Genomic DNA, 72,089 nt, shown 5'->3' with positions numbered 1-72,089 from the left:
TTCCAGCCGATCCAAGAAGCCCATCATTCTCTCCCTCCCATCCGGGGGTTGAGCTTCATATAATTTTTTATAAAATGTCTTGAACACTCCATTCACTCTCTCCGCTCCCCGCTCCATCTCTCTTTCCTCATCCCTCACTCCCCCTATTTCCCTCGCTGCACCCTTTTCCTCAATTGGTGTGCCAGCAACCTGCTTGCCTTCTCCCCATATTCGTACTGTACACCCTGTGCCTTCCTCCAGTGTGCCTCTGCAGTGCCCGTAGTCAGCAAGTCAAATTCTACATGTAGCCTTTGCCTTTCCCTGTACAGTCCCTCCTCCGGTGCTTCCGCATATTGTCTGTCCACCCTCAAAAGTTCTTTCAGCAACCGCTCCCGTTCCTTACTCTCCTGCTTCCCTTTATGTGCCCTTATTGATATCAGCTCCCCTCTAACCACCGCCTTCAACGCCTCCCAGACCACTCCCACCTGGACCTCCCCATTATCATTGAGTTCCAAGTACTTTTCAATGCACCCCCTCACCCTTAGACACACCCCCTCATCTGCCATTAGTCCCATGTCCATTCTCCAGGGTGGGCGCCCTCCTGTTTCCTCCCCTATCTCCAAGTCTACCCAGTGTGGAGCGTGATCCGAAATGGCTATAGCCGTACACTCCGTTCCCCTCACCTTCGGGATCAACGCCCTTCCCAGCACAAAAATGTCTATTCGCGAGTAGACTTTATGGACATAGGAGAAAAAGGAGAACGCCTTACTCCTAGGTCTGCTAAATCTCCAGGGGTCTACACCTCCCATCTGCTCCATAAAATCTTTAAGTACCTTGGCTGCTGCCGGCCTCCTTCCAGTCCTGGACTTCGACCTATCCAGCCCTGGTTCCAGCACCGTATTAAAATCTCCCCCCATTATCAGCTTTCCCATCTCTAGGTCCGGAATGCATCCTAGCATCCGCCTCATAAAAAGGGCATCATCCCAGTTCGGGGCATATACGTTTACCAAAACCACCGTCTCCCCCTGTAGTTTGCCACTCACCATCACGTATATGCCCCCGCTATTTGCCACTATAGTCTTTGCCTCAAACATTACCCGCTTCCCCACTAATATAGCCACCCCCCCTGTTTTTCGCATCTAGCCTCGAATGGAACACCTGCCCCACCCATCCTTTGCGTAGCCTAACCTGGTCTATCAGTTTCAGGTGCGTTTCCTGTAACATAACCACATCTGCCTTAAGTTTCTTAAGGTGTGCGAGTACCCGTGCCCTCTTTATCGGCCCGTTCAGCCCTCTCACATTCCACGTGATCAGCCGGGTTGGGGGGCTTCCTACCCCCCCCCCCCTGTCGATTAGCCATCCCCTTTTTCCAGCTCCTCACCCGGTTCCCACGCAGCTGTATCTCCCCCAGGCGGTGCCCCCCGCCCATCCCCTCCCATACCAGCTCCCACCTCTCCCCAGCAGCAGCAACCCAGTAATTCCCCTCTCCCACCCCCCCGCTAGATCCCCCGCTAGCGTAATTACTCCCCCCATGTTGCTCCCAGAAGTCAGCAAACTCTGGCCGACCTCGGCTTCCCCCCGTGACCTCAGCTCGCACCGTGCAATGCCCCCTCCTTCCTGCTTCTCTATTCCCGCCATGATTATCATAGCGCGGGAACCAAGCCCACGCTTCTCCCTTGGCCCCGCCCCCAATGGCCAACGCCCTATCTCCTCCACCTCCCCTCCTCCCCCCATCACCACCTGTGGAAGAGAGAAAAGTTACCACATCGCAGGATTAGTAAATAAAACTCCTCTTTCCCCCCTTTTTAACCCCCCTCTTCGCCCCCCACATTCGCCCCACCACTTTGTTCAAACATTCTTTTTAATAACCCGCTCATTCCAGTTTTTCTTCCACAATAAAAGTCCACGCTTCATCCGCCGTCTCAAAGTAGTGGTGCCTCCCTCGATATGTGACCCACAGTCTTGCCGGTTGCAGCATTCCAAATTTTATCTTCTTTTTATGAAGCACCGCCTTGGCCCGATTAAAGCTCGCCCTCCTTCTCGCCACCTCCGCACTCCAGTCTTGATAAACGTGGATCACCGCGTTCTCCCATTTACTGCTCCGAGTTTTCTTTGCCCATCTAAGGACCATTTCTCTATCCTTAAAACGGAGGAATCTCACCACTATGGCTCTGGGAATTTCTCCTGCTCTCGGTCCTCGCGCCATCACTCGGTATGCTCCCTCCACCTCCAACGGACCCGCCGGGGCCTCCGCTCCCATTAACGAGTGCAGCATCGTGTTCACATATCCCCCGACGTCCGCTCCCTCCGCACCTTCAGGAAGACCAAGAATCCTCAGGTTGTTCCTCCTTGCGTTGTTCTCCAGTGCCTCCAACCTTTCCACACATCGTTTCTGATGTGCCTCATGCGTCTCCGTCTTCACCACCAGGCCCTGTATGTCGTCCTCATTCTCGGCTGCCTTTGACTTCATGACCCGAAGCTCCCGCTCCTGGGTCTTTTGTTCCTCCTTTAGCCCTTCGATCGCCTGTAGTATCGGGGCCAACAGCTCTTTCTTCATTTCCTTTTTGAGCTCTTCCACACAGCATTTCAAGAACTCTTGTTGTTTAGGGCCCCATGTTAAACTGCCACCTTCTGACGCCATCTTGGTTTTTGCTTGCCTTCCTTGCCGCTGTTCTAAAGGATCCACTGCAATCCGGCCACTTTCTCCTCCTTTTTTCATCCGTATCCAGGGGGGGATTCCCTTCTGGTTTACCGCACAGTGTTTTTAGCCGTCAAAATTGCCGTTGGGGCTCCTATCAAGAGCCCAAAAGTCCGTTTCACCGGGAGCTGCCGAAACGTGCGACTCAGCTGGTCATCGCCGCACCCGGAAGTCCTCAGCTCTTTTTTAACCTCATTGTTGTGTTGGGGGCTCTGGATCCGTGGAACACATACAGGTCATCAACACTTGAAATAGTGCAACACTATTTTATTGAGTCATTGACAGTTTAACATACTCTCACTGTGGGTTAACATGATACTAGCTTTAACTAAAGACCTTTGCCTTGTCCTAACCAGTCGATGCACTCAGCACATGGTGAATGTCTGTGTTACAGGCTGTGAGCTCTGTCCTACTAGGAAGCTGCAGCTCGATGTCCCCTGTCTTTATAGTGCGTGTGCTACTGGTGATTGGCTGCAGTGTTGTGTGTGTTGATTGGTCCCACTGTGTGTCCATCAGTGTGTGTGTCTGCACCATGATATACTGGAGTATATTATGACATCCCCCTTTTGTAAAATAATGTACATTTGTGGCAATAAATAGTGTATGGTGAGAATGTCCCTAACTACGTGTGTGCGAAAGGCATATTTACAGGACTATGCACATGAGAACTAAGCTATTTACATGGGAAGTTGCCTGGTGTAGAAAAACAGTATGCAACAAGAATAACGAGATGAACACTATATACAAACCATGTAAATGATCAAACAGAAGAACAGAATAATTCAGAAAGTCTATAACTCCACAAAGCTCACAAATTAAGTCTCTGAGGTGGGCGACGAATTCTGGTTGACCGCCTCAAGGGTGGGTCGGGAGCCGCCGGCTGAGGAGTGTGCTGGACTGCGTCAGAGTGAGGAGGATGCAGAGTGACAGGGATCTCTGCACAGCCCATGGCAGGGTCAGCAGGAGGGCGAGGCGACAGTGGAGGATCACGTAGCGAGCGTGGAACGAGACAAAGGGCGCTTCGATTGCAGCGCAGAATGGAGCCATCCGGTAGACGAACCAGGAACGAGCGGGGGGCCACCTGCCGAAGGACAACTGCGGTTGCAGACCAGCCACCATCCGGAAGATGGACGCTGACGTTGTCATCTGGAGCCAGAGCAGGGAGATCAGCTGCACGGGAGTCATGAGCCGCCTTGTGCTGTGCACGAGACAGCTGCATCCGTCGAAGGACCGGAACGTGGTCGAGGTCTGGGACATGAATGGACGGCACCGTCGTCCTCAGGGTACGACCCATGAGCAATTGGGCTGGCGACAGGCCAGTGGACAGTGGGGCGGAACGATAGGCCATCAAGGCAAGGTAGAAATCAGACCCAGCATCGGCAGCCTTGCGGAGGAGCCGTTTGACTATATGGACTCCCTTCTCTGCTTTGCCGTTGGATTGTGGGTACAGGGGACTGGATGTCACATGGGCAAAATTGTACCGCCTGGCAAAGTTGGACCATTCCTGGCTTGCGAAGCAGAAGCTATTGTCCGATATAACCGTGAGTGGGATACCATGTCGAGCAAAGGTGTCCTTACAGGCGTGGATGACTGCAGACGATGTGATATCGTGCAACCGTATCACCTCCAGGTAATTTGAAAAGTAGTCCACGATCAGGACATAGTCTCTACCCAGCGCGTGGAACAGGTCAATGCCCACCTTGGTCCAAGGTGACGTGACCAACTCATGGGGCTGCAGGTTCTCACGTGGTTGCAGTTGAGCACTGTGTTGGCTATGTCTTCATTAATGCCGGGCCAGTACACTGCCTCTCGGGCCCGTCGGCGGCACTTTTCCACGCCAAGGTGGCCCTTGTGTAGCTGTTCCAGGATGAGCTGGGGCATTGTATGCGGGATGACAATGCGGTGCAGTTTCAGAAGAACCACCAGATCATCTCTGACATTATAGAACTGAGGGCTTTGGCCCTTGAGCCACCCGTCTGTTAGGTGGCGCATGACACGCTGTAGCAAAGGGTCAGCCGCCGTGAATGCCACATGGGCGTCAACCTGGCAGACGAATCCCGCTGGGTCACATGGAGTGTTGACAGCCCTGGAGAGAGCGTCAACAATGATGAGGTCCTTGCCTGGGGTGTATACCAACTGGAAGTCGTATCGCCGGAGATTGAGAAGAATACGCTGGAGGCGAGGCGGCATGTCGTTCAAGTCTTTCTGTATTATATTGACCAGCGGGCGATGGTCGGTCTCGGCAGTGAATTGAGGAAGTCCGTACACATAATCGTGAAACTTAACCACACCGGTCAGAAGGCCCAGGCACTCCTTTTCTATCTGCGCGTAGCGCTGCTCCATGGGGGTCATGGCACGTGACACATATGCAACGGGGGCCCATGATGAGACCTCATCGCGTTGCAGGAGCACTGCCCCAATTCTGGATTGGCTGGCATCGGTCGAAATTTTGGTCTCTTTTGCTGGTCAAAGAAAGCTAAGACTGGGGCCGTGGTGAGTTTGGTTTTGAGTTCTCTCCATTTGCGCTCGTGGGCAGGGAGCCACTGGAAGTCTGTCGTCTTCCTGACCAGGTTCCTGAGAGCCGTGGTATGGGAGGCGAGGTTAGGGATGAACGTCCCTAAAAATTGACCATGCCCAGAAATCGGAGGACCGCCTTCTTGTCCTCTGCCATTTTCATGGCTGTGATAGCAGCCACCTTGTCCGCATCCGGCCGCACACCCAACTGGGATATGTGGTCACCCAGGAACTTGAGTTCCGTCTGACCAAAAGAGCATGGCCCTGTTGAGGCGGAGGCCCTGCTCACGCATACGTTTGAATACACGCTGGAGGCGACTGACATGCTCCTGCGGGGTGGTGAACCAAATGATTATGTCGTCGACATAGACGCGAACATCTTCAATGCCTTCCATCATTTGTTCCATAATCCTATGGAACACTTCTGAAGCAGATATGATCCCAAACGGCATCCTGGTGTAACAATATCTGCCAAAGGGGGTATTAAATGTACACAGTTTCCTGCTGGATTTATCGAGCTGGATTTGCCAGAATCCTTTTGAGGCGTCGTGTTTGGTGAAGAGCTTGGCGCGAGCCATCTCGCATGTGAGCTCTTCGCGCTTGGGAATTGGATAATGCTCCCTCATGATATTGCGATTTAGATCCTTGGGATCAATGCAAATTCTCAATTCGCCGGAAGGCTTTTTTACACATACCATGGAACTGACCCAGTCGGTTGGTTCCGTAACTCTGGAGCTCACTCCTTGGTCCTGGTGGTCCTGCAGCTGCTGCTTGAGGCGGTCCTTGAGGGGTGCTGGGACCCTGCGAGGTGCGTGCACCACAGGCGTGGCATTCTGTTTCAATACGATCTTGTAGGTGTATGGGAGCGTGCCCATGCCTTCGAAGACGTCGTGGTGCTTGTTGATGATGGCATCGAGTTGCGCCCTGAAGTCGGTGTCCTGAAAGGCAGACGTGTCATCAGGAGAGAGAGAGTGAACTCTCTGAACTAGGTTCAACAGCTTGCATGCCTGCACGCCAAGCAGGGAGACTTTCGCGGAGCCCACGATTTCAAAGGGAGGGATGGCTTTGCGCGACCTGTGCGTCACTTCAAGTTGGCACGAGCTGCTGGCATCAATGGCATTGCCTTTGTAATCAAATAGCTGGCAGGCTGATGGAAGGATGGCTGGTTTGACACGAAGGCTTTGGAGGTCAGACCACACAATGAGATTGGCGGAGGCATCAGTATCCAGGTGGAATCGTATTTGGGACCGGTTGACCGTCAGGGTGGCACACCACTTATCGTCTGGATCGATGCTGTATACCGATAGAGGCTGGATTCTTTGCTTCGGGGACACCCTGTTTTTTCTAACGATACTGACTCGAAAAGGCGCCTTCGGGTCCTTGGTGTCAATGTTGGGGAGTAGGTCCGCATCGGACTCGGTGACCGTGGGGCACACAGCGGGACCAACTATCAGTGTGTGTGTATCTGCACCATGATATACTGGTGTATATTATGACAGCCTATCCTGACAGATTGCGGTCTGTTGGTGAGGAAGTCGAGGATCCAGCTGCACAGGAAGGGGTCAAGTCCAAGATTGCGGAGTTTGTTATTAGTCTTGTTGGGATAATGGTGTTGAAGGCGGAGCTGTAGTTGATGAACAGCAGCCTTGCATAGGTGTCCTTGTTGTCGAGGTGTTCAAGTGTTGATTGTAGAGCCGAGGATATAGCATCTGCTGTGGACCGGTTGCGGTGATGGGCAAACTGCAGTGGATCGAGACCGTCTGGGAGGCTGGCAGTGATCCGTCTCGTGACTAGCCGCTTGAAGCATTTCATGATAACAGATGCCAGTGCCACCGGTCGGTAGTCGTTGAGGCAGGCTACCTTGTTCTTCTTTGGTACTGGTATTATGGTGGTCTTCTTGAAGCAGGCGGGGACCTCGGAGCGAAGGAATGGGGTGTTGAAGATACCTGGGAATACACCCGCCAGCTGGTCTGCGCAGGCTCTGAGTGCTCGCCCAGGGACTCCGTTTGGGCACGTGGCTTTCCGCGGATTCACTTTCAAGAAGGCAGCTCTTACCTCTGAGGCTGCAATAGTGGGTATTTCAATACATCACATGAGGTGCCTCACTCCACTTGCCATGTAGGTTATATTTACAATATACATTTACATTTCATGTCAAACAGTCTCTCATACAACAACCCGAGGGATGTTACATGGTTTCCAGCCCCTCAATGTAGTATGGCAGGATGACCATAGACTGTGGCCTTTTTGCTGCCCCAGGTTTTAGTGTGTCCCTCAACCTATAATCCTGCGGCTTGGAATGTTGCAGCCTGTAATACTTGATTGTCAACAGCTCTTTGCACTGGAGGTTGAGGAGGCTTTTGGCAGACCAAGGGGTATCTTTCCTCAAGGTGATGGTCCTCCAGCAGCAGTTGATGTTTATCTTGGTGTGCATCCCTGAGAACAGGAGCTCTGTAGCACAGAGTCCTATGCTACAGAGCTCCTTCCAATAAACCTCAACCAGAACCATTGCACCTCCTTCCAGACCTGCTTTAAAAAGGTACATTCCAGAAGGAGATGGGTGAAAGTATCTTTTCCACCGCAGCCACCTCAAGGGCAGCATGCGGAGGCAGTGAAACTCCAAGGGCTGGATTGTACACCCCCTGCTAGCCCCCATCATGTCATGCACGTTTCCGGCAGGAAGAACATAAATTATGAGGGGTGGCAAGCCCACCGCCTTCCCTCCCACAACCGACTCAGTCCCAATAATATGGCGGGTAGAAGGGAGTGCTGAAATCAGCAGCCTACCCGGCATTTTCAAATAAATAATTCATGGCCAATTGAGTTTGTTGCCAGGCCAATTGAACCTGTTTTACACTGCCCACCCCATACAATGGTCAGCATAGGCAGGCGAGGAGCCTGCTTTTGAAAAAGAACTTTTGTAAAGTCATGGAGATGGGTGGGTGTGGGTGAGGCACGCCTTTAGGTTTTTGGGGACACCCACCCCAAGATGTTACCCCCACACTTTGTGCCTCACTACACGGTCTCTAAATCCCACCCCACATCCCCTTCACCCCCACCCCTCAACCCCACTCCCATCACCAGTGCCGGCTGTCCAATCCCTCCTGCCCAATTAGGGCTGACATCCATCCTCTCTTCTTCTTGGGTCTGTTTGTAGTCCCAACAGTGGCCACTACTGAATCCTGGCACTATTGGGATTATTGCGAGCTGCCAGCCAATCAGATTGCCTGGCAGCTTTCGAGAGTGGTATTTCTTCCCACCGAGGAACAGAGGTTTCACTCGGCCGGTTTAGCTCGCCAGTAGCACATGACCGTCTCCAGCCGATTCTTGCAATGGGGGATAAACAATATACAACCCACTCCCACCCCACCCCACCACCACAACTCAACTCCCCCCCCCCCCCCCCCCCACCCCACCCCCCCCCCCCTGGCCGTGAAGTTCCACCCCAAGTGTGCAGGAAATATCTGATCACACCACCTGCCAAGCTGTGTACTGGGGCTTGTTTGAAAGTTCTGGCAATGCTAGTATTCATCTTCTCATAGCCGCAGTGCACGTGATTTGGTGCTCATCATAATGGTTAAGATAGCCAGCGACCCTATTGGTGAGTATCTGTCTGTCTGGCTGTGCAAGGTATATGTAGTTTAACAACCCAAGGGCTTACTCTAATTTAGCACATGGGTGGAGGATGTAATGATATGTAGTCAGACATGTAATTAAAGGGTTAATCACAGCACTTAGCTCTGGCACTACCACTAGAGGGCACCACTAGATCCACTATATATACATGCTCCTAGAGTATCTTGGTCTCTTTCCGCACAGGAGTAGCTCGACAGCAGTAGCGTAGTATAGATAGATCACAGCGGAGATAACACATGTAGTTCAGATACAGTTTGTGTAGTTATATTTCATTACTTTATTTCTAGAGATAGTTCAGTAGAGTGTCAAACTCATTTATTAGTTTTATCGTTACTTAATAAATTTGTTTACTTTACATCGAAGACTTGTGTATTCCTCAAGATCATCTGCAACCAGTAACGACAGATATTACTTTAACCAAGTAATACAGCATGCTACTAGGAGTAGTAATACAATACAACATGGTACCAGAAGTGACTACTGAATCTACCTATTAAGTTTAGAGAAAAGAATTAGATAGCTACTCGGCAACAGAAGCATCACCTTCGGAACAAAACCTTTGATGATTCCCGGCTCGATGGATAGAACACAAGCTCCTTGACACCTCTGGATCAACGGTAACCTTACTGTTAGCTGGCGGTTGTTTGGACAACAATTTCAACTGTATTTAGAAGCGTCTGACTTAACAAACGCGACAGATGCTTGAACAATCGCTCTGTTACTAACTATGGCTGGCGATAGAGATCTACAACTCATTTAATTACACAAAAGGTCAAGACAAGACAAAGTATGAATTTCTTGAAAATGGCGCGAAAACTCACCACGAGGTAAAGGCAGTGTTGAAAGTGAAGAAGATACATATTTCAAACGGCAGTAAACTTGCGCGAGAGTATGCAGAGCAGTCCGCACATGCGCACATCCAGAAAAGACGCAAACCGGCAAATACCATTTTGCGCATGCGCGAGAAGCTGCGAAATGCTGCGCATGCGCAGTTGAAAAAAAACACACTCTGGACGGTGGATCAATTTGCGCATGCACAATTGATGTCTACGCATTACATCACAAGCGACATGACGTCAGAAGACTTAGACCACGCCCACTTAAAGGAAAACTGCCCGAAAATTAAAAATAAGAGTTTTAAAGCTACAAAACACAATTTTTTTAACCTCAAAAGGCAGAACAATGCCTGAACTTCAACAAACAGTTGAAAATAACTTTTGCAGCACCACGGAACAAGCAACTTGCATAAAAAGTGAAGAGCAAATTAACAAATCCAAAACTGAAGAAGATGATTTGTTAATTAAAAGTGAAGGGCTCAATAACAAATCCGAAACCAAAGAAGATGATTTGTTTATTGAAGAATACTAGTTAGACATGGCTGAGTTATTCGGATATGATAATCATAGCATCAGAAACATGGTTGAAAAGCTCAATACAACTCTACTCATGGTAGATGAATCCAATACCATAATGCAATGGCAGATCGTTGATAGGATGACAGCAACCTGTCAAATAGCCAAGGAGTAAACAATGTCACACAGAGAGTACTGACCGACTCTGTTGAGAGAGCAGAGATCGACTCCACAGAGAGAACACTGCATGACTCCACAGAGAGAGCAATGAAAGACTCCACAGAGAGAGCGATGAAAGACTCCACAGAGAGAGCGATGGAAGTCCCCACAGAGAGATTGTTGACAGACTCCAGAATGGAAGAAATTAAAGACTCCATAACGACAACCATGCGTGATGAAGACTATGAAGGTCTATCCACCTTATTTGAGCAACTGGAAGACTATGAAAGTCTACCCAGTCATTTAATCAACAGCAAGAAGACAGTGAAAGTCTACCCATTGTATGTGAGAATAGTGACAATGTGATCACAATCAACATACAAGATGTGCAAGATCACAGTGAGACTAACAGATCTCAGCTTGTCTGTACAGAAGCACTCAACAATCAGAGGAGGGCTACTCATGAGCCCAGTGAGACTGCATCAATTAAAACCTCATCTACTCTTGACAACCTACAAGAAACTGAAATCTTGACGATGTTGACTCCAGAAGAGGAGCACTAAGAGATCAAAGATGAAGCAGATCAATTAGAAATGACTCCAGAAGAGGAGCACCAAGGATTCAAAAATGAATCAGATCTACCAGAAATGATTGATTCCACCAAGATCAGTGCAACACCAGATCATTCACACAAACCTCAAACCATAAAGCTCAATGAAACATCAGATACCACAAAGGACACTGATGCTGAAAAGTTTGAAAGTGACTCAAATTATCCGCCAGGAACAGTCATTGAGCACAACAACAACAACAGCAACGAAAATAACAACAGAAACAATAACAAAAACAACAACAATGAAACAACAACTTGTACAATACGATACAAATCTACAACTAAGGACAATGTTACAGAACAGTCCGAAACAATGGCAAGAGTACAAACATAACATGGACATTTTTCACACAAGACAAATGTCATGCCAATGAATTTCACAAATTCATATTTGCTCCAAGACAAAGAAGCAACACAATGTTTAAGGCAAATAACATACTAAATCGATACCACAAGCACAAGAAAAAGTCCATGTCAGACAACATAACTGATTCAACCATTCGAATACCCGATGATGACTTGTTGGTACTTCAACACCACGAATGAAGACTCAGGACAGTCTTGATGTGTAAATACTTCAGTCAATTTGTGTAATCATTACTCATTTTGCTCTGTACAAAGTTATACAAATCATAGACAGAATTCGCCAATAATGGGGCTATGTCCCCACGCTCACGAGAAAACGGGCACGAATCACTCCGGACATTTTTCTTCAAAGTCCGGGGTGATTCTCCGTTTTTAAGGGCCCCGGAGTGCTCCTGACAGGTCCGGCTGCTGATACGGGGCCCTGCACATCCGGCCACGAGTCCGCGCATGCGCCGCCAGCCCCGCACGACATGGCGGACCCACACAGCGGGCCTGTGCCGAAGAAGTAGGCCCCCCCCAGATCACACGCGCCCGCAGATCGGTGGCCCCTGATCACGTGCCTGGCCATCGTGGAGACCCCTCCTGATGACGGATCTCCCCGCCCCCCACCAGAACGGCCACCGCACCCGCGACTCCGAGCTCCAGCCGGGTGGAACCATACGTGACCCACGCCAGCGGGAATTCGACAGGTTGTCCACGGAGAATCGCCCAGGGGCCTCTTTCAACGGCCCCCGACTGGCGCTGTGTCGACCGCGCTCGCGTGATTGGTGGTTATTCTCTGGTCACTGGAGAATCGCGAGAAGGCATCGCAGGCCCGACGCCCCATTCTCCGCCCCCGTGCCGGGCGCGATTGCGGCACGGAGGTTTGGAGAATCCAGGCCCATGTTTTTGGTTACCATATTATTATCAATATTTCCTTGCTATCAAGCAAGAAATGTAAAACAAAACGGGGGATGTAATAATATGGAGATAGACATGTAACTAAAGGGTTAATCACAACACTTTTAGCTATGGCACTACCACTAGAGGGCACCACTAGATCCACTATAAATACTAGTTCCCAGAGGATCTTGGTCTCTTTCCACACAGGAGTAGCTAGACAGCAGTCTTGTAGTATAGATAGATCACAGCTTAGACAACACGTGTAGTTCAGATACAGTTTATGCAGTTATATTTCATTACTTTATTTCTCAAGATTGTTCAGTAGAGTGTCAAATTCATTTATTAGTTTTATCGTTACTTAATAAATTTCTTTACATCGAAGACTCACGTAGTCTTCAAGATCATCTGCAACCAGTAACGACAGATATTACTTTAACCAAGTAAGACAACAGAGGTCATCTCCTTCCCCAGTACATTTTGCAACTTGTTGGCCCCCCAGAACATTCTGGAACCACTTAAATTATACAAAGTTGTTAAGCTCATTTGTCAGCCGAATGAACCATGAGTCTTTCTACAGCTGGACACAAGGCGTCAGGAATGGACACCATTTTAGAGCTAACATGGCCATGTTAGTTTTCGTTAGTTGCAGAGAGCAATTACATGGGGAGGAATGTCCATCCCCATGTTTTTCCCAACAGGAGGGAACAAATAGTATTTTAATCCAATTCGTATAATAATGCCGGCCTGAATTTTTCTGTCCTTTTCCATGGTAGCACAGTGGTTAGCACAGTTGCTTCACAGCTCCAGGGTCCCAGGTTCGATTCCCGGCTTGGTCACTGTCTGTGCGGAGTCTGCACGTTCTCCCCGTGTGTGCGTGGGTTTTCTACGGGTGCTCCGGTTTCCTCCCACAGTCCAAAGATGTGCAGGTTAGATGGATTGGCCATGAGTGTCCAAAAAGGTTGGGTGGTGTTACAGGGATAGGATGGAGGCGTAGGCTTCATTGGGATGCTCTTTCCAAGGGCTGGTACAGACTCGATGGGCTGAATGGCTTCCTTCTGCACTGTAAATTCATTTCTTCTCGGAATTGTTTCTCTTTCGTATTAAAGTCAGATGCGTTTCCCCCATTCACCTTATTCCGAGGTTTTCAACAAACCCCATTCACATCCTCTTGCAGATACACTCCTTCAGAACTAACAACTCCTCCAACAGTTTGTGCCTTTTATTCAGCTTGAATATTGTCTGCACTGCTGCCAAGTACTGACTAACGCTTTAAGCTTTTATCAATGAAAACGCATCTTAAAACTCTTGGCTACCAGCCACAAATTGGATAGCTATTTTAAAAAATTCTTTCATGGGGCTGAGGGAGTAACTGGCAAAGCCAGCATTTGTTGCCCATCCCTCATTTCCCCTCTTGAACTGAATGGCTTGCTGAACTATTTCAGAGGGCAATTAAGAGTCAATCACACTGGCAGACCAGGTAAGGACTGCAGATCTTCTTCCCTAAAAGACATTTGTGAACCAGATGTGTTTTTACAACAATCGATGATAGTTGTCATGGGTCTGAATTTTACCCTCAGGGTGCGCCTGAAGTCAGCACGTGTGGGGATGGATGTGAAACCCGTTCCTGCCCAAGTTTGCGTTTTTAACACGATATTGTATTGGATGCTCAAGATGGGCCTGCCCAGCATGCAATGATTCTGCTGGTTGGGTCTCCATGCGAGTGGGGCAAGAACGCATCAGGCGCTGGGTCCAATGAGGACCCAGCATGGGTTGCCTTCTTGAACGCTGCAATCCTTGAGGTGTAGGTACACACACAGTGCTGCTAGGGAGGGAATTCCAGGATTTTGACCCAGCGACAGTGAAGGAACGGCGATATATTTCCAAGTCGGTGAGTGGCTTAGAAGGGATCCTCCAGGTGGTGGGATCCCAGGTATCTGCTGCTCTTGTTCTCCTAGATCGTAATGGTCGTGGGTTTAGAAAGTGCTGCCTAATGAACCTTGGTGAGTTACAGCAGTGCATCTTGTAGATGGCGCACATGGCTACCACTGTTCGTCTGTGGTGGAAGGAATGAATGTTTGTGGAAAGGGTAGCAATCAAGTGAGCAGCTTTGTCCTGGATGTTGTTGAGCTTCTTGAATGTTGTTAGAGCTGCACTCATCCAGGTAAATGGAGAGTATTCCATTACACTCCTGACTTGTGCCTAGTAGATGGTGGACAGGCTTTGGGGGGTCAGGAGGTGAGTTACTCGCCGTAGGATTCCTAGCCTTTGACCTGGTCTGGTAGCCATAGTGGGAGGATTTCTCCATCCCGCTGCGCCAGATTTCTGGTGTGGCACACCGTCAGAATCTCCGTTTCGCCAGCTGGTCAATGGGGTTTCCCATTGTGGGGCAGCCCCACACCATTGGGAAACCCCCGGGCTGCCGGCAAATCGGAGAATCCTGATGCCGGAGAATTCTGCCCAGTATTTATACGGCTAGCCCAGTTCAGTTTCTGGTCAATGGTAACCCCCAGGATGTTGATTGTAGGGGATTCAGTGATGGTAATGCCATTGAATGTCAATGGATGATGGTTAGATCCTCTCTTGTTGGAGTTGGTCATTGCCTGGCACTTTAGTGGTGCAAATGTTACTTGCCACTTGTCAACCCAAGCCTGGATATTGTCCAGACTTGCTCATTTGGACATGGACCACTTTGTTATCTGAGGAGTTGCAAATGGTATTGAACATTGTGCAAGCATCTGAGAACATCCCCACTTCTGACTTTATGATAGAAGGCAGGTCATTGATGAAGCAGCTGAAGATGGTTGGGCCTGGGACACTACTTTTAAGGGACTGAGCCTGTGCCTCTCCTCTTACAGGTCTTTGCCTTGGATGCTGCCTTTGCTCACCTCTCCCTCCTGCCCCTCTCTTCCTTTTCAGAGGAGGTCCCGCCACTGGGTCAGATGCAGAGATGGTAATGCCTTGCAAATTATGGAACGCTCTCCTCCAATCCTCAGGGAAACCTTCCAGGGAAGTCTTGAAATACTGAAAGTCATGCCTCAAATTCTAACAGTAACTAGGAGGCTCAAGCTAAACACTGTAGTCAGACAGCTATGAACACTATCACAAAGAAACTGCTACTGCTCCGGGGATCTTTTATCCTTTGGATGAGGACATTTTAAAAAGTGTAATGAGAATTTTGTCCCGTGCGGTGAGTTAAAAATTGCATGGTCAGTGTACAATTGCTGTCGATTGGACATTTAATGGACTTAGTTGGCCTTTTAATTGTCAGTGGGCCCACATCCGATTTGTGCACACACCCTCTGAACTCATACGTGGGTGATGACATTGGAAGCTCACTCAACGTCTTCTTGTGCGAGTTGCCAAGCTTCCGAATTGGGCTCATGCCTGCCCCAGCCACATAAAAGTTTCATCAAGGTCACCGTTACTGAGATTAATCTCATAATCCAAATGTATTGATCCAACTTAAATTCCAGAAGCTGCCATGTAAGGATTTGAACTCATGTCCCCAATACTGGACTACTGGATTATTAGTCCAGTGACACTACCATTACCCCACTGTGACCTATCCCCCCCCCCCCCCCCCCCCAAGCCTGCCAAATGTTTTATGGAGCACAACATTGTAGTTCCTCAATATTTTGGATCAGTTTCCAACCAAAGGAGAGGTCACCTTTGCTCACAGTGGACATTGATACCAAAAATCCTCTAAGACTCTACAAATCTTCTATTGTTATCATTCGAATGCTTCTCCTCCCTTTCAGTTTATCTCTCTCTTCTGCACTAGTTTAATCTTCCATTTCCCATTCTCTGTATCTTTTCTTCAGCTTCTTCCGTTCTGTTTTTCTCTCTTCCAAATGATTTTAGTTTCGATAGATATCCTGGGCGGGATATCCACTGTTGACGTCGTAAACGCCATCGCGATTTACGGCGGCGTCAACAGGCCTCTAGGAGCAGCGATCCTTCACCGCACAGGGGGTCAGCACAGCACTGGTGCGCTTCACGCAGCTCTAGCTGCCGGTACCGGCATCGGAACGGGCGCCGCGGGTCTGCGCATTCACGCTACGAGTTTGCGCATGCGCGCTACGGCCGGCGTGAATTCGCGCCATGCGCTAGTTGCCTTCTCGACGCCAGCTCCGACGCAACATGGCGGAGAGCTACAGGAGCCCGGTGTGGAGGAACATAGGACCCCACCAGGAGAAGCCCGCCTGCCAATCGGCAAGCTCTGATCACGGGCCACGCCACTGTGAAGGCCCTCCCGGGGTTGGATCCCCCCTCCCCCCCACCAGGCAACATGAACACTGAGGTCCCGCCGGATAGGACCACACGTGAACAGCGCCGTCGGGACTCGGCCTAACTCGGCGGGCACTCAGCCCATCGCGCACGGAGAATCGCCGGGGGGGGGGCGGCATAGAGCCGCCCCCGACCGGCACTGCGCCGACCGCGCCGGTGCCAGTGGTGGTGATTCTCCAGTCACTGGAGAATCGTCGACCGGCGTCGGGGCGGCGTTGCGTGAATCGCGATATATTTTGTGCTCCATGTTCTTGGGTGTAAATTAATTGGACTGGGTGGAAGATGGGGCAGGGTGTACGTGCTGCCAATCAAGTCGCAGATGTCGCAGCCAATTGTGCCCCAACAGGCTTGGCTTGTCACCACGTACCACCACCAATGGCAGGCATGCAAACTGATCCCCGTACACCATAGGCATATGGGCAGTGCCCTCCATCGCCAATGGTTCCCCAGTATTGGTGGCTAGCCGGGCTCCTATATCCCTGAGTTCCAGTGACTGGAGGCTGGTCCAGATTGCCATGAACATGTGACGGCTGATGATGGAGACCACCACCCCATGTCGAGCTCCATCTCAGTGGGGTGTCCATTCTGCCACAGAGTCATCCGGATGGACATGGCCCTGGGGCTCGGGACACAGTGTAGAGGTAGTGGTGGTTCCTCAGCCTCCAGGTCCTCTCAGGAAGGCCTGATGACCGGCCTGTTGCCCGGGAATGGCTCCTTCACGTGACCTCCAGGAGCCTCGTTCCTGGCCACGATGTCCCACTCGATGCGGGCGGCTGCTGCCTGAGAGTGTTGGGTCGGAGGATCCCCACAGTCACTTCGGAGCGGGTCTCGGCAGTGATTTTGCGACCTTCAATGGCCCCCACACTGTGTTGAACCCGGTTGCCCGTTTCCGGTAGCTGCTTGACGGCGGTCGCATCATTGTGCAATGTTGAGGACCGCCATGCCCTAGAGCTGCTGGAGCACGCGTTTGACTCTCTCCCAGGAAAGCTCCACATCTACAGCCTGCTGGAGGGTTAGGGGCGATTCCATCAGCAGCTTCCGCTGTGTCTTTCAGTCCCGCAACCCACAAATGCAGCAGTCTTGTAGGGGTTCAACCAGGGAGGGTCTGAACTCACAGGGGGTGGCAAGACACTATAGGCGCATCAAATATTCCCCATTCGACTCCATTGGGCCTGCAAAGTCGTATGAAACCGATACTGGCAGACCATGGCGGATTCAGATGACGGCCAATCAGATCAACCAACATATTGAATGCTAGTTTGTCAGGCTTGTCCGGGTAAGCAACGTTCTGACTCAATCTGTAAGTAGGGCCACCGATGGCAGTCAGCAAAGTTACGGTCTGTCAGCAAAGTTACAGTCTGTCGCTCACTGTTCGCGATGGCATTGGTTCAAAAAAACAGTTGCACCCTTTCCAGATACTGGGCCAATCATCAGTAACGGCGTCAAAGGTTTCAAGCCTACCAATGAGCGCCATTACTTTGTCTACAGTGGAAGGCCTCTCCAAGCATCGTGGAGGTAGGCCGGAGGCATTAAGTCCTATGGTTGTGGCAGCTCCACGTAATCCTCATCGCCAGTAGCCAGACAGGATACAACTAGGCACTGTGGCACAGTGGTTAGCACTGATACCTCACAGCTCCAGGGACCCAGGTTCAATTCCAGCTTCGGGTGACTGTCTGTGTGGAGTTTGAACTTTCTCCCCGTGACTATGTGGGTTTCCTTTGGGTGCTCTGGTTTCCTCCCACAGCCCAAAGATGTGCAGTTAGGTAGATTGGCCAGGCCAGGCCAGTGTCCAAAAGGTTTGGTGGGGTTACGGGCATAAGGTGGAGCCTTGGGCTTAAGTAGGGTGTGATACACCATCAATAACTCACGACGAGTGATGAACGTAACTGAGGCTTTAATACACTAAACAGCAAGCCTCCTGCCTCTGGACCCGAACTGGGTCGGAGGCAGAGACCTGCCACCTTTATACATAAGCCCGAAGGGAGGAGCCACAGCCGGAGCCAGCCTGGACAAGCCCAGGCATGCACAAGCATGCACAGTACAATACAATACATATAATGCAATAACCACATTCACCCCCTGTTTCAAAAAAGAGTCCGGCGGGGGTGATGTGGTCTTAAAGGTCAAGTCTGTCGGGAGCCTTGACCTTCCGCCATGATCGCCTCAGTCCCGGCTGTGGTGTGGGCGCCGGCGTCGAGACCTGCACGTCCGGGAGCATGCTGTCTTCTTCTTCTTCACCCAGATGTTGAGTCGGGGAAGGGGAGGGCGGTGTATGGGCGGAGGTGGTGGTGCTTGTCGCCGGTGGGCCTGTTGGTGTCAGCTCGTGAGGGAGGTGGGCAGGGGTGGGGGAAGACGGTGTAAGGTGGGTGGTGATGGTGATGGTCGCCGGGGAACCTGCAGGTGCCAAATCCCGAAGGGAGACCGTGTCCTACCGCCCGTCCTGGTGTGCCGCGTAGGCATATTGGGGGTTTGCATGGAGGAGCAGGACCTTCTCGACGAGGGGGGTCGGTTTTATGGCTCCTCGCATGCTTCCGGAGAAGGACGGGTCCCGGGGCTGTCAGCCAGGATGGAAGCGAGACCCCGGAGGTGGATTTCCGTATCTGGGTGTATGAAGCTGTTTGTGCTCCCGGAGTCGAAAAGGCACGCTGTCTCGTGCCCGTTGATCCGGACGGTCATCGTGGACTTCGCAAGGTGGTGCGGCCGGGACTGGTCGAGTGTGACGGAGGCGAGTGTCGGAAGGCGGTCGGTAGGCCGGTTGGAGGTAGTGGCGGCCAGCGTACGGTTGTGTGAGCTGGGCTCCCGGGAGGCTGCGGAGTGGTCCCAAGATGGCGGCCCCCATGAGTCTCACATGGTGGGTGGCATATCTGCGATGGCGTCCAAAATGGCGGTCCCCATGGATCCTGCGTGATGGGTGTCAGCTGCGATGGCGTCCAAGATGGCGGCCCCCATGGGTCGCGCGTGGCAGGTGTCAGCGGCAATGGCGTCCAAGATGGCGGCCCCCGTGGGTCGCACATGTCGGCCGAAATTAAAGATGGCGGCACCCACGGGTTGCACATGGCGGGTGGCACAGCAGCTGGGGGGGCCCCAACAGGCAGCAGGCAGCGCTGCTGGGCCTAGAAGATTTAGGGGGGGGCTCGGGCCTGGCAGGCTTTTGCGAATTGGCCCTTCTTCCCACAGCCGCGACAAGTTGCGTTCCGTGCTGGGCAGCATTGTCTGGGGTGATTACCCTGGCCACAGAAGTAGCACCTTGGGCCTCCGACGTTGGCGGGCCGCTGCGCGGCGCAGGCTTGTGTCACACCCGGGTCGGTTGATGGCTGCGCCCACGAGGCCCACGAGTGTGCCGCGCAGTCGGAGGTGTAGGCCCCCATGTTCTGGGAGGCCAGCTCCAGCGAGTTGGGGAGTTGTACTGTCTCTGGGAGGCCGAGTGTCCCCCCTTCTAGTAATTGCTGGCAGATGTAGTTCGAGTGTATGCCCGCGACGTAGACGTCCCTGATCAGCAGCTCCGCCGATATCGCCCGCCAGTCACAGTTCTGGCAGAGTATGCGCAAGGCACGCAGGAATTCTGTGAGTGATTCCCCAGGGCGTTGCCATCTCGTGGCGAGAGGGTGCCTAGCATACACCTGGTTAACGGATTTCATGTAGTGTCCTTTTCGCTGCGTTATTGCCTCCGCGTACGAGGGGGCGTTCCTGATGAGGGGAAAGCATCTTGGGCTCACCCGTGCGTGGAGGACTTGCTTCTTCTGGAGGTCTGTGAGGTCTTCGTTGAAGGATGCGAGGTACGCCTCGGAGCAGCTTAGCCAGTGTTCAAACGTTTCTGTAGCGTCGGCTGCCTGTGGGTCCAGCTCCAAGCGATCAGGCTTGAGTGATGAGTTCATCTTTAGGAGTTTAGTGTGTTAAATTGATACACCATCAATAACACACGATGAGTGATGAACGTAACTGAGGCTTTAATACACTAAACAGCAAGCCTCCTGCCTCTGGACCTGAACTGGATCGGAGTTGGAGACTTGCCACCTTTATACATAAGCCCGAGGGGAGGAGCCACAGGCGGGGCCAGCCTGGACAAGCCCAGGCATGCACAAGCATGCACAATACAATACAATACAATACATATAATGCAATAATGTGGTTTACCACAGGGTGCTCTTTCCAGGGGCCGGTGCAGACTCGGTGGGCTAAATGGCCTCCTCTGTACTGTAAATTCTATGATTCTATGATACTCCTCAATACAATACTCTCTCACTCTCCACTCCCCCATAGGGTCCTCTTCCCCAACCTGCTCCCAGGCAGGGGATCCTTTGGGGATCCTCCAATTGAGAGAAAGCTCCGCCCTCTTATCACCTGGGGAGTTCGTATTCCAAGGTGTAGGAGGGGAATCTAATACAATGCAGGTTCAAACCCCTTTGGGGGTTGCAACTCGACCCAAACCAGAAATTGGTTTATATTGAATGCAACAGGCCGGCTCTCTTCAGGATTATCAAGGTCTAGATGTGACGTTAAAGCAGTCATTAAAGGGTGTGTTGGAAGCTGCTACGAGAGGTAAATTTTTATTCTTCAAAAGTAACTATGCTCCTCATCTTGAAATTTTAGGCTGCTCATCACCATCCAGACTGCCGCCTATACTCAGCTCCATTACCCCCCCCCCCACACACACAATCCCACAACTCACCTGAGGCCCTCTACTCACATCTGCTGACTGAATTTGCCCTCCCTTTGTGACTGGCAAACTGCCCTGGGTAACAAGTGACCCCTGCAACTCGCGAGTGCTTTCCCAATAAGGGCAGTAAATCATTTTGCTGTGATCCTGCTGTCGGATTCGTGATGGAACCTGTGTTATGAGATCACACTACAGTTATGACACCACCCAATCCCGAGGCCCTCAAATCTCTGCAATAGGTTCTCAATCTGCACACACATGTGAAAGCAAGCATTTACAATTGGGTAGAGAACAACTTTAACCTCTGACTTTTTGACATTAAATTATATTATAAACAAAGAGTCATGATTTTGAACAGGGGGTTTTGCCGGTTGATTGCCTATGGCATTAACCATTTAATTTTAGCTATCTTTGAAATTGGTTTCAATTGAATTACAGATATACAAGATTGCTACCCCTTCCACAAACATTCAAACACTCCACCACTGACGAACAGTGGCAGCCGTGTGCACCATCTACAAGATGCACTGCAGTAACTCACCAAGGGTCCTTAGACAGCATCTTCCAAACCCACAACCACTACCATCTAGGAGAACAAGAACAGCAGATACCTGGGAACCCCACCACCTGGAGGTTCCCCTCAAAGTCACTCATCACCCTGACTTGGAAATATATCGCCATCCCTTCACTATCGCTAGGGCAACATCCTGGAACTCCCTCCCTAACAGCACAGTGGGTATACCTACACCTTGAGGACTGCAGCGGTTCAAGAAGGCAGCTCACCACCACCTTCTGAAGGGTAACTGAGGATGGGCAATAAATGCTGGCCTAACCAGCGACACTCTCATCCCGTACATGAATTTTTTCAAAATCCAAGAACAGTTTTATGCCAATGTAGACAAATGAAAATTTGGAAATTGTCTGGATGGCCATCTCGCTAGTGGCATTTTTTAATCTTCCACTTCCCTTGGCCGCAGAAAAATACTTTTCACTGTACTTCGGTACACGTGACACTAAATATCAATCAATCAAATCTAACCCACAAGTGCCTGATACAATAGACTGGAGCTGCTAATGAAATGCACTGTGTCTAATGTAGTTAGCAGCAGGTCAGAAAAGTGTTCCAGCTGGAAGGAACAGATTGCAAGATGGGCAAGAGGGGACAGACTTGGAATCTTACGGTCGTTAGCAGATGCCGAGAAATGGTTCCATCGCCATCTGCCACACTTGGATTGACAAAATCCCTCACATTTTGGGCACAAATAATTTAGCATGTGTTGATTTGCAAGCCTTTGATCAGAAAGAGACAAAAATAATTCAACAGCTTTATTCTACAACAGAATGAGAGAAAACAAGATCAATTGACAAGTTGACATAATTCATAAAGTTGGCATGTTCAAAGACGATTAAGAATGGCTAAATTATCATTTGCTGCTTCGTTGCTAAACATCGTGTAGCATCAGACTTTGAAGTAATGTGGATCGCATTATCACACAGTAACCGAACAGGTCTTAAAATGACCAACGCAGTTTATTTTAGAACCCATTAAAGATGCTAAAATATTAATGAGAACATTATATATCATTTACTTAATGTTTGCTGCTGAGAATCAGGATCAATGATGCCCAGAAAAATTGGTAGCTCTTTAGAAACGATCTTGAGCATTTCAACACAGTTTTACAAAAGGTACTGGGCAAAAATAGCGACATGGGCCCAGGGAAAATGTTGGCCTATTAATGCAAATTAAACCACTGGACAACCCAGAATGATGCAATCGAGTGAAGAGTCCAGATTGGCTGGCTGTGGGTCATAAAGTTTTTCAGGACACAGAAAATGTAAATGTTTCCAGGGCCAAGATGTCCTCCCCTCACCAACCTCATTCGCCACACCCCCCAACTATCTTCACACCCTTACCCACGCCATCATCCCCCCCCCCCTCCACACCTTGACTTCCCAATTTTCAATTGTTTTCCACTTTGAAATCAGCAGCATGAAAAATTAGGCTTGTTCCTGTGACCCTACTATGCTGGTTTTACAGTCCAAAACTGTAAACTGTATGGCCAGGATTTTTAGGATGAGGGGGGATCTCATTCCTGTTAACACTGCCAACCCCACTTCAACGAGCATTTATTGGCTGGAGGCGGGACTTCTGCCTTTCACTCGGATTGGCCGGCAGCCCTCTAGTCCTTGCAGCGCCACAAGGTGCAATGGACAGGATTGGGACTGCAAGCCATCCCCAGAGCCTAAAGTGCAGGATTCCAACTAAAAGTAAGTTACAGGGGTCTCAGGGCCAGGAAAGTAGGGGTGATCAGGGGCTGGATAGTGGGGTATTGGGGTATTGGTGGAAAGGCTGCGGGGAGGGGTGAGAAAGGATCAGCGGTTACTGGACATTAAAGGCGGGAGAGGAGGTGTCTGAAGTTAACAAGAATGCTTCTGATGGAGACGCTCACTTCCCACCTGAGGCCTAAAGCTGAATATTTTCGGGCTTCCCCCGCCAAACTAAAAATTAAGGCTGGATGGGAAATGTCCATTGAGTGGTCAATAATTGGGTACTTCGGGCCTCATTGGGGGCAAGGGCAGTGCTATGGCCTCGCCTGACCCAGAGTAAAATTGCAGAGAGGGCAAGATTGGGTGGGGACTCAGCAGGAAGCCCATCCAAAGACATTTACTTTCAAGTCCCTGAAACAACCCTCTTATGGACTGATCTGATCAATACTACACTCGCTTATGCTTCACCTGATGCCGGTGTCTATGTATTTACGTTGTGTACCTTGTGTTGCCCTATTATGTATTTTCTTTTCATTTCATGTACTAAATGATCTGTTTGAGCTGCACGCAGTAAATTACCTTTCACTGTACTCCATACACGTGACATTAAACAAATCCGATCCAAATCCAAACTCCATCTCTAAACCTGCCGGTAGGGAAGCGCAAAATTAAGGCCTAAATTACCCTCTGAGTGTCTCAAGCCACTTAAGGCACTTAAGTGTCCTTAAGTTAAAAAAAAAGCCAAGTTGGTCATAACATTAATTAAGGGCAATCAATATTGTGAGAAACTTCAGTAATGCAGAATAGACACATGTTGTCGTGCCAGAGGGGCATATGCCTATGTTGTATACTTAATCAGAAGAATTATACACTTTGGGCAGGATTCTTCATTCAGGAGACCAAGTTCTCTTGCTGGAATAGAATTACTCCTGGTCTGTGCTGGCACCAGGAGAGGCGCACAGGTGTGATTTCCTCTCCCGCGCCATGCAAATTTATGTATGGCGGGGTGCTCGCAGGATTTTGTCAGAATCTCGATATCGGATCCTCATTTTGAGTGGGCTGCCCAATACCGAGGTCTGGCAGCTGTGACCAATTCCCCCTCACAATGCAAAATCCTGCACCACCCCACCCACTGACGTGTAGGAGCATCCTCCTCACCGCCTCGACGGGAATTATGGGTCATCTCTCCCACAGCACGCATGCATGAGGGTGAACCGATACTCAACCAATCCCCCTATCAGTCCCCCAAGATAGCCCCCCATCAGATCCTCCCATCACATCCCAATATCAGAGACGCCCAAATCAGAGTCCCCATCTCAGAGACCCCCATATCTGTGACCCCTGTCTCAGAGAACTCCCATTAGAGATCCACCATCTGAGATCCCTCCATCATAGACCTCCATCTCAGAGACCCCCATCAGAGACCCCTCAATCAAAGACCCAGATATCAGAGACCCCCCATCAGTCACCCCTACCTGGAAGCTGAAGAACAGTCCAGGCAGAAACAGTGAAAACCCATTGCTTTTTCACTTGCCTGTCCCTTACATCAGTTGCCTCAAACAGAAGTGTTGAAAGCAGCAGCTGTTACTTCATAGAAAGTCAAAACACATCACCAGGCTTTAAACCTCCTCATGTCCTTTGATCTGCGAGGCTTCTATTCACCTTCAAAGGTAAATAGCTTTAAGTCGACTGTCACTGTAAGGTAAGAGCTTCCAGATATCCAGGTGTCTGGATTGTTTATTTTTTTTCCCTTCATGCTTGAATGCAACTCAAGTAACCTGATGTGAAGCTAACCACAATATTAATAAACATCTAGGAGATGAGTGCTTTCCCTTCCTCTTTCCCTCAGCAGAAAGTACCTAACTTATTTTGAAGTGGTGATGACCTGTCAATCATAACTGATGGGGTGGGGTTCTGGGGTGGCTGGGGGTGCGGTGGGCAGGATCTGCATTGTGGGGGAGAGGGGGGCTCTCTGATGGACACCGGGGCTACCAACATTAAATACTTAGCCTCTTGACCCACCGCTGGGTCCCCCACATCAGGGCCACGCTTGAAAACACTTGTACCAATCCAAGGTGTCTGATGGAAGCGGCAGCAGCGAGCTCCACACCCGTGCCGGTAGGAGGATGCAAATGGGTCATTTGAATCCGGGGGTGGCCCGGTGGCACAGTGATTAGCACTGCTGCCTCATAGCCCCAGGGATCCAGGTTCACTTCTAGCCTCGGGTGACTGTCTGTTTGAGGTTTGCACTTTCTCTCCGTGTCTGCGTGGGTTTCCTCCGGGTGCTCCGGTTTCCTCCCACAATCCACAATGTGCAGGTTTGGTGGATTGGCCATGATAAAATTTCCACCTAGTGTCCAGGGATTTGTAGGTTAGGTGGGGTTGCCGAGATCGGGGGCTGGATTATTCTCAGCCCCACGCCGAAATCGTGTTCGGGACGGGGGTGGAGAATCCATTTTCACACCGAAATCAGCCCGGCGCCTGTCCGCCAATTCTCCGGGACCCGAGAATCGGTGTGATTGGGGATTACCCCGTACGAATGGGGGCCCATTGACAGAGGCCCGCCCAGCGATCCTCCGCTCCCCACCGGCCGAGTTCCCGATGGTGTGGAACTAACCATCTATTGCCGGTCGGGATGCTGGTGTGGCGGCAGCGGGCTCAGTCCGCGGCCGCCCTGGTGGGGGGCGGGGGGATCGGACACCGGGAGGGGGGGGCCTTATAGGCGGCTGGGGAGTGCTCGTGTGCGGTTAAATGCTCGCGCGGGTAGCCGATCGAGGGGGGTCTAATTTTTGTGTCTGGCTCCACAGTCCGTGTCCGCCATCGAGTTCGGTGCGGCCACTGGAGGCCGCCGCCATGCGTATGCCCAGACACCCAACCGGAAGTGCGGGGGCCCACATCCGCAGCTAAAGCTTCGAGATTTACTCTGGGTCCCTGCTAGTCCCCTGCAGGGCATTGAATTAGCTGTACTTTTTGACAGGAATTACAACGATTTTACGTCGGCGTGGGGACACAGTCCCATTTTGGGAGAATCCAGAACCGGGTGTGGGAGTGTGCCTATATGGTTTCTCTTTCAGAGGGTCAGTGCAGATGTGATGGTCCAAATGGCCTCCTTCTGCAGTGTAGGAATTCTCTTCTTCTATTCTATTCTGTGTTGTATCCTGTCCTTATTATGCAGCTAATTTATGATAATTGCCATTAGATAGCCGTTAATATGAATGTCTATGCTACAGGGATTTATATTTAAGCATCAATTGAATATTTTTGGAGATACTTAATCCACCTTTAAACATTCTTTCTGGCACACAAAATGTGGAAAATTACAGATGAGTTTAGTTTAGTTAGAGAGAGCCATAATTAATTACTTCACTGATATTGTGGTCTCTCTGCTCTTGTCTTTAAGCTTGTGTTTAATGAAGAAGGAATGTACTTGCATTTCCAAAGCAACTTTGCCGACCTCAGGATTTTGCAGCCAACAAGGTACTTCTGACGAGTAGCCATTGCCGTAAGTGAGGAAACATGAGATCTAATTCATGTATAGCAAGATCCCACTACCAATGATGAGGTAATTGACCAGCTATGGGGCTGGATTCTCCGCAGCCCCACGCCGAAATCGTGTTTGGCGTGGGGGCAGAGAACCAAATTTCACGACGAGATCAGGCCCGGCGCCGGTCCGGTGATTCTCCAGGTCCCGAATATCTGCACGTTCGCAAATTACTGCGGTGTGGCTGGGGGGGCCATTGCCAGGGGCCCGCCCAGCGATCCTCCGCTCCCGACCAGCCGAGTTCCCGACGGCGTGGAACTAACATGCTATGGCCGGTCGGGACTCTCGCCTGCGGCTGCGGACTCAGTCCGTGGCCGCCCTGGTGGGGGGCATGGGTCTGGGCACGGGGGGGGGGGGTCGGCCTTATGGGCGGCTGGGGGAGAGATATGACCATACGGGCATATCCTCGGGCATGCGGCCGATCGGGGGGCCTTCATCTTCCAGATGCCTCTGCGGTCCGAGTCCGCCATGGCACTCGGCGCGGCCGCTGGAGGCCGCCGCCGTCCGCATGCGCGGACTCAAAACCGGAAGTGTGGGGACCCATATCCGCAGCCAAAGCTGCGTGAAGCACTCCGGCTCCCTGCTAGCTTTCTGAACGTAGGTGAATCGGCTTGTATTTTTTCCAGGAAACGCGGGAATGCAACGCCTGCGTTTTTACACTGGCGTGGGGACATAGCCCCATTTTGGGAGAATCCAGCCTCCGATCTTTTAAGTGATGTTAGTTCAAGAATAATACAATGTGCAACATTGAACTTGAAGTGATGTTAAAGGCGGGACTAATCCATAATCAATTTAGTCAATAACTCTTCCCTTTAGCATGTTAATTCATCATTCATCATTCTCTTTGTTATATAAATATTTTTCTGCTGTCAATGTTTCACGGTATTCCACTGAAAACCTTGTTTCACATGACTGCGCTGTGTTAGCTGAATATCACTGAACATTTTGAGCTGTCAGAGATGTTTTGTAGCTGTACGATGTGTTACTATTCCAGATGTAACACCCGATTAATACAAAGGGCACTATGGCAGATGCACTCCATGACCATGAACTAGTAGAATTGAGGTTAACACGTGTTTGATTAGATCTTTAGGTTGCTGTCCACTGACTATGCCTTTGGTTATTTACTTATTTGAAGCAGAGCTTATCTGTATTTGTGCTTCTGCTGTGCTCTTCTCTCCCCTCTGAGGGCACTAACTTAAGCTATGTCTCAATAGGCACTTAAACAACAGCTAGCCCTTCAGAAAAATGACTATTATGTATCTGTGAACTGCAAGGTGCATATTCCTCTGGTTTAAACATCTGGGGAGAAATTCTGCGGTATCGGCACGATGTCCGCCGACCGGCGCCCAAAACGGCGCAAATCAGTCGGGCATCGCACCGCCCCAAAGGTGCGGAATCCTCCGCATCTTGGGGGGCCGAGCCCCAACCTTAAGGGGCTAGGCCCGCGCCGGACTAATTTCCGCCCCGCCAGCTGGCGGGAAAGGCCTTTGGTGCCCTGCCAGCTGGTGCGGAAATGACATCTCTGGGCGGCGCATGCGCGGAAGCGTTAGGGGCCGCTCACGGCATCCCCGCGCATGCGCTGTGGAGGGAGTCTCTTCCGCCTCCGCCATGGTGGAGACCGTGACGAAGGCGGAAGGAAACGAGTGCCCCCACAGCACAGGCCCTCCTGTGGATCGGTGGGCCCCGATCGCGGGCCAGGCCACTGTGGAGGCACCCCCCGGGGCCAGATCGCCCCGCGCACCCCCCCCAGGACCCCGGAGCCCGCCTGCGCCGCCTTGTCCCACCGGTAAGGTAGGTGGTTTAATCTACACCGGCAGGACAGGCATTCTAGCAGCGGGATGGGCCGGAGAATCGCGGGGGGGGGGGCAGGATTCACGCCAGCCCCCGGCGATTCTCCGACCCGGCAGTGGGTCGGAGAATCTCGCCCCTGAAGAGAAAGCAAGAACGACTTGCATTTTTATAGACATAAGGACGGCTGGAATTCTCCGGCTGTTTGCGGGCTTCCCGACAGCGTAGGATGGCTTCAATAGGAAATTCCATTGACAGCAGCGGGAGCAGAGAATCCTGCCGCCAGCTAATGGGCACCGCCGAGAAACACATGGCTGAGGCCGGAGAATCCGGCCCGTCCGACATCTCAAAGTGCCCTCCCGCCAATGAACGCTTTTGAAGTGTAAGAAACCAATTTGTGCACTGCAAGATCCCACAAATCTAACCAGATAATCTGATTTTGCGATGCTGGCTGAGGGGTATATATTGGCCAGGACACTGGGGAGAACTCCTATGCTCTTCTTTGAAATACTGAAGCATCCGCCTTGACCTGGAATAGGATTCCTGGAGAGCACTCTCCACCCTGCCGACCTACTTTCTCTCAGCCTAAGATTGCTTTGACCTAATGTTGCCCTTTTATTGTCATTCTGGTTGAGGTGAGCTAATTTACCAACGGTGCCGGGTTGCATTATGTATCCGGTAGATCTTGCTCCATTCCAAAATCAGAGTAATTGTGGAGTTATAAGTCAACCTTTCACTCGCTATTATTGTCTAACAAACGCAGGTAACATAGAATCTTGAGGGTAGTTAGATTAGGAAGATTTACATCATGAGGATATGATCAATTTTGAGGTTTTACATATTTCTTAAACTCACAGTCAGGTAAAAGAAAACAAGATTAAGGTGGGCGAAATTCTCCGGAAACGGCGCGATGTCCGTCGACTGGCGCCCAAAACGGCGCCAATCAGACGGGCATCGCGCCGCCCCAAAGGTGCGGAATGCTCTGCATCTTTGGGGGCCGAGCCCCAACATTGAGGGGCTAGACCGACGCCGGAGGAATTTCCGCCCGGCCAGCTGGCGGAAACGGTCTTTGTTGCCCCGCCAGCTGGCGCGGAAATGACATCTCCGGGCGGTGCATGCACGGGAGCGTCAGCGGCTGCTGACAGTTTCCCACGCATGCGCAGTGGAGGGAGTCTCTTCCACCTCCGCCATGGTGGAGACCGTGGCGGAGGCGGAAGGGAAAGAGTGCCCCCACGGCACAGGCCTGCCCGCGGATCGGTGGGCCCCGATCGCGGGCCAGGCCACCGTGGGGGCATCCCCCGGGGTCAGATCGCCCCGCGCCCCCCCCCACCCAGGACCCTTGAGCCCGCCCACGCCGCCTTGTCCCGCCGGTAAGGTAGGTGATTTAATTTACGCCGGCGGGACAGGCAATTTATCGGCGGGACTTTGGCCCATCCGGGCCGTTTTGGGCGCCAGTCGGCGGACATCGCGCCGTTTCCGGAGAATTTTACCCATGGTTGTTTTCACAGAACTGAGTCAAAGATGGGGCGTCATTCTCCGACCCCCCACCGGGTTGGAGAATCGTCGGGGGCTGCCGTGAACCCCGCCCCCGCCGGTTGCCGAAGTCTCCGGCACCGGATATTCGGCGGGGGCGGGAATCGGGCCGCGCCGGTTGGCGGGCCCCCCCACTGGATTCTCCGGCCCGGATGGGCCGAAGTCCCGCCGATAAATTGCCTGTCCCGCTGGCGTGGATTAAACCACCTTTTGAACGGTGGGACAAGGCAGCGTGGGCGGACTCCGGTGCGCGCCTGGTGAAGTCCTCCCGCCCCTTTAAACGTCTCAGCGTGGACGTCAAAGGGCCCCTCCCCTCCACCGACCGCAACACGTACTTTCTTAATATGGGCGACGATTATTCCAGACTCCCCTTCGCCATCCCATGCCCCAATATGACGTCTGCCACCGTCATCAAAGCCGTCAACACCATCTTCGCTCTGTTCGGTTTCCCCGCCTACATCCACAGCGACCGGGGATCCTCATTTATGAGCGATGAGCTGCGCCAGTACCTGCTCAACAGGGGCATTGCCTCGAGCAGGACGACCAACTACAACCCCTGGGGAAACGGGCAGGTGGAGCGGGAGAATGGGACGGTCTGGAAGGCCGTCCAGCTGGCCCTACGGTCCAGAAATCTCTCGGCCTCCCCCTGGCAGGAGGCCCTCCCCGACGCCCTCCAGTCCATTCGGTCGCTCCTGTGCACTGCGACTAACGAAACTCCCCATGAACGTCTCTTTGCCTTCCCCAGGACGTCCACCTCCGAGGTTTCACTCTCATGGCTGGCAGCTCCAGGACCCGTTCTCCTCCGCAAGCACGTGCGGCTCCACAAGGCGAACCCGTTGGTTGAGAGGGTACAGCTACTCCACGGGAACCCGCAGTACACCTACATATCGTATCCCGATGGCCGCCAAGGCACAGTCTCCCTCAGGGACCTGGCCGCAGCAGGGTCCCCCCCCCACCCCGCTGCCCCGGCGCCACCTTCCCTCTCCCCAGCGCACCCCACCACAGCCCCCGCTCCAGGATGATCCATCCTCCCCTTGGTCCCACCCGGGGATGAAGATGAGGTCGACACGCTCCCGGAGTCACCGACGACCAAACCAACGCCTGAATCGCCACCAGAACTGCGGCGCTCGCAACGACGGATCAAGGCGCTCGATCGTCTAAATTTGTAAACTCTTTTCAAAATTTTAAACAACCTGTATGTAAATAATTTTCCACCACCCCCGCTGGACTCTTTTTAACAGGGTGTGAATGTGGTAGTCACCACTGTTGTATATACTGCACTGCATACGAGGGGTACTACGGTAAGGCCCCTAAACTGCAGGTACGGGGGTAGATCCCTGCCTGCTGGCTCCGCCCAGTAGGCGGAGTATAAATGTGTGGGCTCTCCGAGCTGCAGCCATTTTGGCAGCAGCTGTGGGAGGCTCCACATCTCTGCGTAATAAAGCCTCGATTACTCTCTTCTCTCGTCTCGTCGTAAAACTCCTGCCATTGCTGTTTCACTGTCTTTCTTGCTAGGCTCCTTTTCCAATCAACTCTGGCCAGCTCCTCCCTCAAGTCTTTGTAGTTACCTTTATTCAATTGTAACACCGTTACATCTGATTCCAGCTTCTCCCTCTCAAATTGCAAGGTAAATTCTACATTACTATGCTCACTGCCCCCGAAGTTTTCCTTCGCTTCAAGTTTCATCTTGTGGTCTGCCTTATTTCGCATCACCAAATCCAGAATTGCTTGTTCCCTCGTGGGTTCTACCACAAGCTGCTCCAAAAAACTATCTCGTAGAAATTCCACAAATTCCTTTTTCTGGGAACCGCGACCAACCAGATTTCTTGCTGTCGATTTAATTTCACATTTTACCAACAATGCAACCCCGCCCCCCTCTGTCCACCTGCCTGTCCTTCGGTAGGACACAAATCCTTGGATATTTAGATCCCAGCCCTGATCCCAAAGAACAAAGAACAAATCAGCACAGAACAGTCCCTTCGGCCCTCCAAGCCTGTACCGGTCATGATACCACCCTTGTCCAAAAGCCTCAGCACTTCCTCGTGCTGTATCCCTCTATACCCATCCTATCCATGTATTACCGAGATGCCTTTTGAACACTATTAATGTATCTGCTTCCACAAACTCCCCTGGCAACGCGTTCCAGGCACTCACCACCCTCTGCGTAAAAAGCCTGCCTCGCACATCTCCTCTAAACCTTGCCCCACGGACCATAAACCTATGCCCCCTGGTGACTGACCCCTCCACCGTAGGAAAGAGTGCCTGCCCATCCTCTCTATCCATGCCTCTCATAATCTTATCGACCTTTATCAGGTCACCCCTCAACCTCCGCCGTTCTAATGAAAACAGTTTGAGTCTATTCAGCCTCTCCACATAGCTAACACCCTCCAGACCAGGCAACATCTTGGTAAACCTCTTCTGCACCCTCTTCAAAGACTCCACACCCTTCTGGTAGTGTGGCGACTAGAATTGTGCGCAATATTTCAAGTGTGGCCTTGCTGAGGTTCTATACAACTGTAGCATGACTTGCCAGTTTTTATACTCAATGCCCCGTCCAATGACGGCAAGCATCCTGTATGCTTTCTGACGGCCTTGTCCACTTATGTTGTCACTTTCAAAGATCTATGGACCTGCACACCCTCTCTGACTTTCTACATTCCTAAGAGTTTTGCCACTAACAGTATATTTCCCCTCTCTGTAAGACCTACCAAAATGCATTACCTCACATTTGTCTGGGTTAAACTCCATTTGCCATTTCTCTGCCCAAGTCTCCAACCTATCTATGTCCTGCTGTATCCTCTGACAAACCTCAACACTATCTGCCACTTCATCAACCTTGGTATCATCCGCGAACCTACTCATCAGACCGGCTACATTTTCCTCCAAATCATTTCTGTATACTACAAGCTACAGAGGCACCTGCACAGATCCCTGTGGAACACCACTAGTCACAACCTTCCATTCAGAAAAACACCCTTCTACTGCCACCCTTTGCCTTTTGTGACTGAGTCAGTTCTATATCCATCTTACCACCTCACCTCTGGGGCGAAATTCTGCAGTATCGGCACGATGTCCGCCGACCGGCGCCCAAAATGGCGCAAATCAGTCGGGCATCGCGCCGCCCCAAAGGTGCGGAATGCCCCGCATCTTGGGGGGCCGAGCCCCAACCTTAAGGGGCTAGGCCCCCGCCGGACTAATTTCCGCCCCGCCAGCTGGCGGAAAAGGCCTTTGGTGCCCCGCCAGCTGGCGTGGAAATGACATCTCCGGGCGGCGCATGCGCGGGAGCGTTAGCGGCCGCTCACGGCATCCCCGCGCATGCGCTGTGGAGGGTGTCTCTTCCGCCTCCGCCATGGCGGAGACCATGGCGAAGGCGGAAGGAAAAGTGTGCCCCCACGGCACAGGCCCGCCTGCGGATCGGTGGGCCCCGATCGCGGGCCAGGCCACTGTGGGGGCACCCCCCAGGGCCAAATCGCCGCGCGCCCCCCCCACAGGACCCTGGAGCCCGCCTTGTCCCGCCGGTAAGGTAGGTGGTTTAATCTACGCCGCCGGGACAGGCATTCTAGCAGCGGGACTTCGGCCCATTTGGGCCGGAGAATCGCGGGGGGGGGGGGGGGGGGGCGGGGGGGGGGGGGGCCCGCCAACCGGCGTGGCGCGAATCCCGCCCCCGCCGAATATCCGGTGCCGGAGAATTCGGCAACCGGCGGGGGCGGGATTCACGCCAGACCCCGGCGATTCTCCGGCCCGGCGGGGGGTCGGAGAATCTCGCCCCTGATCTCTGTCACTTCACCTTTTGTACCACGGGCGGGATTCTTCGACCCCCCATCGGGTCAGAGAATCGCCGGAGGGCGGCGTGAATCCCACTCCGCCGCCCTGACGCTGGCTGATGAATTCTCCGGCGGCGGGGTTTTGGCGGGGGCGGGAATCGCACCGTTGGCAGTGGCCCCCCCAGTGATTCACCGCTCTGCGATGGTCCAAGCGGCTCCCCGTTTTCGGCCAGTCCCACCAGCGTAAATCAAACCAGGTCCGTACCGGCGGGACCTGGCTCTACGGGCGGTCTGCAGAGAACTTGGGAGGGCGCGGGGGTATCTGGCCCCGGGGAGGTGCCCCCACGATGGCCTGGCCCGCAATCGGGGCCCACCGATCCGCTGGCGCTCCCGCGCATGCGCCAACTCGCACTGGCCGACGGAGGTCCTTCGGTGCCGGTTGGCGTGGCGCCAAGCCCTTCCACGCCAGCTGGCGCGGGGCCAACCCTGCCGGCGCCGCCCTAGCCCCTGAAGATGCGGGGGATTCCGCACCTTCCAGGTGGCCCGACGACGGAGTGGTTCACGCCAATCCTCGGCGCCCGTACGGCCCGCCCTGCCGGGTACAGGAGAATCCCGCCCTACGTCTTTTGTCCCCTTTGGTCCCCTTGCAGCCACATCTCTGTGATGTCCACAACAGCGTACCAGCCAGTTTCAATGTGTGCACATTTACCTTGTTCCGTACACTGCGCGGATTTATGTACAACACCCTCAGTCCTGCATTGACCGACCCACTTCTCATACTTAACAGAACCTCTGTCCTTGTTTTACCGGTGCCGTTGGTACCTATGTGGACCACGACAACTGGATCTTTACCCTCACACTCCAAGTTCAGCTGCAGCCCAGATGAGATATCCCAAACCTAAGCACTAGGCAGGTAACACAACCTTCGGGCTTCTCAATTCTGGTCTCAGAGAACAGTGTCAATGCCCCTAACTATATTGTCCCCAATTACGACTACATTTCTTTTCTCTCTCGCCCCACTTGAACAACTCCCTGTATCATGGTGCTGTGGTCAGTTTGCTCATCCTCCCTACTGTCCCCTTTCCCGTCCACACAGTGAGCAAGAATCTCAAACCTGTTGGATAGGGACAGGCACTGAGTCTCCTGCAACCTTACCTCCTGGATCCCTCTACCTGCCTCACTCGCAGCCACACTCTCCTGTCCCTGACCACTGGCCGAATTTAAGTTAGTTATTCTAAGGGGTGTGACTGCCTCCTGGAAAATAGTATCCAGGTACCTCTCCCCCTCCCGGATGTGTCACAGTGTCCGAAGTTCAGACTCAACTCTGAGTCAGAATTCCTCAAGCAATTACAAATGTGGTCCCTGGGAACCACAATGGGGTCCATCAGCTCCCACATCATGCAGGAACAACACATCACTTCACCCCCCATCTCAATTTTATTTCATTAGTTTCAAATTTGATTTTTAAAGTTTACATTTTTATTATAATTTGTTTTTTTGATATCTCTTATCTCATTCTGAAAGCAATTTGAAGTGGATTTTCAAATTCAGCACAGCTTCCCCATTGGTCAATCAAATCACAGCCTTCCTGTGATGTCACATTTCAGTCAATGAATCAGTGAAACCACTTACCTTCCCAGGCTGCTGCTCGGATTTCTCCCTCTCTGCTCAGCTCCGCTCCCCCGTTACTACCAATTATAACCCTTACAGATTACAAACCACGGAACGTATTTTCAAACTATATGTGAAAAAAGTTGTCAAGACTTACCGAGCTTACACACTGCTTACCAATCAACTCTCTCCCTTGTAGCCTCAGCTCCAGAAGGGCAAGATGTGAAGATCTGAAGATTTAAAAGTTACACAGCAAGGACAAAAAGCAAAGAGCACCCCTTTCAGCTCTGTACCAAATTCCCATCATCCTTCAAATTCTGAAGTTTAACGCTCCCTATGTCTGTGCCTCCTGCCGGACGTGGCCTCTCCCGCTACTCGTGCGCAAAGCTTACCCTCCACAGCACAGCCCCTCCTCCAGCGCCATCCGCAACTCCTCCTCCCACTTTGCCTTAACCCACTCCAGAGACGCCATATCCTCTCCCAAAATCATCGTGTAGATCGCTGCGATGGCCCCCTCCAGCCCATCACCAACAGCACCCCCTCCAGCAGCGAGGAGGGCGGTGCCAACGGAAAAGTCGGGGAAATCTTTCTCGCAAAATCCCGCTCCTGCATGTACCTGAAAACCACCCCTCACAGGACCGTAAACTTTTCTGCCACCTCCTCCAAACTTCCAAATCACCCCTCAAAAAATATGTCCTATATCTTCATCACGCTCGGTCCTCCCATCCCCAACAACCTCGCATCCATCCTCCCTGGCTCAAACCCATGGTTCCCCCGCATCGGGACCAATCTCAACTCCGCCCCAATCCAAAACACCACTGAAACTGCCTCCACACTTTCATCATGTCCACCACCACAGGACTCCCTGAATACTTCCCTGGGACAAACAGGAGTGGCGCCGCTGCCTGCGCCTGCACCCTGACCTCCCACAAGAGCCCACTTCTATCCCCACCCACAAAGCCCCTGTCCCCCACCCCAACTCCACCCCCCCTGCAATATGACAGGTTCAGAAGGGCCAGGACCCCCCCCCCCCCCGACCGCCGCCCCCTCCGATGCATCATCCCCCCCAACCCCCGCCACCCCATCCACCCACGCAATCAATGAAACCAACCCATCCACTCCCACAAAAAGTGATTTCGGCAAAAAGACCGGGAGGCACTGAAATAAACATTTAAAATGCTGCAAAATAGATGCGGGCAGGTTGTTTCCACTGGCGGGTGAAAGCAGAACTAGGGGGCATAGCCTCAAAATAAGGGGAAGTAGATATAGGACTGAGTTTAGGAGGAACTTCTTCACCCAAAGGGTTGTGAATCTATGGAATTCCTTGCCCAGTGAAGCAGTAGAGGCTCCTTCATTAAATGTTTTTAAGATAAAGATAGTTTTTTGAAGAATAAAGGGATTAAGGGTTATGGTGTTCAGGCCGGAAAGTGGAGCTGAGTCCACAAAAGATCAGCCATGATCTCATTGAATGGTGGAGCAGGATCGAGGGGCCAGATGACCTACTCCTGCTTCTAGTTCTTATGTTCTAAAATGTTCCTCTTAATCACCTACACCTGTCCCGCCAATGACAGGGGAAGGCCAGAAAGTCCGCCCCGGCCCCACCCACCAGCCCTGTAACACTCAACGTATGGAATCTAGCCAATCCTGAGCCACTCGCAGCCCCCAAAGTGTATAGCCGTCACTCGAAAGGACAACTCACCCCCCCCCCTGACTCCTGCCCCCTGGAGAGGACACCACAAAACACCCATCTCAAATCCCACCTGTAGCCTGAAAAAGCCCCAAAACTCCCAAGCAATCCCACCACATCCCCCACCAAAGAACTCATCAGCATACAAGGACCCCCCCACCCCCACCCCCCCCCCCCCCCCCAACCCCCTCCCTACACTCATCGGGTGCGCACATCAGATGCTGCACACCTCATGACAACTGCCTGCCGCCACGAATGCCGCCCAATCCACCCCAACTACCCTGGGGAGCGCTTCTCCAATCCGAGCGGCAGCACCCCCGCCAAAATCTTGGCATCCACACTCAATAAAGAGTCCAGCCCACACGGACCCACATCCCACTGGGCCCTGTCCCTCTTAAGAAGCCATGAAATGGCTGCCCATCCCATCATCCCTGGCAGTGCCCCCTCAGCCACTGGGCCTCCAAATCGCTCCACCAACAACGGCGCTAACCCATCCAAAAACCTTTTACAAAGGTCTACTGGGAAACTATCCTGTCCTGGCGCCCAACCTGTCCACATCCCCCTACTGCCACCCGCACCTCCCCCTTGCCCACCGGCACCACCAACCCCAAATCCACCCCCACTTGGGAACACTTCAACCGCCCCAAAAACTTCCACATGTCTGACTCAACCTCCGGTGGCTCTGACCTATACAATTCCCATAGATCTCCTCAAATGCCCTCCTCACCTGCTCCAGTGGCACCACCAGCAGCCCCGCTCCATCCTGGACCCAAACAATCTGTCTTGCAGCTGCCTGCCGGGGGAGTTGGCCTGCCAAAAAGTGGCCGGCCCTCTCCCCACACCTGCACACGGCCCCCCATAGCCTTCCTCAACTGCCAAACTGCCCCTCCCATGGACAGAAGGCCAAACCTCGCCTACATCTCCTTCCTTCCCGCCCGAAGATCCGGAGATGGCTCCTCCACACGCCTCCCACTCACCTCCAAAATTTCCTCCACCGACCGCCGCTGCTCCTTTCCCGCCTCCCTGCCTACCTGAGCCCTAAACAGGATGACCCCGTTGCTCACCACCGCGCACAACACCCCACACACCACTGACAGCGAAATCACCCCCTCCCCCTCCCATAAACTCCCAATTCTCCTCAATAACCCCTCCCATTCTGGTACAATATATTTGGATCCGCCAACAATCCATGTCCAATCTCCAAGCAGACCTCCATGCTGCCCCCCCCCCCCGCCCCCCGACAGCACCCCCCCCCCCCCAGGATCACATCCACCCAACGCCGAGCATGGTCTGACATGACAATCACAGAACACCCTGCCCTCCCCACCCTGGCCATCAGCATCGCACCCCCCCACTACACACACACAACAGAAAAGTCAATCCTTGAACGCACATTGTGCACTGACAAAAAGAACAAGTGCTCCCTATCCCACAGGTGCAAAAGTCTCTATGGGTCCGCCCCTCCCATCTCCCTCATAAACTGAGCTAACACCTCCTCCCCCACCCTCAATTCCCCCCCCACCCCGCCCCAAGGGGGTCACCGAACGTGGCCCTACTATTGAAACCTGAGTGGATCACCTGACTCTTCCAGCCCTTTCGAAGCCTCACCTGGTCCTTTATCCTCAGGTGGATTTCCTGCAGCAGCATCACGCGGCTTTCAAAACTTTCAAATGCGAGAAGACACTAATTCGCTTCACCGGTCCCCCCAGCCCTCGCACGTTCCACGTCACTGCCCGGACCGGGGTCTCCCCCCCCCCCACTCCTATCAGTCATAACCACTACTCCCGGCCCCGCCCAAAAAGCAGGACCTGCCCTACCCCTAGTCACTGCCAGCCACCTACCCCTCCCTCTTCCCAGAAACCCCACAGCCACTTCCACTCGACACCGCCTCTCCCAGTATCGTCCCCGCCCTCCACCATTCACACCTCCCAGTCCCATCGAAACATTGGCCACCCCCCCCACTTCGCTCCGTTCTCCTGTCGACTAGCCAACTTGCGTTTGCTACCGAGCTGGCCCTGCTAGAGCCCCCTTCCCCACATTGAAAAAACATCAAAACCCCCCCCACACCCAAACCTTCCAAACAACCAACACAGTAATCCCTCAAACTCAAAAGAAACAAATCCCAACCAGTCCTTCAGCCTTCACGAATACCTCGGCCTCCTCCGCTGTCTCAAATCAGTAGTCTCTGGAGTTATGCATGACCCTCAGCTTTGCCGGCTACCCCAAACCTCACGTTGCTTTTGTATAACGCCACCTTCACCCGACCAAACGCCGTTCGCCTTCTCACCAGCTCCGCTGTGAGATTCTGGTAGAAACGAATACCACCTCTTTCCCACCTCACCTCTCAATTCAGCTTTGCCCATCTCAGCACCTCTTCCTTCACCTGATAGCTGTGCAGGGATACTATCATAACTCTTGGTGGCTCATTCATCTTTGGTTTCGGACTGAGTGACCGGTGAGCCCTGTCCAACATGTAGAGGGAGGGGTCATCCTACTCCCCCCATAAGCTTAGCAAACATCTCTGCAAAATACTCTATTGGTCTCCAGTTCTCCAACCCCTCAGGCAACCCCACGCACCTTAGATTCTGCCTTCGTGACCTGTTCTCCAGGTCCTCCACTTTGGCTCTCAGCCCTTTCTTACTCACCACCACCCTCCACAGCTCCTCACCCATCGGGGTGAACTGGTCGCTGCTGCGACAATGCCTCCTCCACTCACTTCAACACCTCTCCTTGCTCCCGCACCTCTGTCGATGTCTTTGCCAAAGCCTCCTTGATCGGGGCAAGAGTCTCATCCACCCACTCCTTGAGCGAGGCCGTCATCTCCTTGGATGCTTGTCAAAGTGCTTAGAAAACAGCTGCTCAAACCCCCCCACCATCACTTCGGCCAGTGTATCCACCGTAATGGGCAAGGCCCCACTTAGCGAGCCTGCTCCCGCTGAATTCCCCACCACATTCGGTGGCGGACTTTAGCTCACCCCCTTTTTCCCCAAATTTGTTTTCTGCGTTTCAACATCTTTTGGCTGCCTTAGACTTTAAAATGAATAATCACACAAAATTCTCCCCAAAAAACTAGGCGAAAAGGGCCAAAAAACAAAACCTCTCGCAGGAGCCAGCTAACGTGCAGCCTCCACCTAGGTCGCCACTGGAAGTTTCATGTCTGTAAACCTGATCAAGAAACCTTCAAAAAATCTCAGGAGATTGATTTGATCATGTCGACAGCCAGTCTTCTGGGGCGAAATTCTCCAGTATCGGCGCGATGTCCGCCGACCGGCGCCAAAAACGGCGCTAATCAGTCCGGCATCGCGCCGCCCCAAAGGTGCGGAATCCTCCGCATCTTGGGGGGCCGAGCCCTAACCTTGAGGGGCTAGGCCTGCGCCGGACTGATTTCTGCCCCGCCAGCTGGCGGAAAAGGCCTTTGGTGCCCCGCAGCTGACGCGGAAATGACATCTCCGGGCGGCGCATGCGCGGGAGCGTTAGCGGCCGCTCACGGCATCCCCGCGCATGCGCTGTGGAGGGAGTCTCTTCTGCCTCCACCATGGTGGAGACCGTGGCGAAGGCGGAAGGAAAAGAGTGCCCCCACGGCACAGGCCTGCCCGTGGATCGGAGGGCCCTGATCGCGGGCCAGGCCACCGTGGGGGCACCTCCTGGGGCCAAATCGCCCCGCGCCCCCCCCCAGGACCCTGGAGCCCACCCGCGCCACCTTGTCCCGCCGATAAGAGAGGTGGTTTAATCCATGCCGGCGGGACAGGCATTCTAGCAGCAGGACTTCGGTCCATCCGTGCCGGAGAATCGCTGGGGAAGGGGCCCGCCAGCCGGGGGCTGGCGTGAATCCCACCCCCGCCGAATCTCCGGTGCCGGAGAATTCGGCAACCGGCGGGGCCGGATTCACGCCAGCCCACGGCAATTCTCCGACCCCGCGGGGGGGTCGGAGAATCTCACCCCAGATCTGAGCAAAATCTTGACAATGAGATGAAGTTTTTTTAAATATTGAACACTTTATTTTGAAAGTCAGCCTCATCTTTTGTAAAGTGCTGTTTGTTCCATTAAAGCACCTTGTAGCGATGCATTTGCAATTATAGCGAGGTCAAAACGAATTTAGGATGTTGTTGATGTCGAAAAGCTAAGAAAGCTTTATGGGGAACTAGTAAATGTTAACCACTGTTATATAGATCCAGATTTTGCCAATAAAGTAAAAGTGAGTAAAAACTGCAGGAATATATTGATCTACATTCAATATTCTTTCATCATTCATGAAGCGTGAATTAAACAGATTTCTGCTCATTATGACCCATGTAAGGTTATTAATGATGAACTCAACCTCAAGATTCTGCAGCTACAACTATCACACAAAAACATGAGGGCTACAAATGCATCTTGGGCTGTGGTGGAAAATGGACAGCGTCCGATTAGGCCACCTACAGCACAGAATGCTTTACATGTATTGGCTGCAATAGATGTGGCTATCAGGTTGTGTGTATAACCAGCAGCCAATCTGATGATCTCCACACCATCGCCAGGGATAAAATTTTAATCGTAGTCAGTCTTGACTTTACTGAACTGAGTAATTGGGAAACTCGGTATTGGAAGTGAAGACGTTTCCTCAGTCCAGGAATCTGGTGTAGCATCTTTGCCAAATATGTCACAGTTAGACATGGAGAGGAGGAGGTGGGATGGGAGAGTGTTGATCATTACAAGTGCATGGCTCACAGTGGACTCTATGTAAGCAATGGTTTTACTGCAAATGGTATCAGTAAGCTTGGCATTTGGGTAGGATCATTCCACAAGGAAGGTTCTGCTCGCAGACGGTCACCTGATCCACTAAGACCAGGGGCATCAGCCACCTGCAACCTATTACTAAAGGCCAGGATTGCCATGGCATCAGCAGCTCTGGATTCCAAAGAAGACAAGTTTAGAGGCAGCTTGTTTGATTGCTTTATGGACAACCAGCATTTTCCTTTTTATGCAACAAAAGCACAGACAGCCAAGGTAAAAAAATCTGATAACATTTTGTAGTGATGGTGGTTTGCTGTGTCTGCTGCTGCCTTTATTCTTCAATAACGTCTCCTTGCCTTTTTGTGCATTTACTCCAGAATTACGCACTCTCGTGGTTGAATGAGTGGCATTGATCGACTAGATTGTTACAGGGAATACCAAAAAGCTTTTCCTATATCTGTGACAAGCTCTGATGCATCCCATTAGCAACTGAAGTACATTGCATTATGTTGAAAAACAGCACAAAAACAAGCATTCCACCCAACCAATACATACTGGGGTTTATGCTCTAAGCGAGCCTTCCCCCTCTTCCCCATCATTCTCAGCTAACTCTATCAGCATAGACCCCATTCCCTCTCCCTCACATATTTACCTGGCTTTCCCATATGTGTATCTAAACTGCTTGCTTCAACCGCTCCCTGTATTCTCTTCTCACCATTCTCTGGATAAAGATTCTTCTGAATTCCTTATTGTATTTCTTGGTATCCATTTTATTTTGATGATCTCTGCTTTTACTCTTCCCTGCAAGGGATATTCTGTATCTTTTCTCGAAAAAGCTTTCAGAAATTTAAATACCTCTTAGCCTTCAATGTTCAAGTGAAAAGGCACCCAGCCTGTTTTTCTCTTCATTCTAGGGAAACTCCCTCATTCCTCACATTATCCTTATCTTTGTCTGGAATTGCTGTGGCCTCTTTCCAAAATGATACCTCCTGTCACAAGTATTTTACTCTATCTGTGAATGTATATCTGAAAGCTACCATTACTGGATTCCTGCTGAATGGCTGATTTTGCAACCCTCCATTGGTACAATGGGGTGCCTTCCATTTTACTATTTGATTGATAGCTCCAAGTGGTCATAGACTCTTTGAAGTCCAGTGAATTCCAATGTTTGTTTTGTCAAGGTTTAAGCACTTGAATGAAATTTTGTTCTTACAAGGTATTATGTAATTGAAGGAATCTAAATGCGGTGAGAGGGTTTTTATTAAGGAGTGTTTTTTTAAAAGTCTGCAATACACACTTGGAACAGCATTTTATTTAATCCCGGTGAATCTTATTGTGAACCTGCTCCCTAAGCCTGTACCCAGGTTCCTGGGACTTACTTCCCCTAAGAACCAGTTCATTGCCATCTTTCCAGACTGTCACTTCTGCCAACGTCTCCCAGAAATGGTGAGGTGGGTGGGGGATGGGGGAGGGATAGGGGTGGGTGGGGGAGAATGTTCACCAAGGGTGGCAAATAACCTTGCGCCAGCCCTGCTTAGTGCTATTAGTATAACCAGCACAGTGCTGTGGGCTGGAAGAGAGAAGCATGCCGTCTCAAACGTATGAACATGCAAATTAGGAGCAGGAGTAGGACATTTGGCGGCTCGAGTGTTCTGCGACAGTCAGTAAGATCATGGCTGATCTGATAGTAGCTTCAACTCCACATTCCCGCCTAGCCCTGTAAACCTTTGACTCCCTTGTTGATTTTGATACCTCTGCCCTAAAATATTCAACAGCCCAAACCCCCTCGCACTCAAAGGAAGAGAATTCCAATGATGCACGGCCCTCTGAGAGAAAATACGTCTCCCCAGTTCTGTCTTTAATGGGAGACTCCTAATTTTTAAACATTGCCCCACCCCCCATCCTCCTTGTTTCTAGCCTCTCCCACAGGAGAAACATCCTCTCAACACCCACTCTGCCGAGATCCCTCAGGATCTTTATATGTTTCAGTAAGATCACCTCTCATTGTTCTTAACTGGTTCAACCTGTTCAACCTTTCCTCATAAGATAACCAGCCCCATCCGAGGAATCAGTTGAGTGAACCTTCTCTGAACTGTTCCCAATACATTTACATCCTTTCATAAATAAGGGGACTAAAACTGTTGTGTATTTGGTCCTGGTACTTTTCAAGATCAATCAGTGCACCAGATTACCATTGCAGGGCGGCACTGTTGCCTCCTGGCGTCAAGGACCCGGGTTCGATCCCGGCCCCGGGCCACTGTCCGTGTGGAGTTTGCACATTCTCCCCGTGTCTGGGTGGATCTCACTCCCACAACCCAAAGATGTGCAGGGTAGGTGGACTGGCCATGCTAAATTGCCCCTTAATTGGAAAAAACTTTTAATTTATTTAAAAGACAATTAATGTTGCAACTATTCTCTATCGCTGTCCCAGTTGAACTAATAAGAAAACATTGATCCTGCCATCCCCCTTGCTTACAAAGTACAGCAAGCCAGACAAAACAAAGAAAACATAACATATTCCTCCCCACTTATTGGAAATGTCAGTTTAACAAAACATTGCCTGAATTCGGGAAAGTGGGTAGACTGCCTCAAAAAAAATACATGGGTTCGCCTTAACCATAATTCAGATGCTCAGGGTGTCTTCTCTGCCGGCATGGGCTACGGTGGACTTCTGAAGCTTTTACAAAGTAATGTTCATTGGAGACTGATGACAACTTTGGACTTGGAGCTGAATGTGAAGTTTGATCTAATGCCGGTGAAGCTGAGACAACATCAACTTCAGACAAGTTAGACTGAGGAGGTGAGACTGGAGACAACATTCATTGATTTGGAGATGGCTCACTGGAAGTGGTGAAATCAGTCTCTTCCACAAGAGGTGAATCTTTAGATGGAGCTTGACTTGACAACACTTGGTCAGCATATCTCCGAGCAGGTGACATCATTCACCATTTGCACAGTTCAGCCCTTCAGAAATCCTGGTTGAGAGTCAGCTTTGATATGCAATGTTATGGGAATACCCTTCATGTTTCCCAATCTTCTTTGCAATCAATAACATGTTTTTGTATAACAGCTGTCAAACCAGTTTCTGTTGTCGCAATGCTATGTACATTCATCCAGTTTAACCGGAGCTTCTCCAGCCAAAGCTGCCTTTCACCATAAACAGTGGTAGCTTAGAAGTCTGTTCCTTTCGTTCCACAATAAGTAATGCACCGCCCTTCACAGGTGAAGTGTTGGGTACTCTGAGACACAGACGAACCAACACGGTTGCGATTGGTTTCTTTTAACTATTTATATAACAAACTCTGGTACTCAGCACATGGTGACTCTCTGAGTGTCTGGCTTGGAGGTCCTTGCCCTGAGCCATCTCCTGCTGGACTGCCCAGGAAGTGTCGTGTTCCTTGTTTTGTACTGTGTATGCTCTTGTCTGTGATTGGCTGTCGCGTTGTGTGTGCTAATTGGTCCATCACTATGTATGTGTGTACGTGCTGTGATGTTCACTTGAATATCATGACAACAGGTACTTGTGTAAGAATCTCTTATAGAAAAGATTCCTCTGTGTACGTTTTCAGAATGATTTTTGCAGGTATCAAGGGAACATATTCAAGCTTATCCTTATACACCGCATCTGGGACCAGAGAAACTGCTGCCCCCTGCATCCAGTGCCATATGAATTGGTTTGTCCTCCAGCAATGGTTTTACCCAGTAGACCTGTGAACTATCTGGCACTGACAAGATGTGGAGGGGCCCTTCTTCTTCAAACTCAGCAGCACTCTGGTCCTCCTGTTCCTGCTGTGGGACATGCAGATCCTTCTGTTTCCGCCAGACCGCAGATGGCTTTTTCTCTGGTTTGCTTTTTGGATTCAGTGCTTCTTTTTTATTTTTACACGTACGCTAAATGTGTCGCTGATTTCCACAGTGACCGCATTCCAAGTCCCTGCACCAACATCCAGCTGAATGCTGATTCTCTCAACCAACCAGGCTTTCCACAATGGTAACATTTCCGGCTGCTTTTTATCTTGTGTGCGTGCTAGATGGGCACATTAGGCATTCAAGTTGATGTACCCAGCTACTCTGCTTCTTTTCCAGCCAGCTCCGTGGACACTGCAATATATCTGGCTTTCTGCAAAGTGAGTTTAGCCTCTGTCAGGAACTGAATATGTATATCAGTTCTATCGTTGAATAAAACAGTGGTGGATCTTCTTCAGTGTTAGACGTCTGTTTCGAGCTTCCCTGCGTCGAGTGCAGTCCACATCGAACCTACCTGTCTAACACACCAGTTGTAAGATTTCTTACTGTGCCCACCCCAGTCCATCACAGGCATCTCCACATCATGAACTAATGAGAAAACATGGATTCTGCGACCCCACAATGCACTGGCTTGCAAAGTATGGCAAGCCAGACAAAACAAACAATACATAACAAAAAATGTACACAGTACTCCAGGTGGAGTTTCACTAATGTCTGTGAAACTGTAGCAAAACAACTTCCCTACTTTTATATCCCATTCCTCTTTAAACAAATAACAATATTCCATTAGCCGTGGAGAGTGTCTTATTGAGCGTGGAATCCTCCCATACATTTTCAAATTCAGTCTGACCTCAGTGGTGGGGAAACTATTGGAAGCAACTCTGAGAACAGAATTAATCTGCATTTGGAGCAGCAGGGATTAATCAAGAACAGTCAGCATGACTTTGTTAAGGTGTGTAGATGGGGGAAATATATTTGACCTAGTCTACTTGGACTTCAGAAAAGCTTTTGATAAGGCTCACATGGGAGACTGATAGCAAAGGTAAGAGCCCATGGGATCCATGGAGATTTGGCAAATTGGATCCAGAATTGGCTGAATGGCAGGAAGCAAAAGGTGATGGTTGAGAGGTGTTTTTCTGACTGGAAGCCTGTGTCCAGTGGGATCCCGCAGGGATCAGTGTTGGGGCCCTTACTGTTTGTGGCTTATATAAATGATTTAGATATGAATGTAGGAGGGTTGATTAGTACGTTTGCGGATGATATGAAAATTGGTGTTAAGACTCACATCCCCACTTTGTGTCCATAAACCTGCAACGTTTTCATCCTCATGTGGGACTCTGTTTCCTACAATATAGCTCTATTCACACTACAGTGCCTTGAATGAGTCTGGAACAGAAACCAACAGAATTACAATTGTGAGGAAACAAAGGTAGTTTTGAGGGAATTATATTTGTATTGTTAAATATTAGAAACAAGTTATGGTGTTACATGGGTTTAATTTATGAACCTGGTTTTGGGAACCTATTCATGGAAGGACGGTTTGTCAGCTTTAAGGAGCTGTCCGAGAAATTTCAACTCCCTGGTTCCAGTCCGTTCAGATACTTTCAGATTTGCGATTTTTCAGGCAAGGCTTTCCCTCTTTCTTCTTGGCACCATCCTCCTCCCTGTTGAAGAGGATTTTGTCTTTGGCCGGGTGTGGTGGGGGATTGTTTTCTGCATATAACAGCCATGTCCTCTCAGCGAAGTCAGCTCCATTGGATGAGGTAAAGGTGAAATGGGCAGGTAAATGGGTCCTATTCTGGATGATGAGGTATGGAGCTGGGCTCTTCACGTCCTCATGTGCTCGGCTTAGTCTGATCCAATTCAAGGTGGTGCACAGGGCTCATTTGACTAAGGCGAGGATGGGCGGATTCTTCTCTGGGGTGGAGGACAAGTTTGAGCGCTGTTCTCGAGGACCGGTTAACTATACTCATATGTTCTGGTCTTGTCCCAAGTTAATAAACGTTTAGGTCTCTTTCTTCCACACCATGTCAGAGATGCATAATGGTGATCTGGAGCCATTTCCGCTGGTGGCCATCTGATGCTGCAGATGGAGGTGAACGCAGATGTCTTCACCTTTGCCTCGTTAATAGCTCGGAGATGAGTTCTGCTTGAGTGGAGATCTCCTACTCTGCCCAGTGCCTCGGCCTAGTTGGGTGACCTCATATCATTCTTACATTTAGAGATGGTCAAGTACACCATCGGGGTCGGTAGAAGGGCCCTACCTAAGGTTGCAGCTATTCATTTCCTTTTTTAAAGAGCTAGTCACCATACGTTGTTAAAGGATTTTGTTTAGTATTCCGGAGGGGGGGGGGTTCAGTTAATTTGTGGTTCTGATTGTTTGCATTGTTCTTTGATGTTGTAACATGGGTTAATTGTTTTATATTATTTTGTTGATAATGAAACATTTTTAATGAACATATTTTTAAAAAATTAAGTTTCTGTGAAAGGAAGGGTAAACCTATGGTTAGATTCATGCTAGACGGGGCGGCAAGGTGGCGCAGTGGTTAGCGCAGCTGCCTCACGGCACCAAGGTCCCAGGTTGGATTCCGGCCCCGGATCACTGTCCGTATGGAGTTTGCACATTCTCCCTGCGTCTGCGTGGTCTCAAACCCCCAAAAACCAAAGATGTGCAGGATAGGTGGATTGGCCATGCTAAATTGCCCCTTATTTAAAGAAAAAAGATTTGTGCTAGACAAATGTGTTTGTAGGTATGTGAGTTTTGGTTTCAGTTCCAACTGTGCTTCTACAAAATAACAAAGAACAAAGAAATGTACAGCACAGGAACAGGCCCTTCAGCCCTCCAAGCCCGTGCCGACCATGCTGCCCGACTAAACTACAATCTTCTACACTTCCTGGGTCCGTATCCTTCTATTCCCATCCTATTCATATATTTGTCAAGATGCCCCTTAAATGTCCCTATCGTCCCTGCTTCCACTACCTCCTCCGGTAGCGAGTTCCAGGCACCCACTACCCTCTGCGTAAAAAACTTGCCTCGTACATCTACTCTAAACCTTGCCCCTCTCACCTTAAACCTATGCCCCCTAGTAATTGACCCCTCTACCCTGGGGAAAAGCCTCTGACTATCCACTCTGTCTATGCCCCTCATAATGTTGTATACCTCTATCAGGTCTCCCCTCAACCTCCTTCGTTCCAGTGAGAACAAACCGAGTTTATTCAATCGCTCCTCATAGCTAATGCCCTCCATACCAGGCAACATTCTGGTAAATCTCTTCTGCACCCTCTCTAAAGCCTCCACATCCTTCTGGTAGTGTGGCGACCAGAATTGAACACTATACTCCAAGTGTGGCCTAACTAAGGTTCTATACAGCTGCAACATGACTTGCCAATTCTTATACTCAATGCCCCGGCCAATGAAGGCAAGCATGCCGTATGCCTTCTTGACTACCTTCTCCACCTGTGTTGCCCCTTTCAATGACCTGTGGACCTGTACTCCTAGATCTCTTTGACTTTCAATACTCTTGAGGGTTCTACCATTCACTGTATATTCCCTACCTGCATTAGACCTTCCAAAATGCATTACCTCACATTTGTCCGGATTAAACTCCATCTGCCATCTCTCCGCCCAAGTCTCCAGACAATCTAAATCCTGCTGTATCCTCCGACAGTCCTCATCGCTATCCGCAATTCCACCAACCTTTGTGTCGTCTGCAAACTTACTAATCAGACCAGTTACATTTTCCTCCAAATCATTTATATATACTACAAAGAGCAAAGGTCCCAGCACTGATCCCTGTGGAACACCACGGGTCACAGCCCTCCAATTAGAAAAGCATCCCTCCATTGCTACTCTCTGCCTTCTATGGCCTAGCCAGTTCTGTATCCACCTTGCCAGCTCACCCCTGATCCCGTGTGACTTCAACTTTTGTACTAGTCTACCATGAGGGACCTTGTCAAAGGCCTTACTGAAGTCCATATAGACAACATCTACTGCCCTACCTGCATCAATCATCTTAGTGACCTCCTCGAAAAACTCTATCAAGTTAGTGAGACATGACCTCCCCTTCACAAAACCGTGCTGCCTCTCACTAATATGTCCATTTGCTTCCAAATGGGAGTAGATCCTGTCTCGAAGAATTCTCTCCAGTAATTTCCCTACCACTGAAGTAAGGCTCACCGGCCTGTAGTTCCCTGGATTATCCTTGCTACCCTTCTTAAACAGAGGAACAACATTGGCTATTCTCCAGTCCTCCGGGACATCCCCTGAAGACAGCGAGGATCCAAAGATTTCTGTCAAGGCCTCAGCAATTTCCTCTCCAGCCTCCTTCAGTATTCTGGGGTAGATCCCATCAAGCCCTGGGGACTTATCTACCTTAATATTTTTTAAGACACCCAACACCTCGTCTTTTTGGATCACAATGTGACCCAGGCTATCTACACCCCCTTCTCCAGACTCAACATCTACCAATTCCTTCTCTTTGGTGAATACTGATGCAAAGTATTCATTTAGTACCTCGCCCATTTCCTCTGGCTCCACACATAGATTCCCTTGCCTATCCTTCAGTGGACCAACCCTTTCCCTGGCTACCCTCTTGCTTTTTATGTACATGTAAAAAGCCTTGGGATTTTCCTTAACCCTATTTGCCAATGACCCCTTCTAACCCTCCTGACTGCTTGCTTAAGTTCCTTCCTACTTTCCTTATATTCCACGCAGGCTTCGTCTGTTCCTAGCCTTTTAGCCCTGACAAATGCCTCCTTTTTCTTTTTGACGAGGCCTACAATATCACTCGTCATCCAAGGTTCCCGAAAATTGCCGTATTTATCTTTCTTCCTCACAGGAACATGCCGGTCCTGTATTCCTTTCAAGTGCCACTTGAAAGCCTCCCACATGTCAGATGTTGATTTGCCCTCAAACATCCGCCCCCAATCTATGTTCTTCAGTTCCCGCCTAATATTGTTATAATTACCCTTCCCCCAATTTAGCACATTCATCCTCGGACCACTCTTATCCTTGTCCACCAGTACTTTAAAACTTACTGAATTGTGGTCACTGTTACCGAAATGCTCCCCTACTGAAACATCTACCACCTGGCCGGGCTCATTCCCCAATACCAGGTCCAGTACCGCCCCTTCCCTAGTTGGACTGTCTACATATTGTTTTAAGAAGCCCTCCTGGATGCTCCTTACAAACTCCGCCCCGTCTAAGCCCCTGGCACTAAGTGAGTCCCAGTCAATATTGGGGAAGTTGAAGTCTCCCATCACCACAACCCTGTTGTTTTTACTCTTTTCCAAAATCTGTCTACCTATCTGCTTCTCTATCTCCCGCTGGCTGTTGGGAGGCCTGTAGTATACCCCCAACATTGTGACTGCACCCTTCTTATTCCTGATCTCTACCCATATAGCCTCACTGCCCTCTGAGGTGTCCTAAGCTCTAAGTTCATCTGCCTTACCCGTAATGCTCCTTGCATTAAAACATATGCACTTCAGGCCACCAGACCCGCTGTGTTCAGCAGCTTCTCCCCGTCTGCTCTGCCTCAGAGCCACACTGTCCCTATTCCCTAGTTCTCCCTCAATGCTCTCACCTTCTGACCTATTGCTCCCGTGCCCACCCCCCTGCCATACTAGTTTAAACCCTCCCGTGTGAGGGTTCTACTGTGCTCATAAAGGGTTATGGCATGGAAAGTAAGCATATTTGCAACTGGGGGCACCTTTATGGGAGAAAGGCTTTTTGAGTTTCCTTTTCAGCTGGATATATTGCAGTTGGAGATAGGAAGCCAGGGAGTAAACTTCTCTCAGCTCCGCCAGAAGAAAGGTTGGACAGAACAAGGGAGCTTCCCAAGGAACCAGGTAAAGTCCAGATAACCAGAGAACTGGGAGAGAAAGGATGTCTGAGGAAGACTGAAGTTAAGAGAACAGCATACTGTACAGGAAAATTCAAGGGGAAAAGCAGATCAAGTGCTCTGAGTTAAAGCAGCAGCTGCAATACCTAGGTATGAAGTGGGAAAGCAGACTTCAGAGCTAAATCAGAAGATTGGTGCCATCTTAATACCATTTGGGAATCAATAGTTAAAGCAATTGTGAAGGGTGTGCATAACAGTCATACAATAAGAATCTGAAGGGAGAGATGTAAAACCTGGAAGCAAATCATTTATGCAAGCAGCATAGGGAAAGCACTGTTTAAAAGAAGATTTGAAAGTGTGTCTCTTTTTAAAAGCGAATTTTAAATCACTTCTGAGGAGACTGGAGTTCAGTGAGACATGGTGGCTCATGGTATAAGAATCGTCTGGGGGATTTTGAGGAGAAATTCACAGAAATTCACTGAGTTTCTGATTGCAGTGTGTCTGATCACAGTAAACCTGTATGTTTAAAGGAAATATGTGTTACTGAGACAAGTATAGCCTAAGATATACTTTGTAACCCATGTTCGCCTTAAAGTTTGTCTATATTTGTGAAGCTAAGGGGGGGATAAAGGAATATTGTATCACAATCAACATTTTCCTCTTCACTAAATGTTTTTTTCTTGTTGTTAAAACTGATTTGCGGTCCAGTGACTCTATTCCCCCATGTTTTTGTGTGAAAAGTAAAAGTTTAGAGCCAGGGTTCAATTCTGGGATCTTCCCGTCCCGTTATAACACCAACTGGGATCGTAACATAATGCACAGTTAAAATAAGAACAGGTTTAACAGTTTCAGTGAAATGAAATATCTATCCATTCCAATTTTTTTCTGACTCTTAAAAAAAGTGCTAAACATCTCTTTTGCAAGAATTCTGGATATAAATCTCAGAGATGTAATACCACCACACTGTATGCCGGTACTGTCTATGATGAAATCCATGCATTTGAAATTATTTTTAAAATTAAATACCTGGAAATAAAATTTAGCACCTCTTACATTGCAAATAAAGAACGTGGAAGGTGAATTGGGAATTTTGGATGAATATGTCTCCTTTGCCGATCAACAGGCACCAACGCAATTGCTTCAACAGTGGAAAAAGGAATTTAGTACAAGTATGTTTTTACTTCCTGCCAACTCTTCCCAAATTTTTAAAATCTAAATACCTGTCAGAGGCCAGTAAATAGCGTTGCACTCTGGACATATTTGAATACACAGAAACATACATAGAAAATAGAAGCAGAAGGAGGCCAGTTGGCCCTTCGAGCCTGCTCTGCCATTTATTGTTATCATGGCTGATCATCAAGTTCAATACCCTGATCCCACCTTCCCCCATATCCCTTGATCCCTTTAGCCCCGAGAGCTATATCTAATTCCTTCTTGAAATTACACAATGTTTTGCCTCAACTACTTTCTCTGGCAGTGAATTTTACAGATTCACCACTCTCTGGGTGAAGAAATTTCTCCTCACCTCAGTCCTAAAAGGTTTACCCCTTATCCTCAAACCATGACCCCTAGTTCTGGACTCCCCCACCATTGAGAACATTCTTTCTGAATCTACCCTGTCTAATCCTGTTAGAATTGTGTCAGTTTCTGTGAGATCCCCTCTCACTCTTCTAAACTTCAATGAATATAATCCTAACTGATGTAGTCTCTCCTCATATGACAGTCCCACCATCCTAGACATCAGCCTGGTAAACCTTCACTGCACTCCCTTCACACCAAGAACACCCTTCCTCAGATAAGGACAGCAAAACTACACACAATACTCCATGCGTGGCCTAACCAATGCCTTATACAATTGCAGTAAAAACATCTCTATTCTTATACTCAAATCCTCTCGCCATGAAGGCCAACTTACCATATACCTTCTTTACTGCCTGTTGTACCTGTGCGCTTACTTTCAGTGACTGATGCAATAGGGGCTATTTAGCACAGGGCTAAATCGCTGGCTTTGAAAGCAGACCAAGGCAGGCCAGCAGCACGGTTTGATTCCCGTAACAGCCTCCCCGAACAGGTGCCGGAATGTGGCGACTAGGGGCTTTTCACAGTAACTTCATTTGAAGCCTACTTGTGACAATAAGTGATTTTCATTTCATTTCATTTTCATGAGGACACCAAGGTCTTGCTGAGTATCCACCTCTTTCAACTTACAACCATTCAAACAATAATCTGCCTTCCTACTTTTGCTATCAAATCAGACAGCCTCACATTTACCCACATTATACTACATCTGCCATGCATATGCCCACTCATTCAGCCTGTCCAAATTCCACTGAAGCATCTCTGCATCCTCCTCACAGCAGAACCTCCACCCAACTTTGTATCATCTGCAAATTTGGAGACAATATAGCTAGTTCCCTCGTCCAAATCATTAATATATAATGCAAACAGTTGGGGTCCTTCTGTATTGATCCCTGTGGTACCCCATTAGTCACTGCCTACCAATCGGAAGAAGACCCATTTATTCCAACGCTTTGCCTCCTGTCTGCCAACCAGCTTTCTATCCATCTCAAGACACTACCCACAATCCCATGCACTTAAACTTTGCATAGTAATCTGCTGTGTGAGACCCTGTTGAAAGCCTTCTGAGAGTCGAAATAAACCACATCCACCAGTCCTCCCTGGCCTAGTCTACCAGTTACATCTTCAAAGAATTCTAGTAGATTTGTCAAGCACGATTTCCCTTTCCTAAATCCATGCTGACTTTGTCTGATTACACCACTGCTTTCCAGATCCTGTGCTATGAAATCCTTGATAATGAACTCCAGCAACTCCCCTACTGCAAACATCCAGCTCACTGGTCTATAGATCCGTGTTTTCTCTCGACCTCCGTTTTGAATAGCATGCTTACATTAGCTACCCTCCAATCTCTAGGAACCATTCCAAAGTCCAAAGAATTTTGGAAAATGCCCACCAATGGATCTACTAATTCTAGGGCTAATTCCTTAAGTACTCTGGGATGAAAATTATCAGCTCCTGGAGCTGTATCCACCTTCAATCCCATTAATTTCCACAAAACATTTCTTTACTAATACTAATTTCCTTCAGTTCCTCACTAAATTGTGTGCTTCTCAGGACTATTGTACTGTCTAATTTGACTCACCCAATCTATATGCAGATTAACGTCACCCATAATGACAGGTGTTCCTTTATCACATGCATCTCTGTTTTCCTGTCTAATGCTATTCCCAATATCACCACTGCAGTTTGTAATGCAATCCTGTTCCTGAACTTCATGTGATCACCGGGTGTGGGGGCACAAATAGAATATCGAACCCTACAGTGCAAAAGGAGACCATTCGGTCCATCGAGTCTTCACTGACCCTCCGAAAGATCTCACTCCCCTGTCCTATCCCTGTAACCCCACCTACCCTGCACAGCTTTGGACACTAAGGGGCAACTTTATCATGGCCAATCCACTTAATCTGCACATCTTTGGACTGTGGGAGGAAACTAGAGCACCCGACGGAAAAGCATGCACACACTGGGAGGACATTCAAACTCCACACAGCCAGTCACTAAAAGCAGAATTGAACCCAGATCCCTGGTGCTGTGAGGCAGCATTGCTAACCACTGTGCCAACGGAAATGAGGATGCTCTTCTAAGGTTGGGTTGAAATTGTAGAGTAAAGGGTTAACTCCAACATTGCTCTAACAATAGCCAACTGAGCATGTGTGTAAGGGGCTGTCATAATGATGTCATTCAGAGAGAGAGATGAATGGGAAGTACCTGAGAGAGGAGCAGCAGCTCTGTCTTCATGTTCTGTAACCTGACAAATGGCTTTCTATGTACATAAAAGTACTTGAAGAAAGATCTGTGCTAGATGTCAGTAAGACACACAATGTCTTCCAAGACAAAGCAACAATAATGTAGCGGCAATGTGGTGGCACCCACAGATAAAAAGAGTAAAGAAAACAGCAGGAAACAGTCCCAAGAGAAGCCCAGCAGCAACTTGGAGCAGCAGCTGAAGGACTTTGGGGCAAACATTTGTAGTCAGACCAGAAAGGGGAAACCACGAGACCTGCCCAGCAACTAGCATGGAATGGAACACAGGGAAATGGGAACATTGACACAAGGTGAACAATGACTTCTACCTTACTTCTCCCAGAATTGTTCCAGATCATCGAGAGCCCCAATCAGGCTGAGGAATGGCAAAACTGAAGAAGGTGCTTCACTCGGTTTCACAACACAAGTGGGTTTCCATGGTTGGGCGGGCCATGTAGCATGCGGGATCATTGCCTGGAATCCCAATCACACATTGCTGCCTGGACACTGTGCTTGAACACTGTGGGGGGCAACATCACACATGCAGCAGCCAACATCCGAACACCCAGGGGATGGGGCACAGCTCCGGGGATATGTTCACAGCCGGAGGGTGGATGAGTGCCACGGGGAGGGGGAGATGCCTGGATCGATTGGCCAAGGGTTCGGAGGTCAGTCCGCATTGCGGAAGAAAGTGACAGAGGCATCATACTGGTTGTGCGCAAAGGTGCTTATTGTGTTTGACAATTCCACACTCTCCCGATGGTGCCACCCCCCTAACCCCCACCCCCACTCTGTACACCCCCCCCACCCCTATGCCCCCTCCCCCGGTGCCCGCAGTGATCCTCAACGTGCTTGGTTCTCCTAGCTCTACCACTACGCCTAGCTGTTTCCACAGGATGTACATCTGAGGTGGGGGCAGCCAGCTGTTTACCTCATCCCACTGACTTTGATGCCCCTGGCAGGCGTTCTCTGAGGGGAGGCCCCAGGGCAGTTGTCGACGGCACATGCACAGCCGTGCCGTCCTGGCCCGTGTGCTGACTTCGGACATGAGGCCTCATAAAAGGGGTAGAACTCGGGGTTACCACCAGCCCCACTCCATGGGATGGGTCCGGGTTGGCACTCAGCGCCCCCTCCTCCCGATGGGTGCCCATAGTGCCCTGGGGTTCACATTGGGATGGAGGGGCAGCTGGTCTGAGTCCCGGCTGCCCTGCATCATCTGGCTCTGCCAGCTCTGGAGGTTCCCCAATGTCTGCACCATCGTGTCAATGCTCAGTGCCGGGCCATGCTCTGCAGTTGCTTGGCAATGCCCAGCTGCGACGGGGACAAGCTCCACAGCGTCTCGGCCATGCCCATCTGAGAACGGGACATGACCCGTAGAACCTCACCAAGGTCGACCCTGGTACTTAGTGACATCCCCCAGTGAGGCAGACATACTGCCGAGACCCTCAGCATCGCCGTCACCGACTGACTGTGCGACGCCTTGGACACCTTCACCTATGGTGCCGATGTCGTGCACCAGGCTCTCCACTGCGGACGCCACCCTAGCAGTGTTTGCCTCGATGCCACACATTGACGGCGACATCTCCAGCGGCCATAGCCTCTGGGACTCCTCCAATCGGCCATGGATCTGCTGGAGTGACGCTGACACCGCCCTCTGAATGACCCGGCTATTTCCTATCGCCTGAATCAGTTCCGGGTACCTTCGTTCCACAGGCTCAGCATCAGACTTGGACCAGCTGAGTCCTGGGATCCAGCACCCATCTGACTGCTGTATCGTCTGGGCATTCCTGCCTCCGCCTGATGTACATCAGCAACTGTGTGGTGTTCACCAGATTGTGCCCCCGAAGGTTGACCACTAACATGTCCCACCGAGGTGTGTGTATCTGCGCTGGTGGAGGGTGGGGATGACAGCTGTGCCGCGACTATAACAGTTGCATCCTCGAAGCTCTCTTCCTAGGTGGCCTCATGGGAGGCTGGAGAGGGGGGCGCCCAGGATGGGATGGCACCGTCATCTTAAGGACCTGTGGTCAGTAGGGGGAATGGTTCAGTCAGAAAGGCAATCCCTTCTCACGTTTGACAGGTCCTCTGGGTAGAGCAAGCCTACTTACCTGAGCGCGACTTCATCCCGCCTATTGTGGCAGATTCCTGATCCGGATGCCTTGCAGGACTTGGGTCGATCCCGCAAGGCATCATGGCGGTCAGGAGGCCCCCAGGAAGCTTCACCCGGGATCTACCATCCACATTGCGCTCCCATTGGTTCTCGATTTCCCAGCCAATGGACAGCACGGTAGCATTGTGGCTAGCACACTTGCTTCACTGCTCCAGGGTCCCAGGTCCGATTCCGTCTTGGGTCACTGTCTGTGCGGAGTCTGCGTGGGTTTCCACCGGGTGCTCCGGTTTCCTCCCACAGTCCAAAGATGTGCAGGTTAGGTGGATTGGCCATGATAAATTGCCCTTAGTGTCCAAAATTGCCCTTAGTTTTGGGTGGGGTTATTGGGTTATGGGGATAGGGTGGAGGTGTTGACCTTGGGTGGGGTGCTCTTTCCAAGAGCCGGTGCAGACTCGATGGGCCAAATGGCCTCCTTCTGCACTGTAAATTCTATGATGATGATAACCAGGGAAAATATCCTCCCTGTATCTAGTCTGTACATGCCCTGTTAGAATTATATACTCTTCAATCCGTCAGTGCCAAACACATGATATGAAGGCCAAGATTTACCACTCAAGGCCGAAGTCCCATGGTGGGCGGGGGATGTCGGAAGGACACCCATGCAGAACGTAGCGGGTAAATCCACTGAATCACACAATGTCAATCTCATTAATTACACACCTGGGGATTTGACGATGAATCGTGTGGCGAGGCGGGCAAGAAGATATATGTCCCACCCTATCCGGTCGCCATGTTTAAAAGACTGCCGGGCATTCATCAATGCATCCTGCAGGAATTCTGCAAGATTGACATGGCCTCCAGGGAACAGCAGACACCAGCCCCACGCTGCAGCGACGCATCACTGGAGGCTCTCCTCCAAGCTGCGGAGGACTTGAGGGATATTTGGCAGGTGCTCCGTCCCGCCGTGCCACATTTCTGCCTCACCCCTTTGTTATGCCGGCCGGTCAATGGGGTTTTCCATTGTGGGGCAGTCCCATGCCATCGGGAAACCCCCGGACTGCCAGCAAAACGGAGCATCCCGCCGGCGGAGAATCCCGCCCATTGTCTTTCACAGGGATAGGAGGAGGAAGCCCACCCATCTCACGGCACCTGAATGAGGAGGTCAGCAGGGTGGTCTTGCCCCACCTGTACAGAAGATGACCACCCTGCAGTACAGAAAGTGAATGAACAACCTAATCCACACTGCCAGGGCTCCCCAAATCAACTCATTAAATGGGTAGTGGGACTTGGGCGACAATAATAAGGCCACCATCTGTGCTGCCAGTGCCTAAAAGTCCTTCACAATGGAGCAAAGGTGCTGTCTCATAGCTACACTGCAGCCCACGTCGTCTGCGGGTTACTGACCTAATCACACTGAAGGCACAAATTGTTTAGGTGGGGGCTGGTGGGGTAGTTGGTGTAGAGGGCATCTTGCAGATGCTGCTAATGCTATGCCTCTGTTGTCCTTCTAGCTGCTAGGTCTCACAAGTCTAGAGGGTGCAGCAGAAGTACCCTGGAGGACTTCCTGCAGTACATCTTTCCCATGGCACACACCGCTGTCAGTGGGTCAGTGGTAGCGAGACTCCATGTTGAGGGTGATGAATGTGGTGTTAGCGTGGTCTCCAGCTTCCTCAATGCGCTTGGAGCTAGTTATCCAGGCGGGTGGACAGTATTCTCCCAAACCTCCCCCCATATCTTTTTTTCACTTCAATTACTCCACATGGTAGCAAGTTACGCATTGTAATAACGCCCCAGTTAAAGATGTGCCACACTAATCTTCCCCGTCCTCCCCCTGTACCACCTCCATCCCCCTGCCTTTCCTGAAAGCACAGCGTCCTGAAAGGTGCCTGGTCCAAATGGCCACCATTCCTACATCACGGTGTCTTTTTGATGATGAAGGCAGGAGGCATTACACATCACCCAAATCCCGTCCCTGACTCATAACATCCACATGCTCCCCGAGGGTCACACCACTGGGTAACGTAAGTTTCTCCCAGGCCAAGGCTTCACTCAGCTCCACGACTACTGCCCCATTGAGGTGAGCTTTTCATTGTTAAACATGGAGCATGAATCAAAACAGAATCTTACTGATTGTATGTTTGAGTGTGAAACAAGATGGCATCTCTATCTTGTAGGGTGTACGTTTAATTAGAATGGCAATAATTTGTTGAACACCTGATTATAAGACCAAACAATTCTGGAAATATGTAATGGTAGCCATTCGGGCTACCATGAAATTGTGTGATTGAGGGATCAGAATTAAATTCAATCCTTCCCACTTCTCATTAATACTATGCTTCTAGTAGTCACAGGGTATAGATTTAAAAATATAGTTGGCAGCTGGGGCTTGGAGCAATGAGGATCTCATGATAAGGACAGAGGAGACAACTGGTACTCTGTAGTAACGTGGCCCCTTTAAGGAGGCGACTCAATGAACCACATAAGATAGAGAGCGAGATGGCAAAAGACATAAATAATAGAGACAAGCATCTTTTTTAAATTAAGCATCTCTAGATATAATTGATGTTATATTACTTACTGTAATATATGTTACTCATTTGCTTCTTACCAAGATGCTCTTAAACTCGGTGTTGATTAATACTCGTAGTCTTCCAATGAAAGCAAATAATTTATTGAGTAACTTAACAAATAAACTGTGAGTTCATTCTATCTCCAGTACTTTTACTACATGTTAAATAAACAAGTTTGAAAAAGATTAAACTACGATTAACTACACCTGCACTCTGAGCTAACTCTCTACATATCTGGTCACTAGTTACTATACACACGAAGAGGCGGGAACTCAGATTGAATCTGTCTTTCATACCCCTTGTTAGTGCTGCCATCTAGTAATCACTTAGCTGTTATGACTATATATAAACTCCTTGTGTATATACAGATATGCAGATCACTACAATTGATATTTGAAAGAATGAGACCCCAAACTTATAAATACATTGTTTTCAGTACCAGAGAGGTTGTTTTGTAGACAGTAATACTGTAAAATGTTCAGTTATGCTTGTTTGGACACCCCGGGTTTTTCTGGTGCGTTTAGTGAGTATTTGATAGTTAAGTACTGCAACTTTACACCTTCATGTTTTTGAATGTCGAATCGCTCAACAAATCACTATTAGAGCAAAACGTGATGATGAACAGGAAAACTAAGACAGCAACTTCCTAATGTCAACATTTCGTGGTGCATGTGTGAGCACTGGGAGCAGGCAGTCCTTTTACTTCTTAATATACGGTGAGCACAGATAGCCTTTCATTATTCTTACTGTACAATCTGGGACGGTAACTTTCAGGATGCTAACCATTAGTGATCCAAAGTCATATCTCTCTTTCATGTATGTTGGGGTTGGTTTAGCACAGTGGGCTAAACAACTGGCTTGTAATGTGGAACAAGGCAGCAGCGCGGGTTCAATTCCCGTACCGGCCTCCCCGAACAGGCACCAGGAATGTGGCGACTAGGGGCTTTTCACAGTAAGTTCATTGAAGCCTACTTGTGACAATAAGTTATTATTATGGTGCAGTATTTTGGATCCATATCAAAGGGATATATGAAATAAAAAATCCCTTACAAAGCACTGGCCAAACACGGTGCTGCATATTCTCACCCTTATTTACATCAGACATTTATCCACATGACACTTCCCTCAGCCATGATGATGCATGTGCTGACATTTTTATGAATTAAAAAAAAGCAAGAGAATCTTGTTTTCTTTTCTCTAATTAATGAGCCACCTGAGCTGACAGTTTCGTCCGCGAGCCTTTGGTTACTGAGGAAATAAATGGCATTCTGCCACTTTTCCATGTAAGAGGGTCTGCATCCATTAAAGGAGGAAGACACTGACTGATGAAGGGTGCACCTCCTCATGTTTTATTAGCCAGCTTGGATAATGCCGATAAAAACGTGCCATGAAGGATTGATGAGAGGGAGTTTCTGGGCTGCTGTCTGGTTAAAGGGGAGGACAGTCAGTTGGGGGAAAGATGGTTGAATAAATCAGTTAAGTCATGAATCACCAGCAGGAAATGTTTTCCCCTTTGTTTGAACACAAATGTCTCTGTAAACATATTAAAATATCACCTGCAAAATGGAGTTTTTAAAAAATCACTTTTTTAAATTGTGGATAGCTGATAATTTAATAATTTGCCTTTTGAATTAAAGGATTATTCTTTTAAAATCACAGAACTTTAGAAGCATTTAGATGAGCACTTGAAATGCCATAGGCTGAAAAATGGGATGAGAATAGGTAGGTGCTTGTGATGGCCTGCACAGACTGGATGGGCCGAAGGACCTCTTTCTCTGCCATACTACACTGTGACTCTATGTACTCTAATGTTTATAGATCCAAATTCTTTTATTTAAAATTTAGAGTACCCAATTCATTTTTTTCAATTAAGGGGCAATTTAGCGTGGCCAATCTGCCTAGCCTGCCATCTTTGGGCTGTGGGGGCGAAACCCACGCAAACACGGGGAGAATGTGCAAACTCCACACGGACAGTGACCCAGAGCCGGGATCGAACCTGGGACCTCGGCGCCATGAGGCTGCAGGGCTAACCCACTGTGCCACCGTGCTGCCCTTATAGATCCAAATTCTACCGTCCACAAGTCTTAGCTGCATCCAAAATTGTATCTTGCAACGACTCTTGTTCGTCAATCATCTTTAAACTTACTGACCCGTGCTGGTTCCCTGCACAGACAGTACCTCAAACTGAACACCTTCATCTTTGTCCCCTTTTGCAGCTCCACATTCCTCTCTAAATTCCACATTCTTCTCACTGTCGTATGCCTTGCCCTCCTATCCCATCACCTCTAACCCCCCCTCCTCACTGCGCACCCCACCCCGCCCCCCATGATGGCTATGCCTTCAACAGCTTAGACCCAAAGCTCTGGAATTCCCTCTACCACTCCCCAACCCTGTCAATGTTTCAACTGGCCTCCTCCTGTGCTCCGATGACTCTATGAGTGAAATTTCAGCCCACCCCTTCCTGGGAATGGGGTGGCAGAGGGGGGATAAAATTAGACTGCCCACTCCTTGCCCAGTGGAAGACCTCCCCCAGAGATAGTGGCACTATATGAATGTAAGTCTTTCTTTTAATGCTCTTTTTGGTACCACAAGACTGTCACCTTGGCCAAGGGAAAGCAGGAACAGGGGTAGGCCATTCGGCCTCTTGGACTCTTCTTGCAACAAATGAAACCGGATATCATTTTTCTTTTAAATTTAGAGCACCAATTCTTTTTTTCCAATTAAGGGGCAATTTAGAGTGGCCAATCCACCTAACCTGCACACCTTTGGTTTGTGGGGGTGAAACCCACGCAGACATGGGGAGAATGTGGAAACTGGATATCATGAGCTGGATTTTAGGGCCTCCACAACCATGTTTGAAAGGGGAGCTCCATTTTCCCGCCATTTTTCCGCCCGCTCCCGACCTGTCTTCTATTTTAAGGGGGGCGGTGGAGGCACCAGACATCCAGCACGTCCTTGGGTCTTTGAACCAGTTTAATGCCTCACCCTATCGCCATCGCTATTTTACCATCCTGGAGTCTGGCCCTGTCAAAAGCCCAGAGTTAACAGGGCATCTGGTTCCACGGTTTCTCTTTGTTGGGGGGGCTGCCTGTAGGACAGACAGTGGCCACTTCTCCTGATGGCACTGCTGGGACTAGTGAGCTGATGGCTTGGGGGGGCTGCCTGTCGGACAGACAGTGGCCACTTCTCCTGATGGCACTGCTGGGACTAGTGAGCTGATGGCCTTTATGTGTCAGGCAAATGATGCAGGAAAAGGGGACCCATCGCTCCCCAGTGAGGGAGAAGGGGGGAACTCGGCGAGGCGGACTCACTTCAGGGTTACCCGGTCAAACGGAGACGGGCTCTTGCCTGGCCCGACCTTTTATTTTGTGGGGGGGAGTGCAGGCAAGGGGGATGGGAATATAAAGGCCTGTATAATCCATCCATATTCTCTGCTACAATTTGGGGAATTCTCCAATGCATTTTAGGAGCAGATTAATTAATTCTATAAGAATCACGTAATTAAAATGAAGCATGAAGTAAAGTAGAAGGAATAATTCAGGATATTATAGTTTGAGATCATAGAAGGAGACCATTCAGCCCATCATGTCTGCACCAATCCTTGGAAAGAGCACCCTGCTTAAGCCTACACCTCCACCCCTTCTCCATAACCCAGTAACCCCACCCAACCTTTTTGGACACCAAAGGTAATTTAGCATGGCCACTCCACCTAACCTGCACATCTTTGGACTGTGGCAGGAAGCTGGAACACTCGGAATAAACCCACGCAGTCACGGGGAGAAAGTGCAAACTCCACACAGATAGTCACCCAATGCCGGAATTGAACCCGGGTCCCTGGAGCTGTGAGGCAGCAGTGCTAACCACTACGCTACCATGGTAATTAAAATTACAAATTGAAAGAACATTGGAACTATGCAGATCTAAAATAGTAAACAATTTTAAAGAAATAAGGTAATGTATGAAATAAAGCTGGTAGCAATTTTTGTGAGACGCTAAAAATTGTCGAGTTAAATGTAAGCCCATCACATCTTCTCTGCTGCTTGGCAGGAGCTGTGCATACTGTCAGGAATATAAAGCCCAATAAACTATAAACATTTTTTGGCATTAATTTGCTTGGCAGCTTGTTAGAAAGGGTTGCAAAAACGCCATTGGATTTCTAGAAGTTACCAGTTTAAAGTTAAAATTGGAAATCAGATTGTTTCCTCATTTTCTGTAGTTCAGTAAAAGACTGAAAATTACAATTTCCCAATCCCAAATATTGAGAAGCCTGTATGAAAGTGCACATCATTGTAATTCAAGGAACTGTAGTACTCCAAGGGGGGGAAAATGTTCAATTTGCAACTTACAGTATGTATAGGCGCATTGGGTCGGATATAACTGGAGTATTGGAACCAGTTCTGGTGTTGCACTTTGAGGAAGGTGTGAAGGCATAGGGATCGGCCCTCGCTATCCCAAGAGTCGCCACATAATGCATCATTGGTGACTCTTGGAGGCCCATTGCCATTTAATACTCACTGACCTTTGATTGGCAGTGGATGGGACTATCGGCCGCCTTTGGAAGGAGGCTTTGAAAGAGTCATCCACACTCGAACTCTGTTCTCTCACCACAGATGCTGTCAGACCTGCTGAGATTGTCCAGCATTTTCTGTTATTGTGATAGGAATAAAGGAAACCTGCCCAATAACGTCAAAATTGTTTTTGAGAAATAATCAGAACTTTTCACAGCTATCCCCCCTTCCCCATATCCCCACTTCCCCCATATCCCCTCCCCCATATCCCCACTTCCCCATATCCCCTTCCCCCATATCCCCCCTTCCCCATCCCCCCTTCCCCATATCCCCCCTTGCCCCACATCCCCCATATCCCCCTTCTCTCTTCCCCCATATCCCCTCCCCATATCCCCCTTCCCCATATCCCCTTCCCCCATATCCCCCCTTCCCCCATATCCCCGCTTCCCCATATCCCCCCTTTCCCCATATCCACCATTCCCCATATTCCCCCATATCCCTTTCCCTCTTCCCCATATCCCTCTTCCCATTTCCCCCTTCCCCATATCCCCTTCCCCATATCCCCCTTCCCAATATCTCCTTCCCCCATATCCCCCTTCCCCCATATCCCCCTTCCCCATATCCCCTTCATCCATATCCCCTTCCCCATATTCACCATATCCCCTTCCCCATATTCCCCCTTCACCATATCCCCCATACCCCCATATCCCCCTTCTCAATTATCCTCCCTTCTCCCAAATCCCCTTCCCCCATATTCCACCTTCCCCCATTTCCCCCTTCCCCATATCTCCCCTTCCCATATCACCCTTCCCCATATCCATCTTCCATCATATCCCCCCAAATCCCCCATATGCCCCATATCCCCCTTCCACTATATCCCCCCTTCCCCCATCTCCCCCTTCCCCCATATCCACATTCACCCATATTCCCCTTCCCCCATATCCCCTATATCCCCCTTCCCCATATCCCCCTTCCCCCATATTCCCTTTCCCCATATCCGCTTCCCCCATATCCCCATATTCCCCTTCCCCCATATCCCCCCTTCCTCCATATCCCCCTTCCCCCATGTCCCCCCATATCCCCCTTCCCCCAGATCCCCTTCCCCCATATTCCCCCTTCCCCAATATTCCCCTTCCTCCATATCCCCGCTTCCCCATACCCCTTTCCCATATCCCCTTCCCCATATCCCCCTTCCCCCATATTCCCTTCCCCATAACCCCCTTCCCCCATATTCCCCTCCCATAACCCCATTCCCCCATATCCCCCTTCCCCATATCCCCCTTCCCCATATCTCCCTTCCCCATATCCCCCCTCCCCATATCCCCCATTCCTCATTCCCCCATATCCCCCCTTCCCCATATTCCCCATTCCCCCATATCCCCCTTCCCCCAGATCCCCATATCCCCCTTCCCCCATATTCCCCATATCCCCATATCTCCTTCCCCCATATCCCCCCTTCCCCATATCCCCCCTTCCCCCATATCCCCCACATCCCCCTTCCCCATATACATCTTCCTCCATATCCCTCTTCCCCCGTATCCCCCTTCCCCCGATCCCCTTTCCCCAGATTCCCTTCCCCCATATACCCCCTTCCCCATATCCTCCTTCCCCCATAATCCCCCTTCCTCCATATCCCTCTTCCCCCATATCCCCCATAACACCTTCCCCAAATCCCCCATATCCTCCCTTCCCTCATATCCCCTTCCCCATATCCACCTTCCCCATATCCCCCTTCTCCCATAACCCCCATTCCCTCATATCCCCCCTTCCCCATATTCCCCCTTCCCCCATATCCCCCTTCCCCATATCCCCCTTACCCCATATCCCCCTTCCCCATATCCCCCTTCCCCATATCCCCTTCCCCATATCCCCCAGATTCCCTTCCTCATATCCCCCTTCTCCCATATCCCTCTTCCCCATATCCCCCTTCCCCATATCCCCCCTTCCCCATATCCCCCTCCCCATATCCCCGTTCCCCCATATCCCCCCTTTCCCCCATATCCCCCCCTTCCCCATATCCACTTCCCCCATTTCCCCATATCCCCCTCCCCATATCCCCCCTTCCACCATATCCCCCTTCTTCATATCCCCGTTCCCCCATATATCCCCCTTCCCCCATATCCCCCTTCCCCATATCCCCCCGCCCCCCATAACCCCTTCCCCAATGTCCCCCCTTTCCCCGTATCCCCATTTCCCCATATCCCCCCTTCCCCTATATTGCCCCTTCCCCCATATCCCCCTTCCCCATTTCCCCCATAAACCCCTCCCCATATCTCCCATTTCTCCTTCCCCCATATCGCCCCCTTCCTCCATATCCCCCTTCCCCCATATCCCCCTATCCCTCCTTCCCCCATATCCAGCGGCCTTCATTTCCGGGAGCGGGAGAGAGAGAGGGAGCCGGAGTGCAGCTTGGGAATCAGGTAGGTGCTTAAGTGTTTGATTTTTACCTCTATTTAAGTTGGGCGGTTGCTAAACCCGAGACACTACACCTTCCACCTTCTCTAACCTAAGGGGGTGAGTGAATATCAGGTAAGTTCTCTCTATTCTTTTTCTTTTATCCGCAAGTTATAGCTTCAGATTTTCGACGGGAGCAGTGGCCGGGGGTCTGTCAGGAAGGTAAGTTTACCCTTTAAAAACTTACCTTGCAGGAGAAGCGGCCTTCAGATTTTCGGCGGGAGCAGTGGCCAGGGGTCTATCGGGAAGGTAAGTAGCTGGGAGAAATTTAACTCTTTGTGGGTTGGTAAGTATTGTGATTGGTAAGTAAAATCCTTATTCCTTTCACTTATTGATTATTTGATATTATATTTGTAATCAGTTAAGGTAAAGTGTAAAAATGCAGGAGATCCCAAACCTGTGTAATGCTCCTCGTGCTCAATGTGGGAGTTTAGGGACGCGGCCGTTGCCCCTGACTCCTTCATGTGCGGGAAGTGTGTCCAACTGCAGCTCCTGTTAAACTGCATGACGGCTCTGGAGCTGCGGATGGACTCACTTTGGAGCATCTGCGATGCTGAGGAGGTTGTGGATAGCAGGTTCAGTGAGTTGGTCACACCGCAGATTAGGATTGGCGAGGGAGACAGGGAATGGGTGACCAAAAGACAGAGAAAGAACAGGAAGGCAGTGCAGGTGTCCCCTGCGGTCATCTCCCTCCAAAACAGGTATACCATTTTGGATACTGTTGGGGGAGATGGCTTACCAGGGGAAGGCAGTAGTAGCCAGGCTCATGGCACCATGGCTGGCTCTGCTGCACAGAAGGGCAGGAAAAAGACTGGCAGGGCTATAGTCATAGGGGATTCAATCGTAAGGGGAGTAGACAGGCGTTTCTGTGGTCAAAAACGAGACTCCCGAATGGTATGTTGCCTCCCGGGTGCACGTGTCAGGGATGTCTCAGATCGGCTGCAGGACATACTGAAGGGTGAGGGTGAACAGCCAGTTGTCATGGTGCATATAGGCACCAACGATACAGGTAAAAAACATGATGAGGTCCTACAATCAGAATTTAGGGAGTTAGGAGATAGGTTAAAAAGTAGGACCTCAAAGGTAGTAATATCAGGATTGCTACCAGTGCCACGAGACAGTCAGAGTAGAAATTCAAGAATAGTCAGAATGAATATGTGGCTTGAGAGATGGTGCAGGAGGGAGGGGTTCAGATTTTTGGGACATTGGAACCGGTTCTGGGGGCGGTGGGACCATTACAAATCGGATGGTCTACACCTGGGCATGACTGGAACCAATGTCCTAGGGGGTGCTTTTGCTAACACTGTTGGGGAGGTTTTCAACTAATGTGGCAGGGGGATGGGAACCAGGGTCGAGATTCTCTGACCCCCCGCCGGGTCGGAGAATCGCCGGGGGCTGGCGTGAATCCCGCCCCCACCGGTTGCTGAAGTCTCCGGCACCGGATATTCGCCATGGGCGGGAATCGCGCCGCGCCGGTTGGCGGGACCCCCCGCTCGATTCTCTGACCCGGATGGGCCGAAGTTCCGCCGCTAAAATGCCTGTCCCGCCGGCGTAAATTAAACCACCTACCTTACCGGCGGGACAAGGCGGCGCGGGCGGGCTCGGGGTCCTGGGGGGGGGGCGCGGGGCGATCTGGCCCCGGGGGGTGCCCCCACGGTGGCCTGGCCCGCGATCGGGGCCCACCGATCCGCGGGCGGGCCTGTGCCGTGGGGGCACTCTTTCCCTTCCGCCTCCGCCACGGTCTCCACCATGGCGGAGGCGGAAGAGACTCCCTCCACTGCGCATGCGCGGGAATGCCGTCAGCGGCCGCTGACGCTCCCGCGCATGCGCCGCCCGGAGATGTCATTTCCGTGCCAGCCGGCGGGGCACCAAAGGCCTTTACCGCCAGCTGGCGGGGCGGAAATTCATCCGGCGCCGACCTATCCCCTCAAGGTTGGGGCTCGGCCCCCAAAGATGCGGAGCATTCCGCACCTTTGGGGCGGCGCGATGCCCGTCTGATTTGCGCCGTTTTGGGCGCCAGTCAGCGGACATCGCGCCGTTTCCGGAGAATTTCGCCCCAGATTAGGAAGTTAGAGGTCAGTAAAGAGGCAGCACCTAAAGCCAGTAAGGTACAAGATAATAAACTCAATGTGACTAAGGGGAAGAGTAGACAGGGAAGAGATGAAGAACGCAAAGGGACAGGTGCTCTGAGGTGCATTTGTTTCAATGCGAGAAGTGTAGCAGGTAAGGCAGATGAACTTAAGGCTTGGATTAGTACCTGGGAATATGATGTTATTGGTATTACGGAGACTTGGTTGAGGGGAGGGCAAGACTGGCAACTAAATATCCCAGGGTATAGATGCTTCAGGAGGGATAGAGAGGGAGGTAAAAGGGGTGGAGGAGTTGCATTACTGGTCAGAGATGATATCACAGCTATGATTAAGGAGGGCACGATGGAGGATTCGAGCACTGAGGCAATATGGGTAGAGCTAAGAAATAGGAAGGGTGCAGTAACATTGTTGGGACTTTACTACAGGTCTCCCAAAAGTGAGCGTGAAGTAGAGGTACAAATATGTAGACATATTACTGAAAAATGTAGGAGCAATAGGGTGGTCGTGATGGGAGATTTTAACTTCCCCAACATTGAATGGGACTCATGTAATGTTGGAGGCGTAGATGGAGCAGAATTTGTAAGGAGCATCCAGGAGAGTTTTTTAGAGCAGTATGTCAATAGTCCAACTCGGGAAGGGGCCATACTGGACCTGGTATTGGGGAATGATCCCGGCCAGGTGGTTAAAGTTTCAGTCGGTGATTACTTTGGGAATAGCGATCACAATTCAGTAAGTTTTAGAATACTCATGGACAAAGACGAGAGTGGTCCTAAAGAAAGAGTGCTAAATTGGGGAAAGGCCAAGTATAACAAAATTCAGCAGGAGCTAGGGAATGTGGATTGGGAGCAGCTGTTTAAGGGTAAATCCACATTTGAAATGTGGGAGTCTTTTAAGGAAAGGTTGATTAGAGTGCAGGACAGACATGTCCCTGTGAAAATGAGGGATAGAAATGGCAAGATTAGGGAACCATGGATGACGGGTGGAATTGTGAGACTAGCTAAGATGAAAAAGGAAGCATACATAAGATCTAGGCGACTTAAATCTGATGAAGCTTTGGAGGAATATCGGGAAAGTAGGACAAATCTCAAACGTGCAATAAAGAGGGCTAAAAGGGGTCATGAGATATCTTTGGCTAACAGGGTTAAGGAAAATCCCAAAGCCTTTTATTCGTATATAAGGAGCAAGAGGGTAACTAGAGAAAGGATTGGCCCACTCAAAGACAAAAGAGGGAATTTATGCGTGGAGTCAGAGGAAATGAGTGAGATTCTTAATGAGTACTTTGCATCGGTCTTCACCAATGAGAGGGACATGACGGATGTTGAGGCTAAGGATGGATGTTTAAATACTCTAGGTCAAGTCGGCATAAGGAAGGGGGAAGTTTTGGGTATTCTAAAAGGCATTAAGGTGGACAAGTCCCCAGGTCCGGATGGGATCTATCCCAGGTTACTGAGGGAAGCGAGGGAAGAAATAGCTGGGGCCTTAACAGATATCTTTGCAGCATCCTTGAGCACGGGTGAGGTCCCGGAGGACTGGAGAATTGCTAATGTTGTCCCTTTGTTTAATAAGGGTAGCAGGGATAATCCAGGGAATTATAGACCTGTGAGCTTGACATCAGTGGTAGGCAAACTGTTGGAGAAGATACTGAGGGATAGATCTATTCACATTTGGAAGAAAATAGACTTATCAGTGATAGGCAGCATGGTTTTGTGCAGGGAAGGTCATGTCTTACAAACCTAATAGAATTCTTTGAGGAAGTGACAACGTTAATTGATGAGGGAAGGGCTGTAGATGTCATATACATGGACTTCAGTAAGGCGTTTGATAAAGTTTCCCATGGCAGATTGATGGAAAAAGTGAAGTCGTATGGGGTTCAGGGTGTACTAGCTAGATGGATAAAGAACTGGCTGGGCAACAGGAAACAGAGAGTAGTGGTGGAAGGGAGTGTCTCAATATGGAGAAAGGTGACTAGTGGTGTTCCACAGGGATCCGTGCTCGGACCACTGTTGTTTGTGATATACATTAATGATCTGGACGAAGGTATAGGTGGTCTGATTAGCAAGGTGGAGTTGCAGATAGCGAGGAGGACTGTCAGAGAATACAGCAAAATATAAATAGATTGGAGAGTTGGGCAGAGAAATGGCAGATGGAGTTCAATCCAGGCAAATGCGAGGTGATGCATTTTGGAAGATCTAATTCAAGAGCGGACTATACGGTCAATGGAAGAGTCCTGGGGAAAATTGATGTACAGAGAGATCTGGGAGTTCAGGTCCATTGTACCCTGAAAGTGGCAACGCAGGTTGATAGAGTGGTCAAGAAGGCATACAGCATGCTTGCCTTCATCGGACGGGGTATTGAGTACAAGAGTCGGCAGGTCATGTTACAGTTGTATAGAACTTTGGTTAGGCCACATTTGGAATACTGCGTGCAGTTCTGGTCGCCACATTACCAGAAGGATGTGGATGCTTTAGAGAGGGTGCAGAGGAGGTTCACCAGGATGTTGCCTGGTATGGAGGGTGCTAGCTATGAAGAAAGGTTGAGTAGATTAGGATTGTTTTCGTTGGAAAGACGGAGGTTGAGGGGGGACCTGATTGAGGTCTACAAAATTATGAGAGGTATGGCCAGGGTGGATAGCAACAAGCTTTTTCCAAGAGCGGGGGTGTCAATTACAAGGGGTCACGATTTCAAGGTGAGAGGGGGGAAGTTTAAGGGAGATGTGCGTGGAAAGTTTTTTACGCAGAGGGTGGTGGGTGCCTGGAACGCTTTGCCAGCAGAGGTGGTAGAGGCGGGCACAATAGCATCATTTAAGATGCATCTAGACAGATATATGAACGGGCGGGGAACAGAGGGAAGTAGATCCTTGGAAAATAGGTGACAGGTTTAGATAAAGGATCTGGATC

The sequence above is a fragment of the Scyliorhinus torazame genome, chromosome 1 (assembly GCF_047496885.1).
Source record: "Scyliorhinus torazame isolate Kashiwa2021f chromosome 1, sScyTor2.1, whole genome shotgun sequence".
In the NCBI taxonomy this organism is placed as follows: domain Eukaryota; kingdom Metazoa; phylum Chordata; class Chondrichthyes; order Carcharhiniformes; family Scyliorhinidae; genus Scyliorhinus; species Scyliorhinus torazame.
The sequence above is the reverse complement of the archived record's forward strand: the minus strand, read 5'-3'. Positions refer to the sequence as shown.